This window comes from Aplidium turbinatum, chromosome 1 (assembly GCF_918807975.1).
Source record: "Aplidium turbinatum chromosome 1, kaAplTurb1.1, whole genome shotgun sequence".
Classification (NCBI taxonomy): domain Eukaryota; kingdom Metazoa; phylum Chordata; class Ascidiacea; order Aplousobranchia; family Polyclinidae; genus Aplidium; species Aplidium turbinatum.
This window is the reverse complement of record NC_137472.1, coordinates 56,685,616-56,751,197: the sequence shown is the minus strand read 5'-3', so window position 1 is coordinate 56,751,197 and position 65,582 is coordinate 56,685,616. Positions and strand designations below refer to the sequence as shown.

At 38.2% G+C, this 65,582-nt stretch overlaps 1 protein-coding gene across 2 annotated transcripts; it reads right to left on the bottom strand.

Annotated features, from left to right (window-relative positions):
• Window positions 1–14,400: 14,400 nt before the first annotated feature.
• LOC145772266 (mast cell tryptase-like) lies at window positions 14,401–46,521 on the bottom strand. Of its 2 annotated transcripts, none has more exons than XM_082584134.1 (10): window positions 46,268–46,521; window positions 44,646–44,828; window positions 43,287–43,376; window positions 42,478–42,537; window positions 28,888–29,031; window positions 25,344–25,530; window positions 24,397–24,517; window positions 16,192–16,303; window positions 15,330–15,481; window positions 14,401–14,618 (listed from the first exon to the last, which is right to left on the bottom strand). In XM_082584134.1, exons 1-10 carry the CDS (start codon window positions 46,293–46,295, stop codon window positions 14,433–14,435), a joined length of 1,263 nt encoding a protein of 420 aa, XP_082440260.1. In that variant the 5' UTR covers window positions 46,296–46,521; the 3' UTR covers window positions 14,401–14,432. The 2 variants fall into 2 exon arrangements, with proteins under 2 accessions (XP_082440260.1, XP_082440267.1); XM_082584141.1 differs by having other exon boundaries at window positions 44,685–44,828.
• Between the last annotated feature and the right edge of the window lie 19,061 nt (window positions 46,522–65,582).

The window sequence follows — 65,582 nt, the reverse complement described above, 5'->3', positions numbered from 1 at the left end:
TCAAACACGCTGCACCTGGGTATGCGACATAGGCTATGGCAATAGACCTCAAGCTGCAGTTGCACCAAATTTTGTCATAACACTATGACCCTCCAGTTGTCCACCTTCTTTTTGAGTGAGCAATCCCCTACTTCTACGATCCCTAACAGTAACCTACCAGTTGTTAACAGTTATTAAAACGTCCGAAATAAGTAAGCAAAGTATACTGTACTTGACACCACAGCTAGAATCTGAAAGACATCTTGACTATGAATATGGTCACCCTATACGTTCAAAGTCAAAAGTCAGGATGCATTCCAAAATCAAACCGAAAACAGCAGAACATGCTATTATAAGTAGTTTTTTGCATATCTGTTCGATTTCGGAAGACAACAGTTTAAATGCTCTTACTTATTGATAGTATTTTATGCCAAATTTTCAAAATTTATAATTTCCACATTTTGGCAACATTTCCACACAAAATTTCCATATTACCACAAATTTTTCATTACCACATTTTTACCACAAGCATGACGAAAATTCCACAATTGTGGTAATTACCACAAAAGTGGAAGCGCTGGTCACACCAGTCACTCGGAACAGGCAATGACAGAAAGTAGGTGTTGCCAGATGCTACTAAATAATTTCCTTTCCTGTCACTTCGCAAGTTAGCGATTCACAACTTTATTTCACCAACACTTTCGACTTCAGAAGTTTTTCCGTTGCTGCTACTGCTACAATTTCGAAACATGGTTGTCATTTGCTTTTCTCTTTTCAGAATGATTTTCTGCAAATTTCTGTATGGTAATGGAAAAGTAAATAAAAAATGAAGGTCTTCACAAGAGACACCCGTTCTTCTAGGTTTCATGTACAAGACTCAATGCCCGCAACAACTCACAGAACCTTGAAATTTTTATATTCCAATGTTTACTTTTAACAACTTTTCCAATTTCCCATGCAATTTAGTGGGCTATCGACCCCGTAAGCTCAATTGATAAACTCCTGGCTTTACGAACAAAAAAATTGCAAGATCAAGCTGCGCTGGTTTGACTCTCAGGGTGTACGCTTGAGCAACACATTTCAACAATTCTCCATTCAGCGGCACCTTATGGAGACTATAGAATAGCCTAATTAACAGACAACAGTTCAACTAAGGTGTTGCAATCGTGCCATATTTCAAACTGATTTTCCTGCTATGGTAGGCTATAACTTGATGCGATGATTGTTGAAAAAATTATTTCATTACGTATCAATGAATATGTAGAAAAATACAACTTACTATCAGAGTGTCAATATGGTTTCCGAAATGGCCTCTCTACATCTCTTGCTGTTTCTGATGTCTGTAGTAATATATTATCCAATAAGGATAAGGGACTTCATACATGTAGTGTATTCTTGGATTTGTCAAAAGCCTTCGATACCGTGGATCATGCTCTACTGTTAAAAAAACTTGAAAACTGTTATGGTATCAGAGGGGTTCCTTTATGTTTATTAAGAAGTTATCTAAATAACCGTTCACAATATACATGCATAAACAATACTATATCTAACCTTGAACATATATTATGCGGAGTCTCACAAGGCTCAATACTTGGACCTTTACTATTTTTACTGTACGTAAACGATATGCCATTGGCTTCTTCTTTTCAAACCACCCTCTTTGCAGATGACACCTTGTTATCCATGTCAGCAAATACACTAAATGATCTCCAAAGTAATGTTAACCAAGAACTTCTGCAAGTTGATAATTGGCTTCGATACAACAAGCTTTCTTTGAATTATTGTAAAACTATGTATATGCTAATTAAGAAAGGAGGAAATAATATAAATGAAAACTTTGCAATATCTATCAATGGAACCCAAATCGATTGCACAGACAATGTAAAATGCTTAGGTGTTGTAGTTGATGACAAAATGAAATGGACGCATCACATAGAAAAACTGACAAAACAATTGCGAAAATCTATTGGTCTTATGTATAAGATTAAGCATTATGTAGATGAAAAAACACTGATGATGTTATACTATGCTCTTATATATACTCATCTCCAATATGGCATCACAAGCTGGGGCACAGCTGACTCTTCCAATCTTAAAATTCTGAACACCTTGCAAAACAATGCACTGAGATGTATAGCCAACTGTGACTACTACACAAAACTTTCCCCCAAATATAAGGAGTTTGATATACTCAAGATAGAGGATATTCATCGACTAGAACTAGGAAAATTTATGTTTAAAATCCACCATAATATATTACCAAATCATTTTGAAAACATGTTCACAAAATCTAAAGACATTCACAAGTATTCAACCAGAAGTGCTAAGAAAGAGTCTATATATATTCAGCAAATAAATTCCAATTCTGGGAAAAAATGCATTAAATATGCTGGAGCAACCTTGTGGAATAATATCCCAAAGCAAATCACAATGTTGTCGTTTTCTTCTTTCAAAAAGGAATATAAAAAAACAACTCATTTCAAATTACTAAAGCTGATTTTTGGCATTATTTACATTATTGGCATTGATAAACTGTCCTAGGCTACCAGTTACTGACCCATTTAAGTGTCATTTTGTGATTATATTGTTGCTTTAGGCTACTGTTGTTGATAACTTTTTTTTTTTTTTTTTTTTTTTTTCCTTTTTTGTTGTTGTTGTTGTTTTTCTTTGTGTTTGTTTGTTTTTTCTGTAGCCTACTATTAATCCAATTATATATTGTATCCAGTAAAACATCCCATGTGGGGGCACCTTGACTTAGATAACCGCATGGTTTTTTCGGTGCCTCCATGGTGTAGTTTCCATATAAAAAAAAAGCTATTTGTTATATCTCCTGATGTGTACTTTGAAAATGAATGTGGAGCTATGCCGAAAATAAACTTGATTGAATGATCTACCTTTTTCTACACCTCTGCTCTGTTTGGCATATAAGTTATTGTTTTTCGTTGTGATGGACAGAAATAAGAACAAACTAAACTGAAATACACGGAAACTTCATTATGTCAAACTGGGTGACCGGATCAACGTCAGTGTTTCTACAAGTATAGGAAACCGTCAGGATTAAGCTCTCAAAGAAGCTTTTTCAGTCCGAGGTTAAAGATTCCCACAATCCAAATGAAAACAATACTTTCCTCTGTGGCAGCGCTACTGTCACAACAGGTGAAAAAGAAAATTGTCTGAGCACCACTCGGCAAAGCGGAATGACGTAAATTGCTTGTGGGCTCAACTGCAATGATGTCTGTCAAGCTGTTCATATTGTTTGTCAAAGAAGGAGGGTGTGTTGATCAAGTTTAGCTTGTTAAACATTTAAAATAAACTTTCACTAATGAAACCTCCAATGGGAGTAGCTTAGATATAATTTGATTGATTGATTGAATCTTTATCCTCGGACTGGGAAAGCTTCTTGCAGAGCTTAATCCTGGCAGTTTCGCGTACTTGTAGAGGCTTTAAATCACTGACGCAGGCCCGGTCGCGAAATATTTTTTCCCACGAGATTTCTGTCTCATTTGCATATTTTGGTAAAAGTTTGTATTAAAACCGTGTGAATGCATCATTCTCTCGTTGGCACGGTTGGTTCAGTGGTATCATCCTCTGCCTAGTAATCGTGAGAACGAGGGTTCGACGCCCGTCGAAGTCAAACTTTTTTTTTTTTTTAAATTAATTTTTGCAGTGCACCAGAGCTTTTCAAAAAAGTAGGGTTAGGGAAAGCTTATATTTTATTATCATTGCACAATTTTGTTGGCAAATAGGCTAGTTATTTCGCAATCTGAATCAACCAATCTCTCAAACACTTTCGGAAAATCTTACTTTTAAAGTGACTAAAATCAATGAGACAGAAATCTCGTGGGAAAAAAATTTCGCGGCCCGGTCACCGAGATTGACAGAGTGAAGTTTCCGATTGTTGAAGTCTTGTTGCAGGGGAACTATTATTTTAGACTGAGAAAATCTGTTTGGAAGCTTATCTTCAGCAATTTCGCACGATTACTGAGGTTTTATGGACTACCTTTGACGCAGTGACGGTCACCGAGATTAACAAATCGAAGGTTCAGCTTGTTGAAGTTGTCTGAGTTATTCCATTCACTAATTGGTAGGCTATAGGCACTTGAACATAAAATTTTTTAGTAAGACAAATGATTCATTTGACCAAGCAGAAGTTACAAGAACGGCGTTTTGACCAATCAGAAAAAAACACAAACATTTCCAATAGACAATAAAATCAGTACCGGTAGGCTAAATGTTCTGCCTTCAAAAATGTCTTCACGTAATTTTGTGTCATTTATGTGCGTCTTTTTTTTTTGCTTGCGCAAAAGCGTCATTTGATTTTGCCTCTCCTCTACCTTGCCGTTTTATTCTTATGTGTTTCCTTTTTTTCGATTTCTGTGTATGTTAGAACAGTCAGTTGGTTACTTGAAAAGGGCTAACATGAGTAGGCTATGGGTGAAAACGTTTGTACGCTTTAGTTTCTTTTGATGTTATTGTAAGTTGTAACTTATTAAATGCCATGTGGTTGTTAGGTTTTATTTGTCTATATTTAAAAAAGATCACCTCCTTACCAAAATTGTTCAAATATAATCCTTGCTTTTATTTCTCTTTTATAGGCTAAGCTTACATTTGTCGTCAGAAACTTACAGCGTAGCCCTGTGGCGGCTGGTGGTGTTTGTGAGGAGTGGGGCTGCAAACAGTGCTTCCACTTTTACAAAGCTAGATTACCACTTGTATTACCACATTTGTCGTCAGATTACCACATTTTTTACTGTGATTTTTTACCCGATCTTAACTATATTTCAACTTACTTTTACATTAACACAGTGGCTATTTTAACCCACTTGTTGCCATAGTTACTATCAGGTGTTGTCAGAGTTAGGATTAAAGTTAGTAAGGGTTAAGGTAAGACTTAGGAATAAGGTTAGGGTTTTGATCTTTACCCAGAACTAAAAATTTTTCTAAAATGCAAGTTTTTGTTTTCAACAGCTTTAAACTTTTCTCAAATTATGACAGAATTCCTTATCCGGCAACGCTATTATTTGGTTATATTTACACTATATTATATAGTGTAAGATAAGGCCTAAAACAACTACCGTACTCAGTTTATTAACAGAACGTCCGAATTAAGAAAGCAAAGTACCAGTAGCTAAGCCAGGAATTTTGAAAGGAGGGGTTTTGACGCCCGCCGGCCTCTTTACCAAAGGCGACACCCAGCGGCGGGGGGTCTGGGGGCCTCTCCAGAAAATTTTGAAAAATTACTTTAAATTTGGTGCATTCTGAGAGTATTTTCAACAAAAATGTGGGTATAAATATTCCTGTAAAATGGTGCTGTCTGGTGGCATAGCAAAAGAATAAGATCATGTTTTGTTGGGCATTTTTCGGTAAGTTAATAAAGCTAATCTCTATGTTTTCTTGTTGCTAATTCCTGGCTGAGATATTTGAATGTTTAGCATTCGAAAAACTCGCTCTTTTAATGCAGTTTCGTTTAAAATTAGGCAAACTTTGTTTTAGAGACATAGAGACTGAAAGCATCATTCTCAATATCGTGACGTCACACGCGTGCCAAAGGGGGGGGGGTTGTAACCTCCCCCCTGGCTACGCCACTGCAAAGTACTGTACTTGACACCACAGCTAGAATCTGAAAGACATATTGACTATGAATATGATCACATGGTCACCCTACCTTCAAAGTCAAAAGTCAGGACCCATTCCAAAATCAAACCGAAAACAGCGGAACATGCTAGTCACATGCTATTATAAGTAGTTTTTTACATATCTGTTCGATTTTGGAGGACAACAGTTTAAATGCTCTTATTTATTGATAGTATTTTATGTCAAATGTTCAAAATTTATAATTTCCACATTTTGGCAACATTTCCGCACAAAATTTCCATATTACCACATTTTTACCACAAATTTTTCATTACCACATTTTTACCACAAGCATGATGAAAATTCCACAATTGTGGTAATTACCACAAAAGTGGAAGCGCTGGCTGCAAACGACTTTGAGTGGGGTGTGGGTGGGGGGTCTTCCACAAGAAAAAATTGAAAAATTGTGCGTTCTGAGCATGTTTTACCTCAAATTTAAAAATGCATTCAAACTTTATTGAAAAGTTTGTTTTGTTTTTCTTATCTTTATCCTGCATTGCAGGAAAGCCTTCCGACGTACACCTCACCCACGCTGCAGCCGACGGCAATGTCTGTTTCCGGTTGTCTACTCTACTTATGACTTAAATTTGGTACTACTCATTACCAGAGATGTATGTATGCGATGCAACTTTTACGACGCAGACTTGCAGCGTAGACTTTTTGTTTACGCTAACGCTTGCGGCAACATTTTTTTTTGGATAGTTTGCGCTTGAGGCTACGCCGTAAAGTTTTCGCGGTTTTTTAGCGCATAGCGTCAACGCATACTTTTTAATGTATTTTTTTCGCTACAACACGCCAATAAGTTCCAGCGCTGCAGTTGAAAGAATGTTTTCAATGGGCAAAGACATATTAGAACCAAAACACAGCAAAATGTCAGATGAACACTTTCAGATGCTTGTGTTTTTTTGTGGAAATTCAAAATAAAACTTGTTTGTTTTGAGTGGTTTATACCGTATGAATGTTTGGCACCTAGAAAACAAAATTAGTTTACGCTAGTGTATGCGCTATCGCTGACGCCGCTAACATTTTTTACAAGTTGCGTTGACGCATACGACGTAGGCTATGGTTTTTCGAACGTTTGCGTTTAAGCTGACGGCGTCAATATTTTTTGTATGCGCGTACATCACTGCTCATTACTCGAAATCGATCACTGGGTAGAGGCAATTATCGTAAAGTTTCTTGCCCAGAGAAACAAAAGCAAGTGCCGGTTACTGGAATCGAACATGCAGGCTCTCGACTGCAAGCCCAATGTACTAACCACTCGACAACTGCTGCCAACTAGTTGATGTAGGCCAGTGACGATCGGTGAGGGAAAGCAAGGAAAGCAGTGCTTACCTGAGCAAAAATTATGCAAAATATAATGACTGAATTCTAGGTTTAACTTCTTATTATTTTTATCACGTCTATTTTAACTTGAAAATTACTGTGTTCGTGACTAGAATTACTCGTAACGCTTGTGAATAGTCTAAGTCCTCACCAAGCCACATGTCTTGCCTATAAATGCCAATTAACGCAAACGCTCCTGTCAGAAACAACCACTGAGGCTCCAGGAAAGCAACTTTCACAGTTGCTTTTCCAGGTTCAAAAACGACAAAAAACGCCTTCGTTTCATCCAATCCTTACTCGTTTTGCTAAACATCACCAGCTGCTTAGCCAATCAGATGTGTTATAGTTAGAGTTGCTTTCCCAGTGACGTCAATGCGTAGCCCACATTCGCTAGATTATCTCGTCATAAGCACAGAATGGTCTCTCGTCACGGTACACAGTAGGGTGGGCCGTTTTTGACTTTTTTTCGAAATTCAAAAACGGCTAGTTATAAAAATTGGCACATGCATGAAAAAAATACGTGTGCAAAATTTCATCAGTTTGGGGGTGCATCTTTTGCCCCCGCAGGGGGGTCAAACTTTCAATTTTTTGAAAAAAAATGGGAAATTTCACTTTCCGTTTTAACATAATTTTTTTTATAATTTTTCTAATGGCTAGTTACAAATTGTAAGTAGGATGTACCCAGAACTTTCTTATGTAAAGGCATGTTCGAAGCTTAAGGTTTACTGCCCCCGCATCGACGACAAAAATGCTGAATTTTCACCAATTTGAGATGCTATTTTGTCATTGCTCAATAAACAAACTTGTCGCAAAAGGGCGAGATGGAGTTAACGTTGTACGCTCATTTATGTTCTGTCCATTAACTTTGCAGGATGATACGAATGAGGTACGAACATCAGAACATATTTATGATAAAGAGTTACAAAAAAAAATGAATAACGTTTTGAAGTCAAATTCTAGAGGTGGGCCTAAATTTCACCAAAATTTGGACCAAATGAAAGAATCTGCAAAGCAAAAATATTTGAAATCGGTTGTTGTACTTGTAGCCTGAGTGTTTCAATTTTCTGCAATGTACTTGCCCGCAGGAAAATCGTGTCCCTGTTACAGAACAACAGTTCCTTCTTGATCAAAGAACAACTCGCATAATTGTGATTGATAAACATGATAAATCGGTAACAAAATCTAAGTTTAAACGTTTTCCGAGGAGAGTCGCAACTCAAATGGAAAGTAGGCCTATCATGTGCATAAATTTGCAAAGCATATATTTTGATGGCCGAAAAGATTAAACCATCAAACAAAATGAAATTGCCGGGCGACTTCGAAAACATTTCGCAGTTGAAGAGCACAATAGCCTACTTTACTTGAGGAGCCAAGTTCTCATTTCAATGGTCATTTTACTGTAGCCAACTGATCTAATGTGTCAATTAGCTACCGGGATTCTTGAATATCTTGGATCCAATAAAATTAGCTACGATAATGTAATGGCAATTGGATGCGATGGAACCGCAATAAACAAAGGTCAAAAAGGCGTCGTGATAAAGCTTCTGGAAGATCATTTCCAAAAGCCACTTTAATAGTTAATATGCCTACTCCATAGTAATGAATTGCCTCTTAGGCATCTTATAAAAGATATGGCAATACTAGCAGACCTGATAGCTTCACTGGGCCCATTATAAAGCAGCTAGCCACTGTCACACAACCAGATGTTGTAAAATATAAAGCAGTTCCGACACCAGAGATTGAACTTGATGAAAATGACCTCAGCACTGACCAAAAATATCTTCTACACATGCACAGAGCAGTGAAAAGTGGAGATATAGGCTATCATTATCAATTCATTTCGCATATAGGAGTCCAGGTATGATGAACCACTCAAGATGGTTGAACACAGCCAATAGAATTCTACGTTTATATGTTGCATCTAACGCGTCAGCTGTATTGGTGGAACGTGTGGACCATATTATGAATGTTTATATTCCAGTATGGTTTGCCATTATACAGGAAAGCAATTTCACTAATGGCCAAAAACATTTCTTTAAAATTTTACACTCTGCTCAGAAGCTATCGAATAAAGCTTGCAATATCCTCAACAAAGTAATATAGAGGAATGTGTTTTATGCCCATCCTGAAAACATTTTGATTGCACTCATTCAGGGTTGGTTGGGTAAAACCTCTGGGAGGTTTTTCCCAGTTTCCCCCGGGTAAAACTGGGGGAAACCGGGTAAAACTGGGGGAAACCGGGTAAAACTGGGGGAAACTGGGTAAAACTGGGGGAAACCCTTAAAACTTCTAAATGTGTTGTTTGCGGAGTTTCTTATGCAATATAATGACTAGCCAGCTGTTTAGCTGTTATCTCATGACATTTTCCAATTGAATTGCATCAATACTTAGATAAAATAGATAAAGCTTCGGATCATCACAGAGTGATATTTCAGGTTTTTCTTTTGACACTTTCTCAATGCGTACTGCCCCACTGTCTGCTGGCAGTACCAAACTACCAATAGTAATTTCTTATTGAATTCAGATGGTCTACCCCCAGCTCAAAGACCACGCCAGTCAGTGTTGTGTTGTTGTGACTAATTGCTTCAGTTTAAATTGCAGCTTGCGAACCAACTGATATCTTCCAGCACTTTGCCAGAAAGCAGTAGAGGTCGTCCACATAGCCTTCCCAGTCCGAGTCCCTCAGTGGTAAGCACTTTCCTAAAAACGCTTCCTCGCACAGAAAAAAAAGAAAGGCCTCAAAAACGATGTCTAGTGTGCTACTCTCAGGGAAGGAGAAAAGTGAGAAGAAAAATGAAGGAGACAATGTTGATCAGTTTCAAAAATATATGACTTTATCTGCAGATGAGCAAGAAACTGCACGCAACTTTGTTTTTGAAAAAGATGACAATTTATTCTCCTACTGGCAGAATATGAAACTAAGGACTAAGGATACATCTATTTTTCCAAACATCTCTTATCAAATCAATGAAAAAATTGTCACCAAGTGCTTAAATCTTGGCAATACATAAGAAAAGTTGCAAACAATGAGCCAGTAAAGAAGTTTTGTTCATTGATGATTGCAATATCATCATGCCCACCATCCAGTGCTGGAATAGATTATAGAACGCTTGTTCAGTAGCATGGCTTTAATCCACACAAAGCAAAGAAATAGACTGGGCAATGAGAGGGTTGCCAAATTAGTGCATGTTTATAGACACTTTAGATGGAAAGAATCTGAAACCCCAGATGAAGAGCTGTTCAACGTCGACAATGAAGACTGTCGACATGTTATCAATGACTGAGATTACACCGGCTCTTAATCTTTCTTTCTTTGGCTTTTATTGTTCAATGTTTACAATTTTGTTCGCTGACTGCATGTTAGGCACAGGTGAGCATCTAACTTGATAACATACTGCCTACTGGTATCATACGTATGTTCATCTATGTAAACTAATAATTGGACCTATCTATTATTAGATATTAGTAAATCACAGCATTTTTTTTTTTTTATAGGATGAGCACAGGAAATCTTATAGGTTCATTCAAAATATGATGGTAATAAACATTAACTATGAGGAGTAATCATTATTAGTCATTCACATTTGCAAATTTCAACAACTCAAGTTTTACCCAGTTTCCCCCAGTTTTTCCCAGTTTCCCCCAAAAGGTTTTTTCCAGTTTCCCCCAGGGTTTTACCCGGGTAAAACTAAAGTGGGGCAAACCTCCTTGGCCAACACTGAATTATGATATACCAAAGAGTAGGCTATGTAAGGGAACTATAGGATGGAGAAGAATTTTTAATTCAAGAATATTATCACCTCACAGCACTCGTCAGCAAAAATTCACCCTGTCAATATTGCAGTTCAGTTCCGAACGTTACTTTGAGATGATAGACTGGCAAAATATTCCAGTTACGGAACCCCCTGCAATGCGTGGTGTTGACAGCAATGTGATAAAAGAGCACATCAAAACAAAGATGCCTTCACAACAGTTGTTTTCTCTGCCACACACAACAGATGCTGATCACATGTGGTGGACAGCGTTGAAAGAGATGGGTAGCCTACTTTAAAGCAATATTACAATCAAATCAAGGAAAAAAAAAATCCTAGGTTCCAGTCGAAACAAGATTTTATGATTCATTAGACTTCAACCAGAACTAAATTTGAGCAAAATCTGGGGAACTGGCTAAAAGACCTTGTTGTTTGTTGTATTTTTAACACAATTTCGTTTTTTTTTGTTAACACAAGTTCTTTTTTATCGTTACATTGCTGTCAAACAAAGTTTACTCTTGTATGTGGTTCTGTAGTAGCCTATCAAGTGAACGTTTAATGGTTTGTAAATGACAAATTTGTGTAAACAAAATCATGATAACAATTCACGTGGAACTGTACAGTACATTCCATTTACGGAACCTGCAGATCATATTGCTTTTATTCTGAAGTAAATTATAGGATTGCGTTTGATAGCTGCAACTGATCAAACGTAGCCTACTACTGCTTTTAATTTAAGCAAGATTACGTCTTATAGTTTGTCAGTTCGTATCATCCTGCAAAGGTAGTGGACAGAACATAGGCTAAATGAGCGTACAACGTTAACACCATCTCGCCCTTTTGCGACAAGTTTGTTTATTGAGCAATGACAAAATAGCATCTCAAATTGGTGAAAATTCAGCATTTTTGTCGTCGATGCGGGGGCAGTAAACCTTAAGCTTCGAACATGCCTTTACATAAGAAAGTTCTGGGTACATCCCACTTACAATTTATAACTAGCCATTAGAAAAATTATAACTTAAAAAAAATTATGTTAAAACGGAAAGTGAAATTTCCCATTTTTTTTTCAAAAAATTGAAAGTTTGACCCCCCTGCGGGGGCAGAAGATGCACCCCCAAACTGATGAAATTTTGCACACGTAATTTTTTCATGCATGTGCCAATTTTTATGACTAGCCGTTTTTGAATTTCGAAAAAAAGTCAAAAACGGCCCACCCTAGTACACAGCACAGCATCTTAAAAAGATTGTTGCTGTTTTTTGATGTCTCCTCGCCATGTACTTTAGCCTAGCCTACTAGCTTTCATAGTCATGCCTTTGCCCTTTTTACAGCGTTGATATAACGTTACTTCGCCAATGAACGTTCAGGTGCGGATACAATATTTAGTTCGTTAAGCTTGTACCAGTGGTTCCCAACCTTTTGGTTGTCACGGACTCCTTTAGACAAATTATTAATTCTGCGGACCCCTACTACCTAAATTTTGCCTCAACTACTTTACTGTGTCATATTGCATTGCCGCTATGATTCCTGCGGCAAATATCAGGTTAAACAGTTGCTCAAATAAGAAAATGAATGAATTGTTCAAGAAATGTCAGCAGTATTTGAATATTAAGGTGACCCAAAGTGCCATGCCGAAACTTTTTCAACGTAAGCAAATTTAATGAGATAGCTGTTGTTGCCTTTCCTGAACTAAACGACTGAACTGTGGTTGAGTTTTTGACAATGCAACACGCATGTCATCTTCAACGTCCAGGCAATTTCGATGTTTAGTTTTTATTGTAACAAGAGCTGAGAATCCTGCCTCGCAAAGGTTAAGTGGTTATGAATGGTAACAAAACAATAATCGCTTGCTTTGCCAAGAATGGGTAAGTTTGCAGTTGTGAGCACCAAAATTCTTCCATAGTTTTTGAATGAAATTCAATGCGTAATAACTCTTTTTATCTCAAATCAATTAGGTCATCTTTACTGAGATCGTCATCGCTAATGTTGTTCAAGTCAAAAAGAAAAGGATTTCGAATCCATGTTTCAACTTCGTTCGGCAAGTGTTCTAAATTAAAATAACGTCGAAATGACATTTGCAGGGTTTCCAAGTGTGCGCAGAATTTTTCTCCCATAGAGATCAAAAGAGTACATTCTCTTTGAGTTTCATCCATCAAGATAAGATCTTTTAACATTAGAAAGTTAGCGTAATTACCTGCTTCCAATCTGCGTTTTCAAACCGGCAACTTGGCTAAAAACGCCTTCAGTTTTTCAGCTGCATCGATTATTGTCACACCTGGTCCTTGATTATGTCATGCAATGCCATGATTAACATTTTTAATATGACCCAAAATATCGGCTAAGTAGGCCATGCCGTATAGAAAACTTTTACTCTCAAATAATTTTGAGAGTGGATAGCCTACCTCATTTTTTAGCTGCTGCAGTCGTTTTAAAACTTCTATAGATAACAAACGTAGGCTACCTCAAAATGATACAAAAGTACTTCGTAATCTGACCCTATACTTCTTGACAGAGCGCTTTAAAAGTACGGCGTACTTGACACTTAAACAGAGAAATGAAAGTAAAAAGATCGCTTTTCTTTTTTTTTCCCAAAATTCATCAAGGTAATCACGGACCCCCAAATGCTTTCTCACGGACCCCCAAGGGGTCCGCGAACCCCAGGTTGGGAACCACTGTTCTATACGCAGGAGGCAAACTTATCCAGCTTTTTGTACAAATTGCTTGCGGTTGTAATGTTTAGGCCTAAGTGTTAGTTTTTGTAGTGTAGGCCTAACTGAATATCTGAGAATGAACATTCATGACGAATTAAATATTTAGACAACTATTATTCCATGTCTAACACTGGATTTTGGTCCTGCAACGTTACAATTAAGATTGTTCATGACTTCTAAACATTAAATGGATGTATGATCACGACATAGGCGAAGCACAATTTGACAGATGTTTATTTTTAATTTGTTTTGGAAATGCTCTCAGAGCGCACCAAATTGGAAGTGTTTTTCAAAAATTTCTGGGGGAGCCCCCCAAATCCCCCGCTGGAAGTGTTGCCTTCGGCAACACACCTTCGGGCTTCGCCCGACGGTTACGCCCTTCGTGCCTACTACCTTGCTGCAGCATATTTCCAAATTGATTTCCCAACGGTTTAAGCCACCGAACGTCACTGATGTAGGCTAGGCTATATACCAGCTGTATTTAAACAATACCGTACCAACAGTATTGCTTTGGAGACAAACTTTAAGTCTGTAAATTTATTCGGTTAGGTGGGGCTGTTTTCCATGCAGCCCCAACAGATTTAAAAATTGCTGCAAAATACCAAAAGAGGTAGGGCTTCAAGGATAATTTTTAGACAATCAGAGCGCTTGAAATCCAGAATCTCGGGCTGCAAAAAAGTTTGCCAAAAATCGGTGTTGCCAAACGAAACTTTGAATATTTTAAGACAAACACAAAGGAAAACATATTTTTCCTCTTCTCTTTCTTTCAGGTGGGGTTGCAGCCCCATGGCACGAGCCGCCATTGGTGTAGCTTACTGTACATCTACAACGCAGCATCGCGATTCTGGCAACCCATTTGAAGGGAACCTTCGTTTATTTGCTTTAATTAGGGTACCACTTAAAACTAATCGCAGTGTAATTAAAGCTGCTTGGGAGCCATAGATACTAGATAGCCTGCAGGTTACCGTACTCTTTCTGCAACCACACTGATGTATGATTTTGTAAGCAATTTTTATTTTTATTGACGTTAAGCTATTTATGCCGACAAGGTGGCCAGCTTGAAGATTTCACATGGCCACAAATCCATCGCATGCGGGTTGAAATAAGTGCATAACCCCTTCCCATTGTGACGTCACAATTCGGTCCACTCCAATTGAGGATTCCGTACGCCACCCACCGGTCGTGCTCTTGGCAAATCAGAGGATAGCCCGATAACCCCTAAAAATGCAGATAACAGTGAAAATATTATAACGTGACCTTCGGCGGAATACAAATATCAGCCATAAAACAGCATTATATGGAGCGATATTGTAATAATTTTGCTTACATTTAAGAAATCTTTTATACTACTAACACAATTATGTATATAGTACGCCATATATGTATAATTATATAGTAGGCTACGCCATATATGTATATATATGTATGTATGTGTTGTGTATACTCTATATATTATATAATACTCCATATAAATATGTGAAGCAGTGTTTCTCAAACTTTTTATCTGTAGAACAATGTGGGTTATTTAAATTCAAATGGAACGCATCATAAGCCAGAACATTGAAATAACGCGGAAAAGGAAGTAAAATTAACCATTAACAATTAAACAAGCGCATTTTATATGAGGAATGCAATTTATTGTTTTCCAGACTGCAACAACTCGAAAAGTTTGGTTTAATATCTGAATTGTTAATATCGGATGCAGAGTCCACTTTGGCGCGATATTTGGTTTCGTTCAAGCATATCGGCAAATACCTGATTTGCATAAGCAGATTACGTCGATCCAAATAGCAATAGCTCCCAAATACCTTGCTTATCTAGATCTAATTTATAAGAAAAATTTTTGTTAAAAAATAGTTTTCCTCCTAGGTAGGCTATTCTATACCAACAGAGAACACAAGTGACAATAAGGTATACAGAAACACCTACATGGCATTTTCCTTTGTCTAATGGATTCTTCTTGCTACTGGTCGTTTTGTCACAAATGTTATTGTTTACGTCATATTTCAATCCGCAATAACGTGATTGGCATTCCGTCGGGTTTTCAAGCTCCACCCACAATTCAACATTCCTTGAAGTCTCTGAAGATTGAAGCAGCATTTTACGAATCTCCTGTGCTGAGTTCACAATTCAGCAGTTGTGATCTCAGTACATTGCACCAGAGAAAGTGATAACTGAGCTAGCAACATTTCAGCAAGTGGCCGATATAGTTATATGATGCAAGCAAGTAAATACTGAGCAAGCCGATACTTAGCATGTCACAAATTCAGTTTAGAAACCGATGACCAAGCAAGTCCGATGCTAGATGAAAATTTGATTTGCTGGCTTGGGCAGTAGTTGAAATGCACTTGCTGAGTTGAAGCACTTGCCGAGTTGCCGCATGCCAAATAGTCCGACTACCGCATTTCACGTGAGTATATAAATCGGTTCATATGAAATTCAACTAAATTTTGGAGTTCACAGATTCAAAGAACTAGTAGCCAATAGACTACCGGTCATTTTTTTTTTAACAAAACGTTTATCAATATTGTTTAAATTGATGGATATTAGCCAAAATTTTCAAATCGCGTCATACTAAATAACCCCACGACGATATTTTCAACATCTTTACTTCTGTTTACTTAGGATCATTTAGTAAACTGTAGGAATGCTCAAATTCATAGTTTTTGAGAAGGGCCCGTAACTACAACGACGTGACGTCGGGAACCACTGCTCTACATTTTTCGTCTGTTCAAAACAAATTTTAAAATTCTTAATTATAATTTTGAGCGATTAGTAATATTAGTCTAACCTATGTCTCCACCGGTTTCGCCAACTAACACACAAACCCTGCTCGTTCGTGGTATGACATCGAAGTTAGGGAGGCAAACTGGCAGCATGGGTGATGTGAACATCAATGGATTCTAAAATAGAGGTAGCAAGTTGAGAACAACAAAGAAAACCTTGACGGAAATTAGAGTCATAAAAAAGAGTCACACTTGGCTGTTGATACAAACACTCACTGCTACAAGTATTCACTTTTTCCTGACCATTTCGGTATAGCATCAACGCCAGTGGTTCGAAACCTCTACAAGTAGGCCTAATATGAGTTCTTGATGCTTATAGTCAGTTAGCTAGTTACGGTCAAGAAGTTGAAATTTATTGCATTTTTATTAATATTTTCAGATTCCTGATGAGGGCTTAAGTTAAGCCGAAAACGTTCGACTGTTAAAACTATTTGTAAATATGTAAAATATACTGCTATAGGGTCATTCCATATCAACTCAGCCACCCATGTATATGGCACCTCTCAGATTTTGCTGAAAAGTTGTCATACCATACCTTAGGCTACCAAACGAAAGAATCCTAAGTTTTAGATCAATATCTCAAACGGTTTTCACATGGCGGCCATTTGAATTTCGGGCGCTACCCTCGTTTTTGACTTGGAGGGGTAGCAAATAGCAATTTCAGCCATTTTCAGAGCCCCATAACTTTTATTGTAATTGTGGTAGAAGACTAAAAATTGCTGTGCTAGTTCATCATAAACTATACTACACAATTCAATAGTAACAAACAACATCTCTTGATGCATAAGTGTTAGGTGGGTCATCATAATCCTGTTTTTTGCCCCGTATAAGTGATTTTTTTCAATTTTCAAATGCTTCTACCCAGGGCCTCCAAGAGCCCTGCCGGGCCCCGGTGCAGATGTTGCTGCCGGGCCCCCCAGCGCGACATGTCGCATGATATCTCACAAATCACAAGCAAAATTTGCGGTGCGCATTAGTCCACAAGGCCAATGCATACATGGTGTTCCGCACAGTGTTTTTATTTTAAAACCAGACCTATTATAAAAATTATACAAAGAATACAAGAGGTTAAAGTATTAACACTCCACCATTTCACAAAGAATGCAGTATTGTACTGGTGTTTATGACTTTGAATTCACAGATACACACTAGTTATACACAAAGATAAAGGCTGTGGCTATAGTTACACTATGTAGTGTAAATATAGCCTCAATAGTGTTGCCAGATAAGGAATTCTGCCCAAATTTGAGGAAAAGTTTATAGCTGTTGAAAACAAAAACTTGTACGGTATCATATTTTGAAAATTTTTTTTAGTCCTGGGCAAAGATCAAAACCCTAACCTTATTCCTAACTCTAACCTTAACCCTTCCTAACTTTAATCCTAACTCTGGCAACACCTGATTGTAACCATGGCAAAAAGTGGGTAAAAATATCCACTTTGAAGATAAAAATGGCAACACTATCCGGCATGGCTGACATACATATGTAGCATAGCAGATGTGTGCATGCAGCTTTACATTAACACAGTATCATTTCTGACCTTAAAATCAGCAGAGACTAGGAGACCAAACTTGGATGAATGCATTGCTATTGTTCATGACATTAAGAAATATATATATATACCAACTTCATTTCAGGATCAATAGGCTGCTTCTTATTTTTACTCCTTTAGTTTTCTTTGCTTGTTTGAGTGAAACTGCATTCAAGCAGGATTGAGAGTCACTTTCTCTTCATTTCTACAGCAAGCGGTCAGTAGAAAACAAAGTTGAATATATTTCTATTTTCAAGTCTTATCAATGTAAATGTACCTACATCTATCACTATACTATGTAAAGATACCTTTACAAATACCCTGCATAACTACAGAATGGCTGTTTTGAGTCAATTTATTGACACTGTTCCTGAAATTCAAGAGTAAGATTGGATTGGCCTGGCTGGAGAAGACTGCTGAGAAAACTTAGTGAAAACAAATGAAAAGGAAAACTTAAGATACAGTATAAAAAAAATATTTGTTTATATATAATACTAATTACTAAGCATATTTTTGAAAATCAACACCTTTCTGCAGTGCTGGAAAAAGTAAGTTGCATTGCAATTAGGACACTTCTGATTCTGTCTAGAGTTAAAAGAAACTGTACTTCAACAGAAGTAAAGATCTATGATTTTTTACTCAAAAAATCACACTTTCACTAATCTTTTAACTTTTTTTCGATTTTTGTTAGACTGCTATGACATTTGGCCCTGCTACAAGGACAAAATTATTTTCCAGCACTGCCTCCATGAAACTTGCTTGCATTCCAATATATAGCAAAATCATTCAAGTCCTAAAAACTCAAAAATACTGTACTGTCTCAGGCTATATTAGAGAAGTTCAGCATAATTAGTATCCAAAAAAAAAACACTTGAGCATTTTTGTACTGAAAAAGTGACAGTAACGACTTCTTGCTAAGCAATTCTAACAATATTTCCATACCAGTACTTTTTACTACTTTCTGAACTCTTAGAATATCACACTAAACAAGATTATCTACAACTAAAATTGTACCAGTTCAACATGATTACACATAACTGTCACTGCTTGCTTGTGTCATAAATTGACAAGATGTCAGAAAAATGCATGGAATACCTTCTGTGTAATGACTGTAACCTAACCTGATCAATCAATTGCATATTAAAACATACCGTACACACCCAAATATTCACATTAAAACACCACTGAAATTAAAACATTGAAATAAACTGAAATATTCATTCACACTGCAATATGTGTTTTCTGTAGTTTTTAAAAAAGTAATGCCCATGATGGGCCCATTCGTAATACGAAACTAACATAAAAAATAATATTTCATGCAAAATAGACCTTGGCACGCAAATTTAAACATTTTGTCAGGCCCCCCTGAAAGTAAAAAATTGAAAATTTTGTAGTCATAAAAAAGAGCATACCCATGAGGGGGACCCAATCAAAATACGAAACTATTATAATATGAAGTAAAAAACAATATTTTATGCAAAATCGACCTGAGCCCGCAAATTTAAACATTTTGTCAGGCCCCTTGAATTCAACAAATTAAAAATTCTGTAGTTTTGAAAAAGGGCATACCCAAGAGGGGGCCCAATCGAAACACAAAACTAATACAAAAAACAATATTTTATGCAAAATCGACCTGAGCATGCAAATTTACACATTTTCTCGAGCCCTTTGAACTAAAAAATTGAAAATTCTGTAGTTTTGAAAAAGGGCATACCCATGAGGGGGGGCCCAATTGAAATATGAAGCTACCGTTAATATGAAAAACAATATTTTATGCAAAAGCGACTTGAGCATGCAAATTTAAACATTTTGTCGGGCATTTTGAACTCAAAAAATTGAAAATTCTGTAATTTTGAAAAAGGGCATACCCATGAGGGGGCCCAATCGAAACACAAAACTAATATAAAAAACAATATTTTATGCAAAATCGACCTGAGCTCGCAAATTTAAACATTTTGTCGGGCCCCTTGAACCCAAAAAATTGAAAATTTTGTAGTTTTGAAAAAGGGCATTTATATAGGCTACCCATGAGGGAGCCCAATCAAAATACGAAACTAACATAAAAACAATATTTTATGCAAAATCGACCTGAGCACGCAAATTTATACATTTTGTCGGGCCCCTTAAACCTAAAAAATTGAAAATTCTGTAGTTTTAAAAAAGGGCATACCCATATCGACCCAATCGACATACGGAACTAATATAAAAAACAATATTTATGCAAAATCGTTGAAATCAATTTTAACGCGTGACTTTAGACATTTTGTCAGGCCCCCTTGAACTCACCGGGCCCCGGTGCAATGCACCGGTTGTCCCCCCCTCTTGTGGGCCCTGCTTCTACCACCCAAACCAATCAAAATATTTCTCTAAAACCTAATTATTTGTAATATTTGGAAACTTTTCTTCTGCCAACTTGAATTTGGGAGTTGTGGTGCCATTAACAGAGATCTTATGGGGGTCTGAAAACCCTATCAGGCAGAAATGGCCCTTTTTTTACCCCTATGTTTAGAGCCCCAAATGACCGCGTGGGCATTTTATGGTCATGCTGAAATTTATACCAGACAAACACATACATTTATTCTTTCATTTCATGAAATAAAATGTTTGAGTATCAAACTCCTTCACTATAAATTTTATGTTTTTAAAATGTAACATTTTGGTCATTTTTGGCAAATAATCTTAAGTCCTTAATGTAGGTCAGAGAAAATTCAACAATGATTTATCATGAAAACAGTGAAAATAAGTAGGTTCTATGCTTAATGATCATAAACATTGGAATGCTGACACTGTTGACCATTAATTTATGTTCAAAATGATGCTTTCACCTCTTCTCACCCATGAAAAAGTACCCACCTGCAATCAATAAGCCATTATATAGAGATAAAATTGTAGGAAAATGATCTATCCGTTTTCAAAAAATAAATTGTTTTCAGTTTGCACTATAATTCTGCATTATGTAAAATGCTTAGCTCAAATCAGTATTCCAATTGTGCGGTTGTTGGTACACCACTCTCACCAAGCAGTGAACAATGCTTAGGGTCCTGTAGATGGGTCCATTTAGGAGTATTTTTTTAGGTAGATTTTCAATTTGGCAAAATTTTCTATTCACCTGATTTTGTTTTTAAGATATTTATGATTTTTGGTTTGTCATACTTGATCCAATGTTACAGGCTACAGCACAAAATAAAAGGGAATGCATGATCCATCTTTGTGACTCACTCTTGTTACCTCATGTAAAACAGTTTATCCCGAATCTGCACAAAGTGATCTATTTTAGTGATGGTGCAGCTTCACAATATAAAAATTATAAGAACTTCACCAACCTGTGCTATCACAAACATGACTTTGGTATTTCTGCTGAATGGCACTTCTTTGTCACTTCGCATGGGAAAAGCCCATGTGACGGAATTGGAGGCACTGTCAAGCGTTTTACAGCACGTGCAAGTCGTCCGGCCTCCAATGGACATTCTTTTCATTCGTACCATATTGATGGAAATTGGAATAAAGCAATGGTGTGAACGTGTTCCCCTAATAGTTTTTGTCGAGGCATAACGTCTCTCCAATTCATACTCTTCTCAACCATGCACCAATGGGGAATGGCCTTTTCCTTCTCCTGTGAATGTGGTGCCGAGGAACAGACCACAGAGTGCAGACCACATCATCAATGACTGCTCCATCTTCAAGCCACCTAACAGAGTGGTGGCTTGAAGATACCTTTTTCTTGACCTTTGCTATGTTGACGTGTATTGTTTTGATATGATGGTCAGAAATAAAAACAACTGAACTGAACTGGAAGGTCTGCGTGTCATGGATGATGAAACCAAAGACTGGCTGCACTCTAGTAGCCTTCCAGTGTAATCCGGAAACATTGTGAATCTGGGGTGGTAAAAGGATAGACCCTCGGCCCCAAAGGCTCACACGAAGACGATACTCTTCTTTATTTTTTTTAACACCGTCTGCACTAATGAAGAAGAACTGAATGTTTTTGATGTTTGTTGTTGCCCATTCAAACATCTGTAATGGTGTCAAAATATGGTTTGCATTGGGGGCCGGAAGACTTGCACGTGCTGTAAAACGCTTGACAGTGCCTCCAATTCCGTCACATGGGCTTTTCCCATGCAAAGTGGCAAAAAAGTGCCATTTAGCAGAAATACCAAAGTCATGTTTGTCACCAGATTCAATATTCACTGACATCAGTGCAGAACAAATCTGTGATGCAAAACATTTGGATGAAGAACGCTTGCTTTCAGATCAATCAAAAATCTCAAGTCTGTTCCAACCAGGAATATACATTGCCTGTATCTATGATGATGATTAGTTAATTGGAAATATTATTGAACGTTCAGATAAACATGGTGGATGTTTTCGTAAAATTCATGAAGCGTGTAAACAACATTTTGATGTGGCTGCCAGATCAAAGACAAATGCCTTGTTTGGTGCCATTCCAACATATAATTTGTTGTGTATGTGTACCAGAAACCTACAGACACAGTGCTCGAAAATACAAACTTAATCAAAAAGATTAGGAAAATGTTCTGACACCACTTCCACAGTTTCTTAGACAATAGGTGATATTCAAACTCAACTGAGCTGATTTGAGCTATGCATTTTACATAATGCAGAATTATAGTGCAAACTGAAAACAATTTAATTTTTGAACACGACTTAATCATTTTCCTACAATTTTATCTCCACATCATAGCTTAATTAGGGTGTGCCACTTTGTAACTTTTTTTTCATAACCAAGGTCTCAACCCATTTTGGGGTTCCTTTTAGGACCAAAAACTATCCCAAAAATAGATCAGAAAGAAAGAGATCTATGTTCGTTTGCTTCTTCCTCGATAATTATATTGAGTTGAACAAACTGAAGAGAATACATCATATCCCTATGACATGATAACCCCTGTGATCAAAAGCATTGGTGCAGTGAGCCATGCACGATGGATGGCCAAATTACTGTGTGAGTTAAAGCTTGCTCTGTATTCTCTTCAGTTTGTTCAACTCAATACAATTACCGAGGAAGAAGCAAACGAACATAGATCTCTTTCCTTGTTTTTAATATTATTTTATGTTCCTGCATGGATAACAGCACCTGATCCATTTGATGCTCCATATAACGATCTCCATCTGCTTAAAACTCTTCTTCAATTTAAGAAAAAGAATATTCTTCCAGAATCTTTTTCAAAGTTCATTGCAGCAATGATAAACCGTCTTATGCAACATCTGTGGTATCTTAGTGAACCATTTGTATTTTTGGTATTGTTTTCTGCATTATCGTCTGTGCAAGAAAAAGAAAAATGTCGTAAAGCATTGCTAAAATATAAACCGGCTTCTGAATCATCGTTGAAAAACTTGGGAAAATTAGTCACACCTGCAGAAATGACAATGTCAACCAACATGAATAACTTGTTTGGACCAGATTCTTGGCTTCCCAAAAATTTTTTGGGATAGTTTTTGGTCCTAAAAGGAACCCCAAAATGGGTTGAGACCTTAGTTATGAAAAAAAAGTTACAAAGTGGCACACCCTATAGCTTATTGATTGCAGGTGGGTACTTTTTCATGGGTGAGAAGAGGTGAAAGCATCATTTTGAACATAAATTAATGGTCAACTATGTCAGCATTTCAATGTTTATGATCACTAAGCATAGAACCTACTTATTTTCACTGTTTTCATGATAAATCATTGTTGAATTTTCTCTAACCTACATTAAGGACTTAAGATTATTTGCCAAAAATGACCAAAATGTTACATTTTAAAAACATAAAATTTATAGTGAAGGAGTTTGATACTCAAACATTTTATTTCATGAAATGAAAGAATAAATGTATGTGTTTGTCTGGTATAAATTTCAGCATGACCATAAAATGCCCACGCGGTCATTTGGGGCTCTAAACATAGGGGTAAAAAAGGGCCATTTCTGCCTGATAGGGTTTTCAGACCCCCATAAGATCTCTGTTAATGGCACCACAACTCCCAAATTCAAGTTGGCAGAAGAAAAGTTTCCAAATATTACAAATAATTAGGTTTTAGAGAAATATTTTGATTGGTTTGGGTGGTAGAAGCATTTAAAAATTGAAAAAATCACTTATACGGGGCAAAAAAACAGGATTTTGATGACCCGCCTAACATTTATGCATCAAGAGATGTTGTTTGTTACTATTGAATTGTGTAGTATAGTTTATGATGAACTAGCACAGCAATTTTTAGTCTTCTACCACAATTACAATAAAAGTTATGGGGCTCTGAAAATGGCTGAAATTGCTATTCGCTACCCCCCCAAGTCAAAAACGAGGGTAGCGTCCGAAATTCAAATGGCCGTCATAGGAAAACCGTTTGAGATATTGATCTAAAACTTAGGATTCTTTTGTTTGGTAGCCTAAGGCATAGTATGACAACTTTTCAGCAAAATCTGAGAGATACCATATACAAGATATCTTCATATTGGCTGTTTTGATATGGAATGACCCTATAATGCTCAACCCTGTTGTATTGTTGTGTCTTGCCTGTCTTTGGTACAAGCAAACTCTCTCCCGAAACTATATTATCTACAAATAGACTATGCAAAACTACCAGGGCTAGGTGTTAATTTTTTTAAAGTCTAATGATAAAGACTCCTTTAACTAGTGAAATAAAAACGTTTGTAATGCAGCCTTAAAGATTGCAGATAAGATCTCTAACCTTTAACTTGACAAGCATTATGTCATGCTGATTGTAAGTGTCGTCGTATTTAGGGTACCCATATAAACGCTCGTGTCTGATTAGCTTCAACTTTCCATGATGCTTGTGGGCGATGTATGTTCTACCGTAACATACACAGTTAAGTAATGTAATATTAACGTAAAGTAGCCAATCACTGTTGGTTTCTTTTTAGAGCTGCTATTTCAGTTGGTTAAGAGCCTGACTTTATAAACGAAGAAACTTCAAGATCAAGCGACGCAGAGGCTTGATTCTCGGAGTGTGTGCTTGAAGAACGCATTTCAAGGATTGCTCTCCATTCAGCGGCAACTAGTGGATGAAATAATTCAAACCACAACACCTCAAGCACAAGCGGAAACATCACTCAGTCAATATTTGTGCCAAAATTAAGCTTTGAAGTTTTTTTAGTCTGAAGATAAACATTTCCAAAATCAATCAATCAAAAGCAACTTGTGTGTTTTCAAATACAGTAAATGGAAAAGAAAAGAATTAAGTGGCCTGAGTTTGAAATGGGCCTACATGATTGCAAGTTTCGTACGATATGTCACAAGCTCCAGCATTGCGTTAAGAGAAATGTTCACATAAAAACTTGCTTTTGTGTACAATCGTAACTGTTGGTGAAAACTCGGCTAACTGTGTTGGTTGAGAGAGTGACACGTGAACCTTCAAACATAGGAATTAAAAGTTTTCAGGTATTGCACTTCGTTAATTTTGTTATACATTTTCAACGGTTCTTGTGTATTCATTGTGTAGGATTAGGTTATAACAAATTGTGTACAAAATTACACAATTGTGTACAAATTGTATAACAGGTTATAAACAGAAATTGTGTACGATAGGTTATAATGCTGAAGAAAGGAACAAAGATACAATATTATAGCAAAATAAAAGCAAGTAAAATATAACAAAGTTACTGTTACAAAACTCACTTGTCTATTACATTAGGTTCAAAGCAGTGTCTCGCTGTCAAAACCCAGTCTCTTGAAATTGCAACACCGCCGCATATCCCAATCATCACCTCCCGACTATAGCCGTCGTTGGCAGTGAAATTCTCCAATACAACGACACGGATAAGCCAAGGGACAGACCGATTGGCGTTTCGTTCCACATATGTACCTGAAAGTTTGTTTGTTAGCATGCAATTTTAATATTGAAAAACTGAGACTTGAACTTAATTGCAATTAAACATAGCCTACCGAAACGAAGATGGAATGGCGCAGCAGAAGGCGTTGTCTTTCCAATAATGCAAACCTGATTCGACTCCTGGCTTAAGCTGGTTGTTGAAAACTACACCCCTTACCTCTATCTAAATTCTAAGGTATAATGAATTGAAGTCTTTTGCGGCAAAAAATTGATGCTATATTTTGAGAAAACGATGTTTGAAGTTTTTAATTATATGCTTGAATATTTACACATTAAAACATTTTACTGAGGATATGTGGGCTCGGCGGAGATTTTTGATACACTTTTAAGTGTGTCACTTGTAACTTACTAGGTTCTGTAGTTTTTCTGTATTTTCAAATGAAATGTGAACTTATCAATTTTTCTCTCTGATTTGTGACTCATCAACTTTTGGCCAGGAATCCCTGCTTTTGGCACGAAAACTTCACATGTCAACTTTGTAGTTGATATAAACTTTTTTTCAAAACATTTCTTTTAACCATTTAAAATGTACAGGTTCGTTAAGAAAATCGCATCGGATGGATTTTTAACCATTTCATTTTTTCCCAGAAAGCGAAGTGTCGGCAACGGTACTGCGACAGTTTATCGAGCGACAGTTCATCGAACGACAGTTTATCGAGCGACAGTTCATCGAACGACAGTTTATCGAACGACAGTTTATCGAGCGACAGTTTATCGAAACGACAGTTATCGAAACGACAGTTATCGAAACGACAGTTTATCGAACGACAGTTCATCGAACGACAGTTTATCGAACGACAGTTTATCGAAACGACAGTTATCGAAACGACAGTTTATCGAACGACAGTTTATCGAACGACAATTCATCGAACGACAGTTTATCGAAACGACAGTTTATCGAAACGACAGTTTATCGAACGACAGTTTATCGAACGACAATTTATCGAACGACACAGGGCCGTAGCCAGACCGCACAGCAAGGGGGGCCAACTTTTTTTAAGGAGGGCCGAAAAAATTTAAATGGGCAAAATCATTATAAATGTAGCTGTTGCTCTTGAATGTTTGGATTTTGCCAGGGGGGGCGAATTTGTTTTTAGGGGGGGGGGGCGAGGCCTCCCTGGCTCTCTGCTGGCTAGGGGCCTGGAACAACAGTTAATCGAAAACCTAACCCCTAACCTAACCCTAACCCCTACCCCTAACCACTAACCCTACCCCTCAACCCCCAACCCCTAACTCCTAACCACTAACTCTTATAACCACTAACCCTAACCCCTAACCTTAACCCTACCCCTTAACCCCCAACCCTACCCTTAACCCCTACCCCTAGCCCTTAAACTCCAACTCCCAACCACTAACCCCTAATTCTAACCTTAACTCTTAACCTCTAGCCCCTAGCCCCTAACTCCTAGCCTCTAGCCCCTTCGATGAATTGTCGTTCGATGAACTGTCGTTTCGATAAACTGTCGTTCGATGAACTGTCGTTTCGATGAACTGTCGTTTCGATAAACTGTCGTTTCGATGAATTGTCGTTCGATAAACTGTCTTTCGATAAACTGTCGTTCGATGAACTGTCGTTCGATAAATTGTCTTTCGATAAACTGTCGGGTCACGGTCGGCAACCAAACTTTCGGCAGTAGATTTCCGGTTTGAGTACATTACATCGTTTTGACGTAATGTTGATGCAGCAACTTTCTGCCGCAGTGCGTTGATAATAATTTGTTTCATTTTTCAAAATTTTTGTTTCTGACCAGTCAATTCTGTGATCTTTTTTCAGCATGTGTGTCCTGATGAGCACCCAAACTTTTCAGAATCTACTTTGATAAGCTTACTGTACAAAATCGCGTTGGGATTTGCTCAAAGGCCCAAAAATACTTTGCAAATATAAAAATTATACATCTTGTAAATTTATTTTTATTAGGCTATAACAAGAAGCAATAAAACGGCATAGGTTATAGTCGTCGTCGTCATAGATCCGCCGCCAATGAGTGAAACCGGGCTGGAGGCTTCTAACTCTATACCAAGCCTGCCCCAGTTACCCGTGATATCATCGCCATTGGGCTTTGTTTGGTCCAGGTCCAAATTGAAACAGAGGCCATTCGCTGGTATGGTTGTTTAAGGTGGTCGTGACTACGCGAGGGCTATGCACACACTCTTGTCCAGCTCCATGTCCACTGCGGTTCAATTATATTGAAACGTGCAGCTTCAGGGGAACTAGTTGCAACGGGCTGCCGGGTGCTCTGTTCATCGAGGCCCGCCTTACAGGATGCCTGCCCGTCAAACACTTCCCTCTTCCGCCAAAAAAATTGCCGTTGGGGACTTTTACGTGTAGGTATAGTACAAGACATGATAACGCAACGCAGTAGCAGATGTATCACAACATATAGCAGCGGAAGGCAATCCCCAAGCCATCTCATTTCATTTTTGAAAGGGGAATGAATATCTCTCTGAGAAGCAGCGTGCTCTCGGTGAGAGTCGAACCAGCGACAGACACTTAGAGCTTGGATGCAGACGTTGAAAGACGCAAAAAGGACGGATTTTGCTGTATGAGTAGTGGGATCGTGGATGGAGTAGTTCACAGACAACAACACTTTAATAATCGGAAACTTCACTCTGTCAGACATCAATGACCCGCCTGTGTCAGTGATTCAAAGCCTCTACAAATATGCGAAATTGCCAGGATCAAGCTCTGCAAGAAGCTTTCTCAGTCCGAAGATAAAGATTCCCACAATCAAAACTCGGCCAAGTGGCAGTCAACCTCACAAACATAATTTGGGTCTGCTACTATTCGGTGAGTCCGATTCGGTGAGTCCAATTCGGTTAGTTCGATTCGGTGAGTTCCTAACCTGTAACCCCTAACCTTAACCTCTAACCCTAAAACGGCAATGATAATTAGGCTACGGTACCCGATAATTTAAAAAAAAATTGAAAATATCATCGAATAGGGAACGGACTCACCGAATCGGACTCACCGAATCAGACTCACCGAATCAGACTCACCGAATCAGACTCACCGAATCAGACTCACCAAAACGGGCCATTCCGACATAATTTACATCAAATTTAGTTACTAGAAATAATTAAGTAACAATTTATAAATAATTCAGTTAGCCTACTAAATTTGATGTAATTTGCTCTGCTTGGCTTTTTTGCTTAGCATTGAGCACTTTTTGTAGTAATAATTAATAGCATTTATTGTTTAATTTATGCAGGTTTTTCTACTTTTTAAATACAAATAGCAGCTTAGGTTTTATTTCGTTGATTACCACTCACTTTATCTCTCAAGGTAATAAGGACAAGTAACAAGACCCTATACATTTTGTATAGACGCACCTGTTTGTATCACATTTCGTTTCAGTAAAACATTTTCCGATTTCCCACACTGATAATTGAGATACTGCGCTTGTTTCGAGTTGGGTTCTGTCAAGCTGTAGGGATTCAACGACGGTAATTCGCCGTAGATAAAATGGGTGACACCTGAAAAAATTATAGCTAGAAAAACTCGATACTGGTCTTACAAACTACCGTACGCATATACCACATTTTCTTTTTATACACATTTCGTTACACTAAGAACTTTAATTAAAATTTCTCCCATTTAATTTTATGTCTGATTTTCAAGCTTCGCATTCAGGCTTACGTTTTCGTATCCTAAAAATTTTTGAGTCAGGTTGCCATTTTTATAATGTTTCAGAACCAGCTTAGTGGCCGAGAGATTTCCCGTTCGGCTCTAGTGCTGGTAAATCTGAGATCGATTCCAGGTAGAGTCAAACCGAAGAGTTTAAAAACGGTACCAGTGCTGATTGTGTTCTTTCTTGCATTACGCAATGGGTATAAGTCGGCTAATAATGTGACGACATCGACATTATTATTATACTGTATTGTTTCAGAGGCTGTGGCTAAATTTTTACAACAAACTTGCTGTTAAGAACAAATTCCTGGAGAATGGAAATAAGTATGAATTTAGGTGAAAAAAATTCTGAAAATAGCCTAATATTTTACAGATAAATTCTAAAAGTACAGTATTAAGGTTCCCATACTAGCAAGTTTGTTTGGTTATAAATCACAGGTTACGATCACGAACTAAAAGCTCTGAATACATGTGATAAGCACATCATCAGCAGGTTATGCCACAGCTGACAGATAGCCTCCACATATGTTTCCACAGAATTCCACACCATTCTGTCTTTGGCTGCTTTCATCCAGGTGATGCCCATATTTTCTTCAATGTCATCCCGTCAGGCGCGGATCTAGGAGTTTTTTTTGGGGGGGGCCAGAAAATTTGAAAATGAATTAAAAAGTAATAAAGATAAAACAGATATGAACAATCAGTGGCGTAGCCAGGAATTTGGGGGGTTTTGACGGCCGGCGGGCGAAGCCCAACGGCGTGTTCGCCAAAGGCGACACCCAGCGGCGGGGGGTCTGGGGGGGCTCCCCTAAAAAATTTTGAAAAATTATTTTGAATTTGGTGCATTCTGAGAGCATTTTCAACAAAAATATGGGTATGAATATTCCTGTAAAATGGTGCTGTCCGGTGGCATAGCAAAAGGATAAGATCATGTTTTCTTCGGCATTTTTTCGGTAATAAAGCTAAGTCTCTATGTTTTCTTGTTGCTAATTCCTGGCTGAGATGTTTGGTATTGGCAAAACTTGCTCTTTCAATGCAGTTTCGCTAAAAATTAGGCAAACTTTGTTTTAGAGACATAGAGACTGAAAGCATCATTCTCAATATCGTGACGTCACTCGCGTGCCAAAGGGGGGTTGTAAGTCCGCTGTGGGACTAATATCAGCTGTTTAGAAGCATATCAAACCATTCAACAATTTCTCACAAAATTTCGGGGGGGGCCCGGGCCTCTTGGGCCCCCCCCATAAATCCGCGCCTGCATCCCGTCATCTTCTTTTCGGTTTCTCTCTAGTTCTTTTTGCAACAATTAGAGATAACATTGAATTGCATAATTCAAAATTAATACAGAAATGAAACAGATACATAATTTCAAACGTTTTCGGCAAAACTTTCCGCCCTCTTCAGGAAAATATCCCAATTCATCTAAACAAAACAAAATTATTCGTGAAATGTTAATAATAAATGACTGAAATTCAATAAAACTGCACTGACCTGCGTACAAGCAACAACTGACGAACAAACACAAAAGGTGGTAGCAATCTGTCATAATTATGCGGGAGTGTGGTCATGAGACAAGATAGTGAGCGGACAACATAACATAAAATAAACGTAAGCTAATACAAATTCAACAAAAAATATGCCCCTTTAGCGAATAATTGTTTGTTGAGCCTGGGGTTGTGCTGCTTTATTTGGAGTGCCTCATGAATTTTAGTTTCAAACTCTGATTGACAGTTGCGAATTATCTTGAATGAATCTAATGTAAATTTGATGTTGGAACAAATACTGCAGTCATAAATGTGGTCTTTGATTGCACTGTGTTTATTGATGTCTGTTAAATTTAGGTGTTCCGTTGCTCTTGTTACCAAGTGTCTTGTGGACATACCTATGTATGTCATGTTCGTGTCGCACGAACAAGTGAATTTGTAGACAATGTTGGAACGAAGAGACTGCGGAACGGGAGATTTCAGCGAAAAATATCTACTTATTTTAAAGGTTTTGTACAGAGGACAATGTCGATATCAAATTTACACTTAAAGAGTTTAGATAGTTTTTTAGCGTATACGAGAGATTCCTTTCCTAGGAAAGGTATGGATATAGAGTTCTGGAAATTTATGACGTCAGTATTCGGTGAAGATACTGAATTGAAACGTTGTAAAACCTTATCAAAAAACTGCCCGGGATATCCATTCGCACATAACATAGATTTAATTTTGGCGATTTCATTCATGTAGTGATAATTGTCTGAGCAGATAGAACGAGCACGATTAAGCAAACCTAACACCAACCCAAATTTCCATTTCATAGGACACACTGCGTTGAAATTTAATAATAATCCAGTGTTACTAGGTTTTCGCCAAACCCATGTGTCAAAAGTACTTTCGTTGATCTTTAGTTCAACATCCAAGAATGGTATAGTTGTAACATCACTTTTGTGAATATAAAAGTTGTGTGAGCGAAATCAAAATTTTCCTATATGGAAATTTGGTTGTCTGTTGGATTATAGAAACAACATTTAAATTCTCCCTTTGTCTGTAGCGTCCGGAAAAAAAAACAAGTCTATTAACTATCTTAGATTCTGACAGTTTTCAGACTCAAAAGGAGTCTATGCCTCCTTTAGTCATATAGTGGCGCCCGTATTTCTGAAATTGTGTTATTTTTATCTCTCAACGCATCAAAAATAGCCTGTGTTGTCGGATTCCTTCCAGTTGATTAATTATTGTGAGATTACATCTGTGTATACGTTGGCATAGCACGGTTTGACGTTGATTCTATGCTAAATGGGTTCGCTTGTTTGTAAACGTATTTCTTTGTGTCAATTTCTTAAAGATTCGTTGTGTTGTGAAATACTCAGCATCAACGTCAACGAACGGCCTTTTTATGCAACTGTAACGTTTTTACATTCAGCATCAGGAATAGCCTTTTTCCTAATTCATGGCTTTAAATAGAAGAACTTTGCGTTATTTCTCTAATTCAGCAATAATAGCTCAGCTACGCGAACATTCCTTTGTGTCAATTTCACACGTATTAATGGATAGAATTGTTTAGCAGTTTAGAAATAGATTACTGTATTTGTTAACTGAGCTATTGAAATGAACTCTTGATCGTAATTTAAGAAAGGTTATATTAGACTTTCTGGAGTATTTGTTAACTATAATTCTATTCTATTTAGTCGTGATATAATGCTTAGGCGTATCACCTTGTAAATGCATTCTGGAAAAGGGGTTGTCAACAACCGGTAAATATGATTTTCATTTTATTCATAGTTTGTCTCATTTGTTAACCAGCCGTACATCTCTTATGAAGTTTAACATACCAAACGTATGATGTCTACTTGTATATTGTGGTAACTGTTTATTATTATTATACGTTTTCGTATTCGTAAAGTCACGGTTATTTTCCCCAGAGAAAAACCGCGACCTGACGAGGACAAATTGAGTGCTTCGAAGACAATTGCGCGTTTTTCCAACATAGAACAATCATCCCAGCTTGTTGGTGGTATGCGAGCAGACAAGTTCAAGTGGAATCACCTCAGTGTAGATCAGGTGTTTTAACATCAGACAACCCGCACCGCTATACGATCTTACATTGAAAGTTTTTCTCGGTTGACGGAGGTATCAACCGATTGATCCGGTCGTAAGTATAAACCGGTAGTGTACAGAATTATTTCTTTTAGTAAGAAATTTTCTGGTCGCAGAGTTGCGACTCGTTTGTCATCGTTCGAATAACGATTGGCAGTTCTCGTTGATCTCTTGAAGAAGTTTACTTAGTATTGTTATATCGCTTTTTCCTCTTTCTTAAAACTCTTTGAATGTTAAGAAGTGGGAAATTTTATAGCAAAATGGCCTGTGAAACTATTGAAACTGCTGTTAAAAATTTAAATGATTTCTATCTTGAAATCAATAACCTTATGAAGACTCCCCATTGCGCAAAAACGGTACGCGCTCGTCTTCCTGATTTAGATAATTTGTTCAGTTCTCTTATGGCACTTTGTGTTGACATTTCTGCTGATAAACCACTTCTGGAATCTTGTACTTTTAGTAAAGATGACTATTCTCGTGGTAAAGACGAATTCTTGACTTTTGTTGAAGGCTGGTTGCGAGAGCAGGATGATGAACACGAGAGTGGTCATACTCCTTCTATTGATATAATTCGTGTTTTGCAACGTTCCAAAAATGGCTCTAAAACCGGTAGCCATATGACGACGACTTCGAGATCTTGCAGGAGTTCTAAACAAAAGACGCTGCAAGCCAAGTTGGAACTTGCGCAACTGGCGGTAAAACACAATCAACAACGTCGTCTGGAAGAAGAAAGGGAAGCTAAGTTGAAGGCCGAACGAGCTGCCGCTGAAGCTAAGTTGAAGGCCGAACTCGCCGCCGCTGAAGACCGTCGCGTTCTGGAAGCAGCCCGGTTAGAAGCCGAGGTCTGGGAGGTCAACTCCCAAGAAGGTTCTCTGCGAAACATTCGATCTCAACCCTTCGACCATCTCAACCCAAACAAGGTACAGTCAACAATGTTTCGTTCCAGTTCTTGTCATATAAATCCTGGGTGTTCTAGCTTTAATGCCGATGTGCCTAATCCCGGTGTTCCAGCACTGAACCTTCCCTTGCCAAATGTTAAAATTAACGAACAATTTTCTATGAAGAATGACTCCGCTATTCTAGCAGGAATAGTTACTGCCGTTAGCGCTGGCATGAATATGCCAAAATATGAATGCCCCAAATTTTCAGGGGATCCTAAGGACTATTTTACTTTCTTCCGTCATTTCGAAGAAACTATAAATTGCGCAGATATAAGCCCCAGCAAAAAACTGAGTTACTTACTTCTATACACAACTGGCAAAGCGCATAACTCGATTAGTCACTGTCCTTCCCTTAAAACGCCTGAAGAAGGCTACAGTAAAGCGTTAACAATTTTGCATGACTTGTTTGGGCAGCCGCGCGTCATAGCAGAATCTTTTAAACGACAGTTGCTTAACCCGTTAAGTGCGTAATTAAATTTTCGAAACTCTCCTTACGGTGCGTATTTAATTTGATCACTCGCAGTATTTTTCGTCGCATTATTGCTTGCTAGAATATTGGGGAACCCCCATGACGCAGCACAATACGCTTTTGTTCAATTTCCTTTTGTGTCTATTGCTTTAATTTTTTCATCAACTATTGCGGAGAAATCTCCGGCTGGACTATTGTTTTCTAGTGTAGTCGCATTACTCTCAATTGATTATACCTTTCACCATTGTGAAATTATTCAACTAGTTTTTTATTATGAAGAAGAAATTATATCAGTTCACAGAACAGAATAATTTCTAAGCATTATAGGACACTAAACAAAGTAGCATACACGTAAGTTTAGTTTGGAAATATTCAAACTGTGTCATTTTCTGACACTTGTTCTAACATTAGCAGCAACACAAAACCCTATTGGTTTGTTGACTATATGTCATAAAATATGTTTTCGAACACAACAAAATATTTCTAAAACTGCTTGCAACATTATATCAAAATGACTTCACACTGACTGAACGCGCATGATGTGGTTCGAATTTTATACACCGGAAGGAACAATTTTCTATTTCCTATTTCAGAAAAAAAAACAACATTTAGGATGAAATCTGTTTATTCTTGCAATTGTGGTTATATTGTAGATGAGTGCAGAAACTACCTAATATTGTAATAGAGTGATTTAGGGATTAATGATTTCAGTCAAGCTGCAATCATTATTGTAGTGTAAACAATGCATCTATGTTTCTTCACACGTCATAATTGCGCCTTCCAGACAAAGCGAACAGAGGAAGGCGAAATTAAAAGTGCCATGAATAGCTGCGATCACGAAAACGACAATTGTCGTCTTACGCACAGCAAGAGCGACTGTCTCCGACGACAATTGTCGTCATGCGCACTTAACAGGTTAAAATCTCTGCAATCAAACATCTCGACAAAGAAGCAATGCATAGCTTCTCCACAGCTTTGAGAAAGTGTTACGAAACCTTAGATAGCCATGGACATTCTTACGAATTAAACTCTTACTTAGATGATCTTGCTGACAAGTTACCGCCGTGTATAAACAATTCTTGGAAGAGAAAGTACGCAAAAATTCAATGCAGACAACAAAGGGCTTCTACCTTTCGGGACTTCGTCGAATTCGTAGAAGATGAAGCAAAACTTTTAAATGCTTATCCTACTAAAATTGAAAGCGAAAGTTCTAAGCGCCACGTAAATTCTTTTGGTCGTAGTGGACAAAAAATCAGCAGTCAGCGAACTTGTGCTACGGTTTCAGCCACCCGTGGTAATCGTGCGTCACAATCCTTTGAAGGCAAAACACGACAAAGACAGCGATTTGCCGGTCGCCAGTGTTTCTTTTGCTCTGGAAATCATATACTTTATAAGTGTAATGAGTTTTCCAAAATTTCTTTACAGGATCGCCGAGATTTTCTAAACAAAGAGAGGCGTTGTTTTAATTGTTTCAATAAACATGCCACTTCAGATTGTAGGTTTGAGAGTAGCCTACATGTACCGAAAAGGGTTGCAAAGGTCATCACCATTCTTTGATGCACTACGTCTCTAGTAAAGCGTCTCCTGATGTCACTCGAGTCAACACAGGTAAGTTGCTTTCAACTTCTGTTTCTTCCGATTCAGTGTTAGGTCATAAAAGTTTCTTTAACGTCGTTCCTATTAAAGCAAGGGCTAATGGGAAAGAAGTTAAAACTTACGCCTTTCTCGACACTGGATCGGATGCAACTTTCTGCGATCACAGTTTGATCGCGTCGCTTGACTTAGAGGGCGAGCCCAGCCAAATAAAGCTGAGCACTGTAAATAAAAGCTTAGATACTATTAAAAGTAAAAGAGTCAGTGTCTCAATTTCTTCTTTAGATGAAAAGGTCAACTTTGAAACAGTGCAAGCCTACGCCATAGACAAAATACCAGTGTCTCCAAATCCTAATCTTTCTTGCGACGATGTTTCCAAATTTCCTTATTTGAAAGATTTAAATTTTGAAACTTTAGAAAACGCCCATGTCTCAATCTTAATTGGCATCGATGTTTTAAAGGCTCATAAAGTTTTAGAGCAGAGAGAAGGAAACAATGGTGAACCCAGTGCAATAAAAACACCCTTAGGTTGGTCACTTTTGGGATCATCAAAAAATCAAAACAACATTCTATCTAATTTTATTCATTCAGATGAAAAATTGGACAATGCAATCCAACAGTCTTGGTTTGAAGATTTCAAACCGGAAGAGCTTTCTTTTCCATCGTCTGTGCAAGACAGACAAGTTCTTAAAGTGCTACGTGAAGAGGTGTCACGCACTGATGGTCACTATTACGCACCGCTACCCTGGCGGAAGGACGTAAGTTTGCCTGAAAATAGTCGCTTGATGGCAACAAAGCGCTTAAATTCTTTGAAGAAACGCTTTGAACGTGACGATCAATTAAAGCAAAAATATGCGTCAAAAATGCAGGAGTATCTAGAAAACAACCATGCAGAGGTTGTAAACGAATCAAGTAGTGATGATGAACAAGGGCAAAAACGTGTTTGGTACTTGCCACATCATCCAGTGATTCATCCCCGCAAACCAGACAAAGTCAGAATAGTGTTTGACTGCGCTGCTCAGCACAAAGGGGTAGCTTTAAATGATGCCTTGCTGCAAGGTCCTGATCTTGTAAATAGCCTTGTTAGTGTATTGACACGCTTTCGCAGAGAGCCAATTGCCTTGGTAGCAGATGTAGAAGCGATGTTTCATCAAGTTAAAATAAAAGAACATGACAAAGATGCATTTCGTTTTCTTTGGTGGCCTGGAGGAGATCTTTCTAAACCTCCCGTCAGCCATCGTATGCTGGTACACATCTTTGGTGCTACATCTTCGCCTTGTTGTGCGACCTTCTGTCTGAGGCAAACTGAACAAGAGTTCGGTTCAAACTTCAACTCTGCTACATGTGATGTTGTTAAAAATGATTTTTATGTAGACGATTGTCTAACGTCTGCTAGTTCTGTAGATGACGCTGTTCTTTTAGTCAAACAGCTTAGAGAGTTGCTTCAAATTGGTGGCTTTAACCTTACAAAATGGATTTCAACGAGTCAGGAAGTTCTTAAAACTATTCCTGAAAATGATAGAGCGAAATCTGTTATGAATGTTGATCTCAACAGTCCGTTGAAGGAACGTGTGCTAGGTGTTTCTTGGAACGTTTCCAATGACCAATTTGCGTTTCAGGTTTCAGACAATTTTGAGTTGAAAACGTTTACGAGACGTTCCATTCTATCTGCTGTTAATTCTCTGTATGACCCATTGGGTTTCATTGCTCCAGTCGTGCTGACTGCTAGAATTCTGCAGCAAAACATCATTCAGCAAAAACTTGGCTGGGATGATCAACTGCGGAATTCAGATGTGCTTGAGTGGCAAACATGGTTTAAGCAACTGCATGATCTTGGTGAGTTGAATTTATTTCGTTGTTTTAAACCTCTTAACTTTGGTAAAGTTGTTAGTCATCAACTTCATCACTTTTCGGATGCTTCTGTTCAAGGTTACGGGTTTGTATCTTACTTGCGCCTGGTCGACGATACGGGATCTATTCATTGTTCTTTTGTGTGTGGCAAAGCTAAAGTTACACCACCCAAATCAGAAAGTATTCCAAGACTGGAACTTGTAGCAGCGGTGTTGGCAGTTAAAGCCGACAAGTGGCTTCGTTCTCAACTTGATTATTCAAACTGTCAGTCAATCTTTTGGACTGACTCTAGTGCGGTAAGAAGGAGTATTAATAATGAAAACAAACGATTTAGGACCTTTGTGTCAAACCGTTTGGCAAAAATTCATCGACAAACTACGCCTTCCCAATGGAGGCACGTCAATTCTCATATCAATCCAGCCGACGATGCATCTCGCGGCCTATCTGTAATTCAGTTGTTGAAGTCTCGATGGCTAAAAGCTCCGAAGTTCTTGTGGAAAACAGAAGACTTCTGGCCTTCTATTCCCGCTTCAGAAGTAAATTTTGAGTCTCTTCCTTTAGATTTTCAGCCTCTTGAGCCTAATATTGTCTCTGCAGTTCAGGTAAGTCAGACAGTAGCCGTAGACAATCTAATTAGTTATTTTTCGACCTTGCACCGTTTAAAAAAGGCCACAGCATGGCTAAAACGGTTTTGCAAGTTTGTCCAAGACAGGTCTTCTGTAACTCCAGGACGTCTTACTGCTGATGAACTGTACATCGCTGAGTTACGTCTCATATCTTATGTACAGAAGCAAGTCTTTTCGCCTGTGTTTGTAATTCTTAAGAATTCTTCTTCTTCTTCTTCTAGCAAAGCACTCAAAAGGGAATTAAAGAGTCTTCCGAATCTTCGATGTGTTTCGAAGTTGAGTCCATGCCTGATGAGTGGTGTTCTTCGAGTTGGTGGACGGTTAGAAAATGCACCGATACTTTTCGAATCCAAACACCCAGCAATATTGCCCTATCAACATCATTTGACAACTTTGTTCATTCGAAACCACCATGTCCTGGTTGGCCATTCTGGTATGTCCCATACATGGACATCGCTTCGCCAACGTTTTTGGATCATAAAGGGTGGAGCTGCTGTCAGAAAAGAAATTAGTAAGTGTGTTCTGTGTCGCAAACGTAGCGCACTTGGTTCTCAGCAACTTATGTCAGCTCTTCCTCCTGCTCGTCTGAAACCGGATGAGCCTCCTTTCTCACATGTAGGAATAGATTATTTTGGTCCATTCTATACTAAACGTGCACGCAGTTTAGAAAAGCGTTACGGGTGTGTCTTTTCATGCCTCACCATGAGAGCTGTCCATGTTGAAGTTGCTCATGATCTTTCTACCGATTCCTTCATCAACGCTTTTCGCCGTTTTGTCAGCCGCAGAGGTAAACCCAAAGAAGTGTTTTCCGACAACGGTAGCAACTTTGTTGGAGCCGAGAGAATTTTGCGAGAATCTCTTCAAGCTCTTAATCAAGAAAATATAGGAACGTTCTTTCAACAAGAACAAATAAAATGGAATTTTAACCCACCAACAGCTAGCCATATGGGGGGAGCTTGGGAAAGGATGATTCGTTCAATCCGCCGAATTTTTAATGCCCTGTTAAAGTCACAAACCCTTACAGATGATGTCTTGCACACTCTATTCCTTGAAGTTGAGAAAATTCTTAATTCTCGTCCTTTAGTTCCCGTCGCTATTGATCCAACCGCCGACGAGATACTTACGCCAAACCACTTGTTATTACTGAGACCTGAAAGCAATTTGCCGCCAGGCTTGTTTAACCAAAAAGATAATTACACAAGGCGTCGTTGGAGACAAGTCCAATACCTGGCAGATCAATTTTGGAAAAGGTGGTCTCGCGAGTACCTTCCAACCATTGCCTTACGCCAAAAGTGGCCAGACGTGAAACGTAACCTTCACCAAGACGATATCGTTCTTGTTGTTGACAACAATGTTCCTCGTGGAAGATGGAGAATGGGTCGCGTTACCAGATCCTTTCCTGACAAAAAAGGAGTCGTTCGAATTGTAGAAGTTCTCACGCAGTCGGGAAGTATTCAACGGCCTATAGCAAAACTGTGCCTCATCCAGGAAGCAGATGGTATCGCCTCGAAATAAGATGACATTACGGAAATAGTAAAAGAACTATGATCGACATTATGTTTGGTAGCATGCTTACAACGAGAGACACTAAATGAGTTGTATGCACATACGTAGGCCTAATTATGTACTGTATATGTAAAGGACACTTGTTTGTAGTAGTGTAACATAGAAGTAGTGATGTTTGTGTGTTTGTAAAATGTATCTCATCCATCGTTAGCATTTTAAGGGGGAGGATGTAACATCACTTTTGTGAATATAAAAGTTGTGTGAGCGAAATCAAAATTTTCCTATATGGAAATTTGGTTGTCTGTTGGATTATAGAAACAACATTTAAATTCTCCCTTTGTCTGTAGCGTCCGGAAAAAAAAACAAGTCTATTAACTATCTTAGATTCTGACAGTTTTCAGACTCAAAAGGAGTCTATGCCTCCTTTAGTCATATAGTGGCGCCCGTATTTCTGAAATTGTGTTATTTTTATCTCTCAACGCATCAAAAATAGCCTGTGTTGTCGGATTCCTTCCAGTTGATTAATTATTGTGAGATTACATCTGTGTATACGTTGGCATAGCACGGTTTGACGTTGATTCTATGCTAAATGGGTTCGCTTGTTTGTAAACGTATTTCTTTGTGTCAATTTCTTAAAGATTCGTTGTGTTGTGAAATACTCAGCATCAACGTCAACGAACGGCCTTTTTATGCAACTGTAACGTTTTTACATTCAGCATCAGGAATAGCCTTTTTCCTAATTCATGGCTTTAAATAGAAGAACTTTGCGTTATTTCTCTAATTCAGCAATAATAGCTCAGCTACGCGAACATTCCTTTGTGTCAATTTCACACGTATTAATGGATAGAATTGTTTAGCAGTTTAGAAATAGATTACTGTATTTGTTAACTGAGCTATTGAAATGAACTCTTGATCGTAATTTAAGAAAGGTTATATTAGACTTTCTGGAGTATTTGTTAACTATAATTCTATTCTATTTAGTCGTGATATAATGCTTAGGCGTATCACCTTGTAAATGCATTCTGGAAAAGGGGTTGTCAACAACCGGTAAATATGATTTTCATTTTATTCATAGTTTGTCTCATTTGTTAACCAGCCGTACATCTCTTATGAAGTTTAACATACCAAACGTATGATGTCTACTTGTATATTGTGGTAACTGTTTATTATTATTATACGTTTTCGTATTCGTAAAGTCACGGTTATTTTCCCCAGAGAAAAACCGCGACCTGACGAGGACAAATTGAGTGCTTCGAAGACAATTGCGCGTTTTTCCAACATAGAACAATCATCCCAGCTTGTTGGTGGTATGCGAGCAGACAAGTTCAAGTGGAATCACCTCAGTGTAGATCAGGTGTTTTAACATCAGACAACCCGCACCGCTATACGATCTTACAATAGTTTCTCTAGCTTTTTCCACTGTGAATTTTATGTTTTTATGTTGGGAATTTAGCACATTTAGAAAAGTTGAGCACGAATCTTCATCATCAAAAACAGCAAAAATATCATCTACATACCTAAGATAAAGTTTCGGATGGAAATCTTTAGACTCTTCAAGAATTTTTGTTTCAATATGTGCTAGGAAAAAATTAGCAATGGTAGGGCCTAATGGAGACCCCATTGCTACGCCATCGATTTGTTTGTATAAATTATTTTTGTACAAAAACATGCCTTGTGTGGCTAACGTGAGGAGTTTAATGAAAATTTCTTTCTTGATAGGAGGGTGATTAGGTTGGGAATCCGAAAAAATGTAATCAGCAATGATATTTATGGTTTCAACCAACGGTACATTTGTAAACAAAGAAGACACATCAAAACTCACCATCAATTGATTTTTGTGGCACGCAAAGTTATTTACATTTTCTAAGAATTTGTTGGTAGAGTCGAGCATATATTTATTAGGAATATAAGGTTTAATTATCGAGTCCAAAAATTTTGCCAATCGGTATTCAGGTGTACCAATCATTGACACTACTGGCCTAACTGGGTTTCCATCTTTATGGACTTTTATAAGACCATACAGTTTTCCTGGGTTGCTACCGGATGGGATAAGTTTTTTACATAAGTCTTTATCAAATTGTTTCAAATACGTGCGGATATAATACGCGATAGACTTTTCTTTTTTGATGATAGGATGCGTCCTAACGGTATCGTCAATCTTAATGAACTGTCAATCAGAGTTTGAAACTAAAATTCATGAGGCACTCCAAATAAAGCAGCACAACCCCAGGCTCAACAAACAATTATTCGCTAAAGGGGCATCTTTTTTGTTGAATTTGTATTAGCTTACGTTTATTTTATGTTATGTTGTCCGCTCACTATCTTGTCTCATGACCACACTCCCGCATAATTATGACAGATTGCTACCACCTTTTGTGTTTGTTCGTCAGTTGTTGCTTGTACGCAGGTCAGTGCAGTTTTATTGAATTTCAGTCATTTATTATTAACATTTCACGAATAATTTTGTTTTGTTTAGATGAATTGGGATATTTTCCTGAAGAGGGCGGAAAGTTTTGCCGAAAACGTTTGAAATTATGTATCTGTTTCATTTCTGTATTAATTTTGAATTATGCAATTCAATGTTATTAAGTTGTTATCGATTGTCTGTCTATGGTTTTTAAAAAGTACCTCTCTACCAAAGCTATACTAATTAGAGATAAAATAAACACTTTTGTTGTGACAGGCTACCACTTAAAATTGGCTAACAAAACGTGAACATGCATGGATAACGTACCGCCAGCCCGGCCGTAAGGCCTTGAACCGTTTTCACTATGGAAGGCTGCAAACGACGTATCTGTAACGAATTAAAATTACTATGCTAGTTAAATGATAGTGGTTGGTGATAGGCCTATGTTTATTTGTTGCTTCTGTGTAACTGCAAAGATGTTTACATTTTAACATTTGTATCTTATTGACGATGTGATCACACAATTATGCTAGCTCAGAAGTTTTCAATTTTTCACATTTTGTCCCAAACAGCTTGGTCTTACGAGGTGTAGACATTCCCACCTAAACCAATCTTGAAAACAAATTAACATTAGAAAGTTACAGTTTTCTCCACAGCTTTCCCTCCCTATTTCTTTCCTAAAACAAATTTTCCAGGCATTTAATATTCCACTCTTTAAGAACCGCTGCGCGAGCTAATCCTCAATCCTTTCTGCAGCAAATAACGCAACCGGTAACGTTACAGTAGTCCCGGCTTATCAAGCCCACAGTTAATAGGCCTACCGGCTTATTAAGTGCAATTCGGTCAGGTCCAGAATTACTGAATGTATAGGAGTGGCAGAAAATCGTCTCCCGCTTAATAGCCTCACCCGCTCAAGTAAGCCTAAAATAGTCCGGTTTCCGAGATGTGCCTATTCACGCGGAGACAAGCATTGACCATCACACAACAAAGTTTTGGAGATAAACTAAATTTCCACAAAATCTGACTTAAGTAATTCTACAACTCAGGACTTCGTTTTATTTTTCCTAAAGGACGGTAGGAGTTGCACAGGCAGCTATACTTCAAAATTAGTTTTACGTTGGCATACTGAGGCTCACCGATGGTAGGACGGAAAACTCTTGGTGATATTTTAATTAAAGTTGAGTTGTCATCTCCATGGCAGTTTCTTTTGCCAACGCAAGGCTTTGCTGAAATAAAACAGCCTATCATTAAAGCAAAAGAGGATTGCCTAATGAACGATAGATTTCGATCACTGGCAATTCGCCGAATTTTTTATTCTTACACGAATGCACTTTTTTGTTTGTCAATGATTTTTACAAATGGTCAATGGTCATGACTCAAGATTGTTCGTAACTTTCAGGAAGATTTTTGGAGTGTAAGCAAGCTGGACTTCATTGTACAGTGGTAATTAATCTATCTAGTCCCAGAGTATCAAAGCAAAAATATTATAGATGTATTTGCAATCACATTTTATATTTTGTTTTTCCCGGATGAAAGATGTTACAATGCAGAGGCAGTTGTCTCCTACAATTTGGTCCACAAACCTCTTGAGGAGACCATGGAAGTTGAAAGACAGCTAGCCTGCGTAGGCGAAACTCTTTGTTGTTTTTTTTGTAGAATTATATTGAACAAAACTTGACTTTGACTGTTGGTAAAAAACATGGCAAAATCAAAACTTAGTATTTCAAACCAGTTGCACAAAGCCTTCCGATATAGTGATATCTGTAAGACACAACTTCCTTGGGTATAATTGAATTTCGGCAAAAAGATGATGTTGTTTTTGCTTGTTTGTTTTTGTCATTGTTTCGTATCACCAAGTTGTACCTATTTTGTAAGTCGTGCAAGGCTTGGTACGTTGTAGCCTACTTGAAATGGCTTTACCCGTGAGAGGATTTCTTTGTGAGGTTTTCTTTGCCTGTCTTGCTCGTTTTTACTATGAGCTAAACGCATCAAGATGTGTTCCTCTCACGACTATCAGCACTCTTGATAACTCACCATGACTGATCTTCATAGCAAGTGTCTATTTATGCAAAAAGATCAACTAAAGCTATATGGGCTAATAAAGCTATTGCCTGAATATATGCGGTTTTTATTTTTGTTTGTAACTTCCATTTTATCTTAAAATTTTCTGAAGGTGTTGCGACCATGCCAACTTTCTTTTAAATTAATACCTTATTTTGGTCTCAAACACCTATTAACGATTGCGTTTTGTCGCTTCTAGCCTTTCTCGACCTTTGCTATGTTGATGTGATTGTTTTCGCTGAGATGGTTAGAAATAAAAACTACTGAACTGACAATATTTAACCACAAACGGCTGACCAATGACGAATATTCGTGTTTGTAGCCTATGAAGAGCATAGTGTGCAGCTCCAGAAGCTACTGCAACTGCTGGCTGGACTGATGCTAACTCCTGGATCGCTACCAACAAGCTACAACAAATTTTACCGCACACTTACTTACGATTACGCAGATGCAAATGGTCAAAAAAAGAATACCAACAAAAACAGCTGCGACTAATGGTTTAGAGCTTTCTTTTGTAGGGTATACACTTGTTGCAGAGGAATCGAGGTATGCACGGGCTCTCTCAGTAGGAACAGGATCCAAAGTTTGAGAAACAGTCTTTACAAACCCTCGTGACCCTAAAAATATGATGTGATTTATTGGTACGCTTAAAGAGTGTTGCCAGAAGAGACAAGATAATTTCTCCGACCCAACCTGAAAAATTTCCCAATCTCATGCAAAGGCTATTTCTTAAGTCCTTATTTCGCTGGGGTGTGTCTATATTATAAATGGACAAATTCCAGTCTGGTAGGCCTAAATTGTAACTTAAGTTTAGCATTGCAAAAATCAGGGCTGTGGAGTCGGAGGGATTTTGCCGTGCTCGGAGTCGTCAAAAAAGACGGACTCCGACGTGACACAAAACGATGAACAACAAAATTTTTGTTTGCAATCATTTTTCAAAATATTGTCGCTTCTTCTTCGTATTGTGCTCTAAAACTTTATCAGAAAATGGAAGTGTTTGTTCTTGTCACTTTGTGTAAAATATTGATCACAGCGCCAGTGAAGTTAAAATTAAATAAAAAGTCGACCAGTTATAAATAGAGGAGCCGGGATCGTATATTTTTTGCCCGACTCCACAGCCCTGGCAAAAACAACGAAGATTAGCTAAAGTTGCCAGAGCTCTTTATTAGATCATCAGTTTAAACATGGACGAAGTATTTGTTAAACACAATGAACAAAAATAAACAAAACTGGCATGATGAACTCAATCACATGTAAAGACCACATACAGATGCTGTTTGCCAGAGTTATTTTGGATAGACTTTGATCCTTAAAAATTTTTAATCTGGCAATTTTGCTCAACTTCTGAAAAATTCCCAGTAGCCTAATGGTAGGCTATGCAAAACCTTTTTTTTAATTACCTACCTGTATATACAGATATATATAAGCTAGAACTACATTATTAAAACTTTGCTTTAATCTGGTAGTTATAGTAGGTACGGTATCTATGTGTAGTTAAATTTACTGTTAGATCTAACCAACAGTTGTACAATGCATTGTTTTGACAATTAGGCTACATTTAGCCTACTCTGCTTGTTTGTTAATATTATGGCGCTGTTGAAACAAATAAATTGATTTGACTTGGTGTAAGAGTGTAGTCGGCCTGGAAAGAGTTTTCAGGATGGACTTAATATTGTAGAACTTTTAAGTAGCTAAAATGGCGTCCGTTTTCATTTACATAGTAAGCTAACATAGGCTGTTCAAATATCCTCGGTTTTATAGGCCAAAAAAATCACAATTATTGTATTGAATAGGTTGACAAAAACATCATTGTGGAAGAAGGGTTAAGGAAAAGAAAAACATGACACAGGCTAAACCATGATATTTGACAACTCCGTTAGGCTATGCTCAGTTTTTCTATTTTTATACAACGTTTGAAAAACCCTCCATGAACTAAAATTAAAGGGGTGAAAATTAATGTAGCATTTCATTCAAAAGGAGAAAATGTTTAAGTAAGGTTTAGTCTAGACACACTCATGTGCAAAGTTGAGTTTCCTTCAACATAAAAAAAACTCACCGGGCGTTTCTTTGGCAGAAAAATCCATTTAAAGTGCGAAGAGCTTAATTTCAATGAAGAGCATATTAGTTTTGTTACCTGTACTTGAACAACAGTTTTCATAATAGCTGCAGTAAACCAAGCAGTTCTAGCGTATTATAGACAGCTTTATGACTTCACATATGATGATTGTTGGTCTGCAGTCTGCACTGCAGCACCAGCGCTTCTACTTTTGTGGTAATTACCACAGTTGTGGAATTTTCATCATGCTTGTGGTAAAAATGTTAAATGTGGTAATGAAAAATTTGTGGTAAAAATGTGGTAATATGGAAATTTTGTGTGGAAATGTTGCCAAAATGTGGAAATTATAAATTTTAAAAAATTTGACATAAAATACTATCAATAAATAAGAGCATTTAAACTGTTGTCCTCCAAAATCGAGCAGATATACAAAAAACTACTTATAACAGCATGTGACTAGCATGTTCCGCTGTTTTCGGTTTGATTTTGGAATGCGTCCCGACTTTTGACTTTGAAGGTAGGGTGACCATGTGATCATATTCATAGTCAAGATGTCTTTCAGATTCTAGCTGCGGTATCAAGTACAGTACTTTGCAGTGGCGTAGACAGGAGGGGTTTGGGGGTTACAACCCCCCCCCTTTAGCCAGTGCCGGATTAACCATTAGGCAAAGTAGGCACGTGCCTACAAGGCCAGTCAAAAATCCAGGCCACTTTAAAATCAGTAAAAATTTAGTCATGTTTTCAAAATAATTATTTTCTAAACTGATAAGTATTCATCTTAATAGCTCTGTTTTTCCAGATGAATTAAAGGTTGCAAAAATCGCAATTTCGCAAAAATCGCAAAAATTTTCCATAGACTAGTTTTATGGTGCAATTGAAGCTGTGACTTGTGAACCGTTTCTTATCGGACGTTTTATGCTTCTAAGAAGAAAAAATGTAAGTTGTTAGTTGATTATTATTGATATAAACTTTCTAGCCTAATATTGTGATTTAGAGCAGGGTGGTCTAACCCAAACGCGGGCCGCATGCGGCCCGCGGACATATTTTGTGCTGCCCGCAGAGCACTTTTGATGCACAAGAAACCATTGGGTACCACAAGTTTCAAAGTGCTCTCCAGGAAATCTCTGGGGATGCTACTCAGAATGGCAGCACACGAACTGAAGCAGGTGCATTGGCCAAACACATGAACACCCTTGAAGTTTCCCTAATGTGCATACTTTGGAACAATATTTTGCAGCGCTTCAATACTAGTAGCAAGTTGCTTCAAAGTTCCACTATCGATCTGACACTAGCCATTGGTCTGCTGAAGCTTGGATAAATTCTTGGATGAGTGCAGAGAGAATTTTGACTGTTATGAGCAGCAGGCACGTGATCGCTGTGGCAGCAGCATATATAAATCTGAAAGTCGGCGAGCACCAAAGCGGCAGAAGCATGTCAGTGATGGAGCTGCTACAGATGGTGTGGAAGGAATGTCCGGCCAGCAAAAATTTACAGTCAACACGTTTTATGTGATCATCGACCAACGGAAGAGTGCACCACAGAAACGTATCGATGCATATTCCATGGTGCTGCAGAGGTTTGGAGTTTTGACTGAGTACGACTCCATGTCTGTTAAAGACATCGATGTTGCTGTTGCAGGTCTGGTTGGTGTGTATTCAAAGGACCTGTCTTCCGACTTCCCATCAGAACTTCGTCAGTTTATGTGCTGGTATAAAGAGCAAAGACGCGATGAAACAACAGCAACAGGAAGTGCTCAGAAGATATTTAAAATGCTGCACACTAGCCTACTGGTGTTTATAATGCATTTCCGAACACTGAAATAACACTTAGAATGTACTTGTCTTTAATGGCTACGAATTGCTCGGGGGAACGCTCGTTTTCACAACTGAAACGAATTAAAGACGTTAAACGATCAACAATGTGTCAACAACGTCTTAGTACACTGGCACTTTTGTGTATTGAAAGCGATCTACTCCGTAAGATTGACCTCCAAAAACTAGTTAACGAGTTTTCAATCGCAAAAATGTGCAAAGGTGCTATTTAATTAGGCATATATGACCAAGTTTTGCACGGTACCCTGTGTTATAGTTGCAACAACGATCTTTGTGACAATGATTTGGCAACACTGATATTTCTAATTTTTTAGTTGGCAACCCTGATTTTCGGGCCACTTATAAAATGTGCCTACAGGCCAGCAGACCCTTAATCCGGCACTGCCTTTGGCACGCGTGTGACGTCACGATAATGAGAATGATGCTTTCAGTCTCTATGTCTCTAAAACAAAGTTTGCCTAATTTTAAACGAAACTGCATTAAAAGAGCGAGTTTTGCGAATACTAAACATTCAAATATCTCAGCCAGGAATTAACAACAAGAAAACATAGAGACTTAGCTTTAATACCGAAAAATGCCCAAGAAAACATGATCTTATTCTTTTGCTATGCCACCAGACAGCACCATTTTACAGGAATATTTATACCCACATTTTTGTTGAAAATGCTCTCAGAATGCACCAAATTTAAAGTAATTTTTCAAAATTTTTTGGGAAGGCCCCCCAGACCCCCCGCTGCTGGGTGTCGCCTTTGGCAAAGAGGCCGGCGGGCTAAGCCAGGCGGCCGTCAAAACCCCCCCTTTCAAAATTCCTGGCTAAGCTACTGGTACTTTGCTTTCTTATTTCGAACGTTCTGTTAATAAACTGAGTAGTTGTTTTAGGCCTTATTTTACACTATATAGTGTAAATATAACCAAATAATAGCGTTGCCGGATAAGGAATTCTGTCGTAATTTGAGAAAAGTTTAAAGCTGTTGAAAACAAAAACTTGCATTTTAGAAAAAATTTTAGTTCTGGGTAAAGATCAAAACCTTATAAGTTATTCCTAAGTCTTACCTTAACCCTTACTAACTTTAATCCTAACTCTGACAACACCTGATAGTAACTATGGCAACAAGTGGGTAAAAATAGCCACTGTGTTAATGTAAAAGTAAGTCGAAATACGGTTAAGATCGGGTAAAAAATCACAGTAAAAAATGTGGTAATCTGAGGACAAATGTGGTAATACAAGTGGTAATCTAGCTTTGTAAAAGTGGAAGCACTGTGCAGCACATAGGCTAACACAAACAATTTCTTAGGGCCTAGGCAATCGTCCAGCGGTCTTATTCTGAGTCCTGACTGAACTTCAAAGTGATGATGATTATGTGCCTGATCTGATACAGACGTTGGCGATCGGCGATCATGGTCTTCCAAACTTCTCTGTCATTTGTCATTCGTATAAAATCGTTCGTTTTGACTGTTGTGTTTATGGCCCATTGGTTCAAGCTGTTTAAATAAGTTAATCTTTGTCGACCTCTGCTTCTTTTACCTGTATCATTCCCAATAGTGCTAATTTTTCCAAATCTCCATGTCTGTGAATAGCCTATGACTTCCAAATTGCATCTGGCGCCTTCTAACTGTTGTCATTAATCTCCTTTCTGCTTTTGCCAGTTTCATAACTTCGTCATTCGGCTACTCTTATCAGTCCAAGACAGTGGCGCGGGAACTATTTTTTTCTAGGGGGGGCTGAAGCTGCCGTAGTGTTGTCAGCTTCTGGGGGGCTCCGCCCCCCCAGACCCCCCTTATGTGGGAGGGTTAACAAGTGAAGAACGGCAACAACAAAGCTGCTGTTTAGGAAATTAAAATGCAAACAAACAAATTAGAAAGTGATATGAAACCGACGGTTTATGGAAATGAGCTTTCACACGCTACCGAAGATTGATTTTCGCTCAGGTGTTTTCTCGATGAACTGTGTCATGAGTTCTTTGACATCGACAGTGTCCAAAATGTTTTGGTGGACATGCATCAACGCAAGATGAGTAAGTCTTTTTTGTGTCATTGAGCTTCTCAACCACGTTTTCAGGCGTCTAGAGCAGAAAAAGAACGTTCTGATGATGCAGCTGAAACCGGGAGGCAAAGGCAGAGCTCCACGAATATTCGCGTTTCTTTGAAAAAATACGTTTAGTGTTTAAGGGTTTAGTTGCGATAATATCTCAGCAACCTTTTGAACGGATTTGGGGGTTTTCCACGTACAACATCGCTGAGCAAAGTAAGTTTCGTTTGTAGGCGATCTTTTCTAATGGCATCGGGTAAGCTGATCTCAGTATCAGATCTTTCCTCATCGTTTGCACAGCTCAGAAGGGCCTTCTCTCTATTGGCTGCTATAAGCATATCCGCCTGGTCGAATCTTCTATCAAGCTCAGCTTGAACCAAATCAAGGGCTTCGATGTAGGCCTTATTGCCGTTTCCACGCTCCTTCTCCGGCAGACGACAAAGCATCCAATTCTTCTGTGTTTCGAAATCGAGTTTTGCTCACTCGGGGATCCTTTGGCGTCTTTAGGATGATTGATTGATTGAATCTTTATCCTCAGACTGGGAAAGCTTCTTGCAGAGCTTAATCCTGGCAGTTTCGCATACTTGTAGAGGCTTTAGATCACTGATGCAGGCCCAGTCACCGAGATTGACAGAGTGAAGTTTCCGATAGTTGAAGTCTTGTTGCCAGGGAATTATTCCATCCATTAGATATGCCGCTGAATAGAGAGCAATCCTTAACGTGCGTTGCTCAAGCGCACACCCCGAAAGTCGAACCAGCGCCGCTTGATTTTGAAGTTTCTTCGTTCCAGAAGTCACGCACTAACCAACTGAGATTGACAGGCGCAAAGACGTTCGCTACTTTCATAAGCTTAGAAACGGATTCATCTTTTCTGAGATTTTTGATCCGTTCGCGGAGAATGGTGATTGATTCCAAAGCTGAAGTAACAGAGGTCTTCTTGTTTTGGAGCTGCCTTGCGAAGGCTTCTGCAGGCTGAAAAACTTCGCCGCTGCAGGTAATCGCAAAATAAAGCCGCATCGTGCGTGCTTGTTTTACCAAGCCAAATATGTTTGCAAGTGCGTCTCCTCCCGTTGCACTATCTTCTGTCATGTCGGTCAGATATGACAAAGCAATATTATGTATTATTGTAATGTTCAGCAGTACACGTGAAATGAAAATATTGCAGAATGATGTCCAATAAACGATGAACCGCCGTGTTAGTAGGGAGGGTCGCTACGCTAGTACCGCTACCGCGAGGTGCTCCCTGTGATTGACGACTCTTTCTCGTGAATGATGAGCGCGACTGCACGTAACAGGAACTCGATTCCTTGTAGCAATTATTGTTCGAAATTTTTTTCTAAAAATATGTTATGTACCTTAAATTGTAAGAATTTTCTAAGGGGGCTGAAGCAAATATTGAAAATTCCAGGGAGGGCTGAATTTGCTGCAGGGAAGGCTGCAGCCCCTTGAGAACCCCTACTTCCCGCGCCCCTGGTCCAAGATATCCTCAACATCCTTCTGAGAAACACATCTCACTCTCAGCAGCCTATAGTCTTTTCTTCATATCTTTACTTATTGTCCAGCATTCACATCCGTAGGTCAGAATTGATTCAAAGTGAAAAGAGCGTAAACAGGAAGGCCTGTTATGAAAGTTTTTGGCAAAAAATCGTGATCATAAGGCTACAGTGTCGCTTTCTTATAGCCTATATTTCATTAAGGTTGGTTTCAGGAAAATCTTTTTTTCGTCCTATAATATCCTTGCTTTATGCCCGCTAGGCGCTAATAGTTGAAGTACAATTCAACTACAAGACAGAAATACTCATTCACGCAACATAAGTTAATAGGAATATTTGGTCTAATTCTCAAACAATCAATCAATGTTTTATTTGTCAGTAACAGGAACATAGGTACATGTTTGAAATATGCAAATAACATACACAATGCAAGAGTTACACAAGTTCCCATACCGACAGGGAGACAACGAAACGACCATACGGTCTACTAGTCAATTGCCACCCTACGGAAATGACGATTTTGCCATTTAAAATAAGCTTCAAGAGAAAAAATAAATAAAACGTTAAAACGTTCCCGCGCTTCAACATACGCACCAAAAAAAAAAAGCGTATTTAAGATAACGTAGACCTAAACACAAATGACAAGTTGGTTTCCATAACATATCACTTACGATGCACTGTAGCTTTGTAAAATTAACGTTTTGATCTCTTTTTTGAAACGATAAAATGATAAAATTTTTAGCCTACTTGTAACCTCTGACCAGATCATTGGTCCCAATACCTGCATGGACTTTTTGCCAAGTTCTGTGTTTGATCTATTTATAAAATAGTTGTTGCTTGTTTGATATCTTGTGTAGTGTTATGCTGATGAATGGATGAAGCATTTGTAAATAAATCACAATAATGTAGACCAGGGGTGTGTAACGTGCGGCCCGCGGGCCAAATGCGGCCCGCAAAGAAAAATTGTGAGGCCCGCGAAGATGTGCCAATTTTGAATTGTGTGCGGCCCGCGAAACGTGTTTATAATTTAGGTTAGTCTGGTACGTGTGAACAATTTATTGTGGAGTGGATTACTGTAGATTTCGCCCCTTCTGTGAATCATTTTAAAACTCCTACCGGGCACCGGCCACCACCAATCCATTATATTTAACTATTTGGAACGTAAAATGTATGGTCATAAAAGGCATTGTGAACAAATTACGACTTTGCAAAGCTCACGTACAGACAGGAAATCTTTTCCACTTTCCAACTTTGAGAGACCATGGAATGCATCCTGAGAAGAAAACTGAAGTTGCAGACTAACTTGAAAAGTTGTTGTATGAATTTTTGGCTCGCTTCAAGGACTTCAATGACTTAAATCTCATGAACATTTGTTTGGTATATTCGCTTCGCCATTTAACACAGACATTGACAAAGCACCTGCTGATATCCAACTTGAACTGATTGATCTTCAAGAGAAAACGGATTTGAAAGTAAGTATTTAGAAATGAATCTTGGCGATTTTTATCGAAAACATCTCAACTAAGATGACTTCCCACATTTCAAAAAATCCATGGCTTCCAAAATGGCTCTTTTTGGCTCAACGTATTTGTGCGAACAATTTTTTTCTAAAATGGGCGTCGTGAAATCCCCCTATCGATCGGTTCTGACAAACGAACACTTTAAATACGGATTTCGAATTGCGATTGCACTTCTATGAAAGTAAATTTGGAAAAAGTCATCGGGAAAAGAAACCAGCTGCAAATTTCGCACTGAACTCGTTTAAAGACGGTGTGACCAAGGCCGTTGACAGGATTTAACGGGCCCGGGACCAATTTATTTTCGGGCCCCCTTCATCGACGAAGTTATGAATATAAAGGTTGTGTACAAACTTTTATTGATGTCGTTTAAGCATGCTCATTACTCATTTAACAAATCTTGCGCAATCTTTTTTTTTTTTTTTTTTTTTTTTTTTTTTTTTTTTTTTTTTTTTTTTTTATTACACAACAATAACAACACAGATAACAAACACAAAAATATTGTACTCATCAGCACATCAGCAAGATGCATGCAAGTTCTAGTTCACAATCTATCTATGTCATGTGGTTCCATTTCAATTGGTGTTTTTTCAAATTCTTAGACTTTACGGCGATCACTCGCTCTGATTGCTGAGTTTCTTTCACCGTTTGAATAAACTGGGAAATTGTCGGGTAAGCTTCGGCATATTTGCATCGATAAACAACATAACGTGCGCATAAAAGTAAACAATTCAACAAATTAGAATTCACAGTTCCAAACAGAATCAACTGGTCATTAGCTATGACAGGGTATCTCAGTTTTGCTGATATCCAAGAAAAAACATCTTCCCAATAATTTTTTACAACATGACATTCGCAAAACAAATGAAAGGTATTCTCCGTAGCAATTTTGCAAAATGTACAGAGGTTGCTCTCCTTCAGACCAAACGCAAACAACGCGTCATTGGTCACAATTGCTCTGAGGTTCAACTTTATTTGGAATGCTCGTAGTTTGCTCTCTAGCGTGCAGTAGTGTACAGATTTGTAAATGTTTTCCCACCGCGTCAGGTTCCAATTCATTCCAGCAATGTGCTGCCATCTGTTTTGTTGCTTTGTAGGAATTAATTTGACTTTGTCAAGGTAAAAGTGATATGCAGTTTTTGTTGACTCGCATATTGTGTTTAGGTTGGATGTGAGTGTGGTAATGTTGGTGGTGTAGTTTGGGCGATTTAAATTGCCGTTGTCTCCATCCCAGGAAGGAGGTAATGATGAGATGAGTTCGATAAATTTAATAAATGTTTCGTTGCTGGGTGTCAAGTTGTAAGCTGAGCATATGTCATCGTAAGACTGGTACTGTCCGTTATGGTCTAGCAATTGGCCAAAAAAGAGAATTTGCGCCTCAGCTAATTCTTTATTATACAGAGATTTCCCATTGAGTTTTATTGACTTATTTAACCATAGGGGCTGATGCAAAGTCTCGGAGTGTGATGCGTTGTGGTGACAGTATAATATTTGCAGAGACTTCATGCAAGCAGAGGTTGACTGGAAGGGTATAATATTTTTGATTTTTTTGTTTATTGAAGTAAAGGTGCTGGTTGCTAGACACATGACCATGGTTGGGGATACCAAAGCTTGTTCAACAATTTTCCAAGGAGCAGAATAATCTTCATCGAGCAGTTTGCTTATCCATCGAGATTGGAACGCATAGATGTAAGACTGCATGTCTGGCATTCCTATGCCTCCTTCATGTATATCACAGCAAAGAGTCATGCGACTTACTCGTTCCCAAGACGAGCCCCACAGAAATTGGAAAAGTTTTCTGTTGATGTTAGACAAAAGTTTTTTAGGCATCGAAACAGGAAGAGCGTTAAGTTTATACATCAACGTGGACGTCAACAAACTTTTAATGATTGTTTTTTTCCCCAATAATGTTAAGCCTCGCGAAGACCATATGTTTATCAAAGTTGAAATTTTCTGTAGACAAGGGTCAAAATTTAGAGTGCCAATAGTTGTCGGTGATGCCTGTCTGACTGGGACAATAATGCCAAGGTAAGTAAAATTGTTTTCTGCCCAAATTAGGTTCGGGCAAGCTAAAGGCTTGCTATTTCCAAAGTTTGTACCAATGTGAAAACCTGTAGATTTTGTTTGGTTTATTTTACACCCGGAAAGTGAGCCGAACTTGTCAAACAATGTTAACGCATTACTTATCGTTTCTTCGTTACCATCAGTGTACAATAAAGTGTCATCAGCCAGTAAAGAGATTTTTATCTCATTGTCTAGCACTTTAATCCCCTTTATATCGTCATTGGATCGCACCGCTATTGCAAGCATCTCTATGCATAGGGCAAAAATTGTCGGCGATAAAGGATCGCCTTGTCTCACGCCTCGCTGAACATCAAACTTTTCTGAGAAAAAACCATTGTTGGTAATTACGCATGTAGGATTTTTATAAAAGATTTTGACCCACTCTATAACTTCGTTTTCAAATCCAAACGCTTTCAAGCATTCGAATATGAAATTCCATTCTAAGGTATCAAATGCCTTATAAAAATCTATTGAGAGTATTGTTCCGGGTATGCGTTTGTGTTCAGCGTAATCCATTATGTTAAACAATAAACGAATATTGTCTCCAATATATCGACCAGGAATGAAGCCTGATTGGTCACGAGCGACAAGCGCATTTAGATGCCGTTTTACTCTGTTATTGATTACTTTGCTAAGAATTTTGTAATCAGCATTCAAGAGGGTAATAGGTCTGTAACTATCTGGCAATAGTGGGTCTTTGTTTGGTTTGAGCAAAAGTGTTATAACTCCTTCGGACTGGGTAGGCGTTAATTGAGAATGCTGTTTTGTGAAACAGACAGATTTCATAAACACTTGCTTTATTTCAGGCCAAAACACCTTGTAGAACTCGATAGAAAAACCGTCTAAACCAGGAGATTTATTCTTTGCCATTTTTTTAATAGCACAAAAGCATTCATCTTCTGTGATTTCATTAACCAGCAAGTTGTCTCTGTTTACAGTTGGGATGGACAACGAGGAGAGAAACTTTTTGATTTTTTGTGTCATAGAAAATGTACTTTGTGTTTTATATAAATTTCCATAAAAACAACTTAGAGTTTTAAGAATTTCTTTTGGGTTAGTCACGTGTGAATCATTCGATATTAGACACGTTATCGTTTTTTTGACGCCTTGTCGTCTTTCCAAATTTAGAAAATACGCAGTGTTTTTTTCTCCTTCCTCGGCCCACCTGGCTCGACTTCGAACAATCGCTGCGCGGGTGCGAGCTTCCGCAAATTTATCAAACTCAAGCTGCAGAGCCTTCAATGAATTCAACAACTCATCGTCGGGGCTTGCGTCAGAGATTCGTTGCTTGATGTCTTCAAGTCGTTTTTCAATGTCGGTTTGCTTTGCCTTTAATTGTTTTGATTTATAAGCACTATATTTGATGATATGGCCACGCAGACCGCATTTTAAGGCGTCCCACAGAGTGTTGGGATTAACATCTGGTGTGTCATTGTGACTAATGAACTCCCGAATGAACTCTTTTGTTTCAGTTGTAAACAAGCGATCGCTCAGCAGAGAGCCATTAAATTTCCAATATCCTCTCCCGCGCTGGTTTGGAGATACGTTCAATAATAAATTGACTACGCTGTGGTCAGATTTTACGCTTGATTGAATAGAACAGCTTTCGCACTGTTGGGTTAAATTCTTTGATACCAGGAAAAAGTCTAATCTAGAGGCAGTGAAGGGATTTGCTTGTATTCGTGTAAAAAGCTTTTTGTTTGGGTGCTTAAGTCGAAATATGTCAAGCAGTTGTAAATGCTCCATGTGGTGAAGGAGTGTTTGACTGGAACGGAAGTTATTATGTTTTCGGGCACCTCCTTGCTTATCCAAATTTTCGTTTAAAACGAGATTGAAATCTCCACCTACGATTAAATTTTCGTGATCAATGCTTTCAAGAATTGAAAACAGGTTGTCGTAAAATTGCGGTTGGTCAAGGTTTGGGCCATAAATGTTGAATAATGTGAGCTTGCACTCTCCAAATTTGATATTGCAGATAACGTATCTTCCATTTGTATCTATAGTTTTGTCCGTAATGCTATTCAATTTGTCTGAAAAGCGTTTCGAAAATAGAATTGCGACACCTCTACTAGCTGAAGTACCGTGACTGAACAACACTTGACCCCCCCATTCCATTTGCCAACGCTTTTCAACGTCAGGCGTGCTGTGGGTTTCTTGAAGGAGAGCAACGTCACAAGTCTTATTTTTCAAATAATTAAAAACAATTTTTCGCTTCATCGTATCCCCAAGGCCATTTACATTATAAGTGACAATCTTTAAGTTTGACATAGCCATTTAAATTGTAATAAAAGTGCAGCACATAAAATCGTTAATATCAATCTTGTTTTTGAAAACACTGAAAACCGCATTGACACAGGAAAGGTTCCTTATCACATTCATAAACATGAAATTCTTCACATTTACAGTACAAAATAATTTTATTGCATTTTATATTTTGGCAAACCTTACTTTTAGATTTTTGTGGCAAGGTGTTCAGCGTGTTACAAAAGCAAACAATGCCTTGCTTCTTACATATACCACAATCAAAAGTGTTACCTTTTTGGGTCTCTGGAACTAAAAATGAAGTTGTAGGGTCACAGCATGCTTTCATCACTTTGAAGTTAGTTGAGCAGCTGGGGCAGTGGTAGGTCGAAGAGTTGTTTATCATCTTCCCTTCTACCTGACAGTGTGTGCATTTCATAGTCGTTTCTTGGCGTCTGTTTGTCAATTTGGAGTTCGGTTTTTTGTTATCTGGGCTTTCCAGGGGTCGTTTTGTTGCCTTCGTTGTATGAGACGTTGGGATAATTACTTCTTCAGGGCTTTTCACGATATCAGATTTTTCTTTTAACGGTAAGGATGGAAATCGTCCGTTGGATTTCTTTTTTGGACAGGTTATTAGCTTGTGACCTGTATCTCCACATATTTTACAGGTTAGCTCCTGACCAGGGTAATTCACGTACAGTTCTTCTCCCGGTTTTGGTCTAATGTTTAATGCAGAAATAGGGATAGTAGGCTAATCTTACCTGTGCCATTTCAGTTTTAGAGTTTGAACAAATATTAGCCTGTTTATTTTGAAATTCGTGTTTCGGGTAATATTCGTGGTTAGGGAAATCACTATACTAGACTAGATTCTTATTTTACTGCAGGGTTTTACTGTTTGGTGGCAAAAGTGGCTATTTTACCACCAGAAAGCTGAAGTGGGCCCGGTACCCACAAGGGGCCTGGTACTTTACTATCTGACGGCTGATATGGCTGTTTTAACCTCTGATAGCAATTCCTTTAGATCTGATTATATTAAGATCATGATAATGTATGAAGTCGCGGGGAATTTTTTAAATCCGGGCCCCTTAAATATTTCGGGCCCGGGTCCAAAAGTACCACCTAGACCACCCTGTCAACGCCCCTGGGTGTGACAATAAATTTGAATAGCAGTTTTCTTCAGAAATTTGTGCGTCTTAACTTATTATTTCTGCAAAGAGATAAGGTCCCCTAATTATGCCATAAAAATAACATGAATAACAAAAAAAAACTACTTTTTGTGCCTGCAACTACTAGAAATCAAATGTTAAATCAACGTGCGGCCCGCGGCTTCACCCAGTTGTTTATATCTGGCCCCCCTGTAATAAAGGTTGCACACCCCTGCCCTGATGTAGACGGATACTGATTCTTATGAACTTTGTACATATGTTTTTTTATTTCAAGGTTATGTATGTCTTTTAGTTTCAAGATGTTCATTTTGAAAAATAAAAAATTAGCTTGAGCATAGTAGGCTAACTTTGTTTCGTAATTATTCTTATAACCTTTTTTGTAATTTTATTAATGGATCCGGTACACTGTCACAGGCCTTTCCCCAACTTGATATACAATATTGCAAATGACAGTAAATCAAAGCGTGATACACATCTTTTAAAGTGTCTGTGTTGACATAATTTCTGAGTTTTAGCAACGCCCATAAATCTTTTGCTACTGTTCCGCAAATTTTATCTATGTGATATTTCCATGTTAAATTTGTTATCTATGTAAACGCCAAGGTATTTTATTTGATCGTTTTGTTGAATGCTTGTGTTACTAATGTTAATGTTAAAATTTTTTATGTGTTTTTTATTTGTTATTAGCATGAATTCAGTTTTTGAGAAATTTAACGATAATCTATTAAGCTTCAAACAGTTGTAAATTTTTTACATTTCGGCATTCACATTGTTCTGCAAATTTATTTCACATTTGTCGCTCATCGTAAGATTGGTGTCGTCTGCAAATAGTTTAACATTCATGCTTGTTGAATTTGGTAAGTCATTTACATAAAGTAAGAAAAGAAGGGGTCCCAATGTCGATCCTTGGGGCACACCGCAAGTAACCTGTCTTGAGTTTGAAGAGATTCCATTGACGACCGTGTGCTCAGTGGCGTAGCCAGAAAAAAAAATTGGGGGGGGCCAAATAGTTGATGAATTGAAGAGAACAACAAAGTGTTTGATCAAAGCGTATCCTGGTGGGTTGAGCGAGGGGAGCAATGAAAGTGGAAAATTTTTGAAAAATTACACTGAAATAATGGATTATAGCGCTTTCTGGAAACACTTTTAGGGTTTGTTTTTGTTTGTTTTATCTTTATCCTGCATTGCGGGAAAGGACTTGAGCGCTGCACCTGACCCACGCTGCAGCCGACGGCAATGTCTGTTTCCGGTTGTCTACTCTACTTATGACCCATTACTCGAAATCGATCACTGGGTAGAGGCAATTATCGTAAAGTTTCTTGCCCAGAGAAACAACAGCAAGTGCGGGTGGCTGGAGTCGAACATGCAGGCTCTCGACTGCGAGCCCAACGCGCTAACCATTCGGCCACTGCTGCCGAGTATTTGTATGAAGTTTATTAGCAGATAAACAGCTATTAACTTATCAAAGGTAGCTCTTACACACGAACGGGCAATAACTGCGGCTAAAATTAGAGAACACCAAAAACTCAGCTACACAAAAACCCAACAGAGTAAGCCATTCTGAAATTGCTTCCACAAATTAGTTCAAAGAAACGTAAATCGGGTAAACTTTGCGCGATTTACGATTTGCAAAATTTATTGGTGTCTTTCTGTTTGTCTAAAACAAGTCCTGGGAGGTGTTAACAGCCAGATGTCTTGGAAAACGTTATAAACTTCTACAAATTTTATTACATTTTCAACAAACGGCTCAACTTGGGCCCTTTCGCCCCCCCCTGGCTACGCCTATGCGTGTGCTGTAGACGATTGCTGATATAGCTTTTTAACAATTGTAATGGAAGGCCCCGAAAACCATATGTTTGCAGTTTCTGTATGAGAATAGTGTGAATTCTGAGGCCGTCGATGCCTGGTTCAGGCAAGGCAAATGAAGAAGTTGAAGTACGTGGACAGGAAGGTAGACAAGCATATTTTTGTGTCCACCTTCAGACATGCCATCATAATTATCCTGCCCAGTGGCGTTGATAGGATGAAGCCTACTTTTGGTCTCGGGAACTTGGAAGAAACTTCCTGGTAACTTATTCTTTGGACATCGTGCATGTTTCCTACAAGTGGGAATTTTGGGCGGAAAGATCTCGTTGGTACCAGGTCCAAATTATCCTCTTAACGGGCCTGATCTTGCCCGAAATCGCATACTTCTAAGCGGTGTCGAAATAGCGTAGGCTACCGCCAGGGCTCTCAATAGTTCAATCAATATTTTTTTGAAAAATGTTGATTGAACTATTGGGAACAAATTTGAATTTTCAGTGGCCTATAGGTTTATGCGCGCGGCTATAAGCCTACGAGCCAATTGTCTCTAGTTATAAAAAAACATCGCAAATTTGGGCAAAAAATTGCAGACAAAAATAACTCAACAAAAATCTGTAAAATTGCCTCAATCAAGAAAATCCAAGTTGCAGTAAATATGTATAAAAGGTATTTGTTTTGTAATGTAGAAAAATCTCATTAATATAAAATAAAAATATCCTTACTTGAGTTTTTGACATGAATTAGTAGATAGGCCTACATCAAATTATTAACCTGCCAACTACAGGTGAAAAGTCTAGCCTATCTCAAACAAATTATTCACTCGCTGGTTTTTATATTTGCTTTACTGATAAAAGTTGCCTAAAAATGCAAGCTGCAGATGAATTTAGTTTAAGTAATCATGCACGTTTTCAAAGTTATAGGTTTAGCAATCAATGATTTCATTTATAACATGCGCTGCAACAAAATATACTTTCTTAAAAATAAAAACTTTCCGAGAATGCAGATTGTGGAGGTTTTCCTTTTTGAATTTAATAAAAAGAAACACCTTTACATATGCATTTTCAGAAAGTTTACCGATCGGTAGGTAGGTCAAAGGTAATATACAAATGTATCGAACAAGGTCATATGTGTAGGCTACGTTCAAACTTAACATAGTTCCTTTTAATAGTGAGACCAACAGTAGCATGAACGAATTGAATGAGATAGATGTGAGAACTATAAGCAGCCGTAAATGCTTTTTAAGATCGGCAACATAACCCACTCTGTGACGTCTTCGTCTACATAAATATTTAATAGCTAAGCTTTTAAGACTAATATGGGCGAACAGCCAAGATTTAAAACAACATTATAGGCCTACCACTGTATTTTATTGTAACGAAATATTTGCAATGTCACGTTGTTGGGCTATGTAGAAATGGTAGACCCATTACTATAGAGCGCATGCATTTTAGTATGCTTGTTTCAACTGATCACAAACACAAGTCAGCATTCAAGCTTCTTCGTGCCGTCATGTATTAAATAGGATTTAAGGTAACAAATAAGACCCAACCATATACTCGTTGATACACCACAGGCTAAACTAAACCCTCTAAAGCAAAAAGTATATGCAAATACATCCACAATTGCACAACAAATCATACATTGCAAAAAGCGAGAATCTGGTTGCAATACTTGTCGATGCTACGATGGAAACTGCAAAGAATATGGCTGAATATATGGTTTTAAACGAAATAACACAACATCGATACAAGCCCACAAGATTTGATGAACTGGTTGGTTGGTTTTGAATTTTTATTCTCGGACAGACAAAAGCCTGATATGTTATTCCTGGTAGTTTCGCATACTTGTAGAGGCTCTTGACACAGGGCCGGTTACCGAGATAGGCAGAGTGAAGTGTTATTTGCTTCATGGAAGGCGGAGAGACGATACGTTCAGAAAGGTATCAATCAAGCCGCATTAATGACTAATCTTCTAAGAAGAACGACTAATGATAAGTTCACGCCGTGACAATGAAAACACCCTCAATTAGTCTTTTATAACGTCCCGTTGTGCGTCATTTTTTGCTAATAGTAGCTAATAATTGTCGATTTAGTTGCCAAATGCCAACGACTCTGCCATACACAGACAACACAACATTATATGGCTATCTGTGACGGCATAACTGTGGGCATGAAAAGATATTTCAAAATCAACTACCGTCATCAATTATTCATATCAGTGCAATGAATTGAGACGACTCGCTTCATATTATCAACTTGATCAAGGGTTGCATTATGGGGAAAGTTGGCTAAGCCATTCATAGAATTACGTCAGGTATATAACCTTTCTTTTAAACAATCTTAAACAAATCAGATGAGCCAGGGTAAAAACTATAGTATCCGAAACCAATTTCTTCGGTCAAAATCAATCGAAACTCTTCACAAGAGGATAAGCTCAAAACAAAGGTACTTTGCACGAAAACGAAATTTCAAGATATTGAAACTGATCATTTGAAAACTTTTCAAAATATTTGAATTTTACAACCGCTTTTTGAGTTCTGAGGTACTCGTTTACTCCATTTTCGATTCGAACATGGAAAAAAATTTAATAAAATTTAAAATGAAATCGAAACAAAGAAATTCTGCTTTGGAAGGAAACAATACTCGTTTTGCACACGAAAAACTTGACCGTGCTTATCCAGGCAGCAAAATCCGTCATTTTCGCATTGATTCAACGTCTAAAGACGCTGCGTTGTACCGCGATTAAAAATTCATGAGATTATCATTTAGAATTAAACAGTAGAAGAGAACAAAGGTCAAACATAGATAAACATATCAAACGTGATGATGGTTTGCGGGCATTAAAATTTAACCAGCTAAACGTTATTGTTGCGCTTGAGTGCTGGTTTGTAACAACCCAGACAGCAAAATCCGTCATTTTTGCATTAATTCAACGTCTGCAGACGTTGAATCAATGTAAAAATAACGGATTTTGTTACCTAGCTTTAAAGCACAACATATCTTAAAAAAGGCAGCAAAAAGAATCATCAATGCAACGAAGACCTTCATTCCAACATACTTTCAAACTGATCACGACGAAAAATCCGTAACTTTCCAAGTTGATTTTCTTCTTCGTGTGAGCCTCTGGGGCCGAGGGTCTATCCTTTTACCACCCCAGATTCACGATGTTCCCGGACTACATTGGAAGGCTAGTAGAGAGCAGCCAGTCTTTCGTTCATCATCCATGACGCAACATAAAAGTGACATGACATAAAACATGACATATATAAAAGTTGATTTTGAAGAGAGTCTTTCGAGTCTCCCATTTCGACTTAAATTGGAATCTCTGATGATTCTTTGTGTAAGTGATGGTGATGAGTGTTTGAGGATCATCCCTGATGATCCTCAAACGTTTTGTAGAGATTTGAATAAATTAGACATTATATTGTTCACTAGGGTGGCTCTTAAAATTGAGTTTTTGAATTTTGCATGGGACACCCTTTCAAATGGTGAGGTTGTCAGAAAAAATAACTCTTGCAAATTTTTTTTAAATTTGAAGTTGATTTAGAGGTGGCCCTCCCCCCCTAAAGTTCTGTGCCCTCTCTCGAAATACCAAATCTGCGTATCTCGAAAACCACTTGAGCTAGAGATACGGTTTTTGTGTTAAAAGATGCAGAAAACATGGTTTTCTATCTGCTTTCTGAACATTGAATGCATCTATCTTGAGTAGAAAAGCAGTTATTTAGAAAAAACGCATTTGACCAAATCTTGATTTTACAACCTTTTTTGTGACCACGAAACCGTCTACAAAATTTCGTTTTTTTTTCTTAATTTTTGCACCTTAGAGGGAACACTGGTAACGATATTCATTTCAAAATGTAATTCTGGTCAGTAAGACGATTGCGGCACTTGGAGGTGAATCCGGCCACCCTCGGTAACGGGGACATCACCGGATTAAAACTGGACTACTACACTGCAAGAAGCGATATTATCGACAATATTTTACATATTGCCTTGCGTATCGTGACAGGATGTCTGCGACCTACACATTGTACACAATCGGACAATTTCCCTGTCCTTGCAGGCAACCAACCAGCTGAGTTTTGTCGCGAAGAAGCCATCCTGTCTCTTTCTCGGCATTACGAACCCCAACCACTTGCTCCACTCAAGTCTCTACAAGTCTGTGAGCGAGCAATCGAGCATCCTCGCCAACTGAAATCGAGACACCCATTTGTATGTGACGCACAACTCCTGATGAAAACCGCTGAAAACCAATCCATCAGCGCGGCTACCTGGGAGGACAACAAATAGAGCTCAGAGAGGAAGAAGAACTCCTCAAGGCTCTAAAGTTTTATCTCCGACACCAGCCCCCATCCAACCAGAATGCATAATTTGCCAAGGAAGGCCTGGGTGTGGCACAACCGCCTGCGTGCTGGGCTACTGGAGTCAGACTATTCCGCTCAAACATGCACAAATTGGGGATGGCTCCATCCGCAATCTGTGAGTGTGGCATAGAGGAACAAACCACAGACCACACCATCTGTAACTGCGCCAAATGGTGTGCGTGGTCTGCTTGAACTGGATGACGAATCAATGCAATTGCTACTCGACACCTGCTCAAGCATCTAAACCACATCGGCACTGCCCAAGGGTGGTAAAAGATAGAGCCCCTTGACCCCTGGAGTAACAAAGAAGGTTTAAACAAAGAAGAATCGACAATATTGTTCTTGTTGGAATTTGGATTCAACAGTTTCCTGTGTTCAGTAACAACTTGCAAAAGAAACTGAAGTTGGTACTCATCTTCAGTTGAGAGTTTGTTAAAATCCGGGATTAGACTGAGAGCAACTCCTCTCTCTGCTCTGTCATTGACTACTGAAAGTCCCTTCGCCATGTGTAAAGCTTGAATAAATGCACCATCTTCAGTCCAATGAGCAGGATCCTTTGAAAGTCTAATTATTGCTTCATCTTCACCCAACAGCTGAAGCCATTTTGAATTAGAGGTGCAATACTGTTCTAGACCCTTATTGCTAAGAAACGCATCTACTTTGATGCTTCGTCTCCTTGGTGGACGTTCTGCTGTTTCATTTAACATGGTTGCCACCATTACCTTGTTACTTTCCACAGACAATCGAGAGTCAAACAAGGCTAGTTCAACCATTTCTTCAGACAGATACCATAAATGCAGACCAAGC

Bases quoted from the DNA above. Each gene is read 5' to 3' on its own strand.
- LOC145772266 (XM_082584134.1), bottom strand. From the start codon at position 46,295: ATGGATTTTTCTGCCAAAGAAACGCCCG. The intron at 29,032-42,477 runs GTACGTTATCCA...TAATTTTTTCAG, and splicing joins GCCTTACGGCCGGGCTGGCG to GTGTCACCCATTTTATCTAC. The intron at 14,619-15,329 runs GTAGGTGTTTCT...CTGCATTTTTAG, and splicing joins TAGACAAAGGAAAATGCCAT to GGGTTATCGGGCTATCCTCT.